The 70,447-nt window shown below is 37.4% G+C and overlaps 7 protein-coding genes, 1 long non-coding RNA gene, 1 other non-coding gene and 3 pseudogenes across 10 annotated transcripts; 8 read left to right on the top strand and 4 right to left on the bottom strand.

Moving 5' to 3' along the window:
* Nucleotides 1-5,483: 5,483 nt before the first annotated feature.
* LOC147927014 (uncharacterized) lies at nt 5,484-6,153 on the top strand. Its single transcript, XR_015582818.1, has 2 exons — nt 5,484-5,669; nt 5,846-6,153. It is a non-coding gene; the product is annotated as an uncharacterized LOC147927014 (long non-coding RNA).
* Nucleotides 6,154-6,509: 356 nt separating this feature from the next.
* Nucleotides 6,510-12,796, bottom strand: LOC104747329 (nuclear cap-binding protein subunit 1). Its single transcript, XM_010468951.3, has 18 exons — nt 12,581-12,796; nt 12,422-12,481; nt 12,262-12,318; nt 11,602-11,673; nt 11,421-11,483; nt 11,092-11,268; nt 10,733-10,861; nt 10,418-10,484; nt 10,047-10,246; nt 9,761-9,831; nt 9,228-9,312; nt 8,975-9,043; nt 8,763-8,881; nt 8,314-8,452; nt 7,614-8,117; nt 7,207-7,506; nt 6,875-7,120; nt 6,510-6,796 (listed from the first exon to the last, which is right to left on the bottom strand). Exons 1-18 carry the CDS (start codon nt 12,662-12,664, stop codon nt 6,689-6,691), a joined length of 2,550 nt encoding a protein of 849 aa, XP_010467253.2. The 5' UTR covers nt 12,665-12,796; the 3' UTR covers nt 6,510-6,688.
* A 3,932-nt stretch (nt 12,797-16,728) lies between these two features.
* On the top strand, nt 16,729-18,427 carry LOC104748685 (uncharacterized; annotated as a pseudogene).
* A 2,333-nt stretch (nt 18,428-20,760) lies between these two features.
* LOC109129149 (uncharacterized protein At3g43530-like) lies at nt 20,761-22,409 on the bottom strand (annotated as a pseudogene).
* A 5,641-nt stretch (nt 22,410-28,050) lies between these two features.
* On the top strand, nt 28,051-31,521 carry LOC147927013 (uncharacterized). The gene has a single exon (XM_087487692.1). The coding sequence runs from the start codon at nt 28,642-28,644 to the stop codon at nt 31,519-31,521; it is 2,880 nt and encodes a 959-aa protein (XP_087343818.1). The 5' UTR covers nt 28,051-28,641.
* Nucleotides 31,522-36,200: 4,679 nt separating this feature from the next.
* On the top strand, nt 36,201-42,313 carry LOC104747328 (NAD-dependent malic enzyme 1, mitochondrial-like). The gene is made up of 19 exons (XM_087489538.1): nt 36,201-36,711; nt 36,846-36,942; nt 37,028-37,146; nt 37,268-37,435; nt 37,587-37,715; nt 37,810-37,870; nt 38,659-38,762; nt 38,838-38,921; nt 39,260-39,366; nt 39,599-39,710; nt 39,921-40,034; nt 40,184-40,249; nt 40,561-40,633; nt 40,726-40,812; nt 40,968-41,022; nt 41,123-41,194; nt 41,515-41,577; nt 41,670-41,784; nt 42,038-42,313. The coding sequence occupies exons 1-19, from the start codon at nt 36,547-36,549 to the stop codon at nt 42,110-42,112; spliced, it is 1,866 nt and encodes a 621-aa protein (XP_087345664.1). The 5' UTR covers nt 36,201-36,546; the 3' UTR covers nt 42,113-42,313.
* LOC104747326 (nuclear transcription factor Y subunit B-7) lies at nt 42,037-43,489 on the bottom strand. Of its 2 annotated transcripts, XM_087489539.1 has the most exons (2): nt 42,799-43,489; nt 42,037-42,560 (listed from the first exon to the last, which is right to left on the bottom strand). In XM_087489539.1, the coding sequence occupies exons 1-2, from the start codon at nt 43,440-43,442 to the stop codon at nt 42,551-42,553; spliced, it is 654 nt and encodes a 217-aa protein (XP_087345665.1). In that variant the 5' UTR covers nt 43,443-43,489; the 3' UTR covers nt 42,037-42,550. The 2 variants fall into 2 exon arrangements, with proteins under 2 accessions (XP_087345665.1, XP_010467248.1); XM_010468946.2 differs by lacking the exon at nt 42,037-42,560 and having other exon boundaries at nt 42,577-43,489.
* Nucleotides 43,490-44,415: 926 nt separating this feature from the next.
* On the top strand, nt 44,416-45,360 carry LOC147927012 (uncharacterized). Its single transcript, XM_087487269.1, has one exon. The coding sequence runs from the start codon at nt 44,416-44,418 to the stop codon at nt 45,358-45,360; it is 945 nt and encodes a 314-aa protein (XP_087343395.1).
* Nucleotides 45,361-53,756: 8,396 nt separating this feature from the next.
* LOC147927011 (uncharacterized) lies at nt 53,757-54,875 on the top strand. The gene is made up of 2 exons (XM_087487268.1): nt 53,757-54,285; nt 54,490-54,875. The coding sequence occupies exons 1-2, from the start codon at nt 53,757-53,759 to the stop codon at nt 54,873-54,875; spliced, it is 915 nt and encodes a 304-aa protein (XP_087343394.1).
* Nucleotides 54,876-57,536: 2,661 nt separating this feature from the next.
* LOC147927010 (uncharacterized) lies at nt 57,537-58,460 on the top strand. The gene is made up of 2 exons (XM_087487267.1): nt 57,537-57,899; nt 58,068-58,460. The coding sequence occupies exons 1-2, from the start codon at nt 57,537-57,539 to the stop codon at nt 58,458-58,460; spliced, it is 756 nt and encodes a 251-aa protein (XP_087343393.1).
* Nucleotides 58,461-63,074: 4,614 nt separating this feature from the next.
* On the top strand, nt 63,075-63,175 carry LOC147927009 (small nucleolar RNA R71; annotated as a pseudogene).
* Nucleotides 63,176-70,263: 7,088 nt separating this feature from the next.
* LOC147927008 (small nucleolar RNA R71) lies at nt 70,264-70,370 on the bottom strand. Its single transcript, XR_015583161.1, has one exon. It is a non-coding gene; the product is annotated as a small nucleolar RNA R71 (small nucleolar RNA).
* Between the last annotated feature and the right edge of the window lie 77 nt (nt 70,371-70,447).

Below are 70,447 nucleotides of genomic sequence, written 5' to 3'. Positions count from 1 at the left end.
TTAGATATATTAAATTGAGTAATTTATGATAATGTAGAGAACAAATTATTTTGCGGTAAACTGTGGGTTAAATCCTATAATTAATAGTCAAATACAATTATATAATCTTATACTAAACAAAACTAACACATAAATATAACTTATATTTTGATATATTTGTTATAAATATTTGAATTAATTTCTTCATAATACATGGGATTATTGATTTATAAAAAAAAAAAAAAAAATGGGTACCACGGGTAAATCCTAATTGAGTATGCATAATTATTTAAAGTCTCCGTTCATAGTGGTCCTGCACCAATTCCTATGACACATTCGTATTGTGTCTCAAATTTTAGAGGTCCATTTTGGCGAATTATTTTTAAAAAATACTTAATAAATTAAAAGTAATAATGGATCTATAGTTAGTAAAAAGCCCATAAATATATTAAAAGACCCCAAAATTAGCAAACAAAAACTTAAAATTAGCAAAACTGCCTTATAATTGATAGAAGAGGCCTCATAATTAATAAAACAGGCCTCATATTTAATAAAAGAGAAAACTAACAATTCTACCACATCTATCTATACATTTTTGGAATATAAATTTGTCTTCTTCTTTTTCACACCCGGGTCGGGTTTTTTTAAAGAATTTAAACCGATTCAATAAATCGGATCTTTCCTTACCTTATCACACGGGTCGGGTTATTTAAAAACATTAATATCCGCTTATGAAATTATATTCAAAAACATTAATACCCGAAATCAGTTATTCGGATCCTAATAACTACGTTAGTTAGTCGTTTGCAGTAGGGCTGGGCATAAAAACCGTACCAGAATACCCAACCCGGAACCCGACCCGAAAAACCGAGTTCGGATTGGGTTCGGGTTTGCCTTAAAACCCTATTGGGTTCAATTTTTCAATACCCGTGGGTTCGGGTTAGGGTTGGATAATACCCAGTACCCGTTTGGGTATCCATCAAACCCGAATATGTAAACATATTTATAATATTTAGTATTAATATTATGCAATTACCCAAAATTATGATTATAATTTTGAATATTTTATTTAGTTTTATATCTAAATATCAAAAATAATCAAAATACTAAAATAATTTGTCACATAATTCAAAATTTAGCTAAAATTATTTAAATTTAATTAATTTTAAAGATTTTTTTTGGGTACCCGGTAGTTTGGGTGCTAATCAGGTTCTAAAATTTGTAACCCGAACCGACCCAAACCCGATAGTACCAAACCGAACCGAACCCATATATCTAAAAATACCCAATGGGTTCTATTTTCCTAAACCCGTTTATCCGAACCCGAATGGGTAATACCCGAACCCGAACGGGTTACCCAAATGCCCAGCCCTAGTTTGCAGAAACAATATAGAAGATATCCCTCATATATGGTAATATTCGATTTTAACAAAATTCACATAATTAATTGCAAAGATTGCGGATTAGACAAAATAATTAAACAAAATTAGGTAATATTTTCTTAGATTACCATAACGAATATGGACTAATTAATGATACTACAATCAATAAAATCGATTATGTACAACCACAACCTTTAACGTGAGAATATTACAAGCATATTCTCATTTACAACATCTTATAAACTTGCTAATCAAGATTGGGAGATCCTTTCTAATCCTCCATCGAGCAAAACCCTACCATTTTTTATAAACACTATAAATAACACTTCATTCTCATTACCTCTATAATTGGCCCCCTTTTGTTCACATGGGTTAGAGTACACGTCTGAAACAGTAGTTGTTTTTGAGAATCATTTCAAACTGATAGTTGTGGATTATGTTAGTTTGATCTTATAGTTTTTGCAACTGTGGTTGGTTAGAAATGTGTAATTGAATCTGGCCTTATGTGTGTCATTGTAACTAACTATGATGATTGATTTCTTACTCTTAAGAATTTACAATTCAATTTTGGTTTTTACGCCCCAAAGAGTAGTCTAACTCTAAGGTGACTACCAAGAAGAAGACTACTATAAGTGATTCTGTTTTGCTCTCTCTTAACATATAATATCATTCCACAAATCTTAGCTTCTGAAAATGTCTTTTGTATCAGAACAAAGTAACAAATCCTCTCTTTGAGAAGTGTCAGAAGCAGTTTCGGATCGGAGGATCTCTCCACATACATCAAATGGCTTAAGTATATATGACTTAAAAACTAAGTTGCTTAGTATACCATTTTTTTTTTTTTTGGTGAGGTGCTTAGTATACCATTTTATCATGCAAAAGTGATAATATTAATATGATTTTAGTTTTTATAAACTATTTTTAGTCTTTATTCGATAACATATACAATAAATATTTGCAAATAAAACGATATATATATATATCAAACATTTTACAATTGTATATAAAAGTATACTAAAAAATTGTTGTTTACCAAAATAATATTCTTATCTTTTATTATAAAGATATCTAAAAATGCATAACATATTCAAATCATTTTCATCAAAATTTAGATACAAATAATATTCCAACAATAAACAACAAATATAACGTACTAAAAAGTTTTTTAATAACACAGGACAAGCTTATATGAAAGGAAGAATTTGAAACGATAATAAAAAAATTAAAATATCATTGTAATACAATACTACAACGAGTTTAATTCTCCATTTAATGTATTTTGTTAACACCGTGATACTAGAACACCAGATATATGCGTATTAATTTAATAAAGAGAGTGTAAAACAAAAAAAATTAAGCGGTATCCGTAACATAACGTATGTATGTATATAATGATGTAAGATATATATTTCAATTCAAAGAAACTCGTCTACTCATAAAACAAAATCATAAAATTTATATATATAAATAAAATATAAAATATTGTCCCGTGGTGTACCACAGGGTACATTCTAATTTCTTACTAAAACTTAACACAACTACACATTTGCAAATACATTATCCTGGCTAACACAAAGATAATTGAAGAAGACTATTATGTCCTTTCCCACCAAATACATATCGCAATAATTTATTGGAAATGTATTTATAATTGAAAAAGTCAAGATAAGAACAGAAACATAAACAATGGAGAAATATTCACGTCGTTCTTTTGTGGAACATGTGATTTTTGTTTTTTTTTTTTTTTTTTTAAGCTCTAATATCTAGTAAATTAAGTTTCTTTATTGATTTTACATGTTCTGATTTGCTACAAGAAAATTGGCGAATGAATGTGCTAATACTAGTGGTTGTCCAAGCAATTACGTTGCCATTGCAATGCCATTAATTTGCTTTCCTTCATGAATGTATTTGTTCATCTCCCTTCTTCTATTTGAACTCCGTACAAACCAGCAGACCCAGAGCATCTCTCCGCTACACCGCAATGGCCAAGAACCAAACCTCCCAACTATAAATTCTGATCGAAAAGAGAATAACAATTAAGAAAGGAAACCGGACTAGAAGGGCTCTCTCTGACGTCGGAAAGATAAACTGGAGAGGTAAACAGATTTAGATCTAAAGTTAACAAAAAAAAAAGAGAGGAAAAAGGGCTCATTTTACTTGTTTTTTTTTCTCGTTAATTAACTTAACTTGTTTTTGTGGACCACTTTTTATATTTATTCACCAAGAAAAGCTGTTTATCATTTGGAGGCTGACTCGTAGACAATTTTACTTGTTTTAAATTCTCCTAATTTGTACATTTAGAACACTTGTAGCTTCATAACTTTTCTATGGACAATTCCGCTTAAAGTACAAGTTTTGTTTATAACTTGTTCAATAGTAAATATACTTGACAAATGAACAAATTCAAACTAATGGATAAGTTCAAACAAAAATCCCTTTAATAATATAGTCAAAACAAATCTACAATAATAGTAAAAAAAAAACTCTTATTTAGCAAAAAAACAACTCCATAAAATTAACCAAAAGTTCTCATAACTAAAAAATTCTCTAACTTTTAGAAAATTAATACAAAAAATTATAAAGGGTTCATAATTAGTAAAAATGTTAGCAGTTTTTATTTTCTAAAAAGGCCCCGAATTTTGTTTCCCCGTATTAAGCACTAAAAATTACCGGATCAGCACTGATTGTGGCATATGAGTAAGTAATAATACAGAATGATAAAGTTTTTCCAGAACTCACAATCAAATACTTTTAACAAAGATAGAAGAATACCTTTTTCAAATAACATGCATGAAAATATTTCCAACTCTCTTTCTTAAATTCTTATTAAGAACATGATATCAAAACTAAAGATTTTATTATTAGTAATTGGAAAACATATAACTGAAAAAATTATTAATTATTTAGGATTGGGAAAAAATGTCGATATGTTTGTGTCTTAGTTCCACTAAACAACAGATATCTCATTTGGATAAGATTTTCTGTGTCAAATCTTTTTTCTCCCAAACCTTGACGATTCAGCTTTCTTCTTAATCTCTTTCATACCACAACACACCACAACATACACTTCTCTCTCTTTCTCTTTCTCTTTCTCTTTCTTTCTCTCTTGTAGGATACGAAGAGCACCAACCTATAATAGAAAAGGAGAGGCGTCCAAGCCTTTACAATGTCACTTGGGCTTCCCAAAAATGGTCTTAAATCGAGATAACTAAAGCCAAACCGACCAGTGGTTTAATTAATAAATCGACCAATTTAATAAACTAACAAGAATTAAACCGACTCTACTTTAATTCCCAATATAAACTTCAATATTTCATTATTTTCCGGGACATGGACGTTACAATAAGGATATGTGCTTTGATCCTCTTGTTTATCTATGTTAGCTTTTGATGGGGTTGTGGTTTTGTGAGTTTGGTTTAGTTCCCTCCTCGGGCTTTGTTTATTGAAGGCAATCTAATGGTGGGTCCTCTTTGATGCTCATGTTTGTTTCCTCTATCCAGCACCACAATATTCTATGTAAATGCCCGTCGGATATATACTTTTGGTGGAGAGTTTTCATATCTGTTGTTTGTGAGCTTTTGATATTTGCCTTTGTCCTCTTTCTTTAAGGTTCTTCTTTTATGTCCGCCCTTTGGAACCTCTGTCTCCGGAGGTTTACATCTACCCGCTAGCTTTGTTTTCGGAAGGATCTTGTTCCTTTCCGTGATGTATATAATTCAAACGTATGTTATCAATAAATCATTCAGACATACAGTTGTAATTTTACTGCCGAAAACTGCTGAGAAAACTTTCATTTATTTTTTATTTGATCGTTTAATATGTACTTAAAATTAAAAACGTACTTTTTCGATTCATTTATGTAATTTTCAAGTATTAATTCTTTTCTCAATTATATTATGTGTCATTCAAAATTTATCAATTATTCAATTTAATAAAGTAATATATATATATATATATATATATATATATATATATATATATATTTGTAGTCAAATTTATAATTAAGATATACTATATAATAAGTTTAGTCAAACCTTATATTAAATTCTAGTCAACCTGAACAAATATAGAACATTGACTAACGGTAATCAATATAAAATAGTTGTTGAAATGTGAGATTTTACTAAAGAAAGAAAAAGAAAAAACATATAAAAGAGCTTTTTGATGAAGACCAAGAAGCTATTAAAAAATAATCTCAACAGTTTTATAGAGGAAGTTGTACAATGGATATCCCGAAAACATTTGTGACTATTTTCTTTGTAGTCATAACGACAATTTCGTTTGCTAACAACATTTTGGCAGAAACTGGTTAGCTACTATTGTTCGATTCTCTTGGATCATTTGTACAGTTGTCTTTGTTTAATTGTCTTTGATCATATGAAGAGAATTGTCAAAATTATGTTATTATTTTTGTGGCTATATAAAGATGGAGTATTTTTTTTCGAATATCTTACATATATGTAACTTGGGTTGTCTAAATGCAGTGATCCAGCCATATGCTCGTTGCATTGAGGCATGTGCGCAGTTTTATGGAAATAGGAAATGTTACATGCACTGTAGAAGACAACATTATGATGGAGGACAATGTGATTATACTATTAAAGGCCATCCAGTACCACAATGTTGCTGCTACAATTATACAAAATGATACTCCTCGTAATTGGCGATTGAGTACTGTAGTAGTATTGTTTTTCTCTTATCATATTTTAAAAAGATGAATTTTGTTTTATTTATCTCTTCAACTTCTCATTAATGAATTTAATAATAAAATAAGAAGATATTCTTGTCAAAACTGTAAACAGAATTTTGCTCAGTGAAAACTTAATTTGATAAATTAGAAATTATAATCTATAAAAGATTTCCGAAAGCAGTAACAAATCAGAATGGCTAGTGGTAGTTGGCATGGTCTGTAGATTTGTTTCCGGAAGGATGGTCTGTAGATTTGTTTCCCAATCCATACATCTAATCATGCTGCTACTTTGTGGTTGGTGAGATTAAGTGATATGACCTTTTTGGTCGCTAGGGAAGACTAGTACGTACATGCTTCAAGCATGTACGTGTAAGGATTAGAAATTGTAGAAGAATGATCTTTGCACGTGTAACTCGTCTTATTGCCCGTACTCCTTCAAAGCCATAACATGAAAGTTGTTTAAGTTAATGAAAATGCTTTAAATTTTCGTTCCTGTGCCACTGAGAAACAAGCTCAGAAATGAGACTGCTGTTTAAACTATCGTTTTACGATTCTCATAAATTTCCTAATAACTTGTTGAATGTCAGAATCTCATAATAAAAACAAAGGAGGCAGGTTTGAGATGGAAAGAGGAAGATCATTGTAAAGGGAACTGAAGTGCAGAAGATATGGCTTGAAGAAAAAGAGGATGCACATCTCCACCAGAGAACACCTCCGACTCCAACTTCTCCATGTGAGGCCATATCTACACGACATGGAGAAACAAGTCAGATTCAGTCTAAATTTCTTAAAACAACATCCAACTCTTAGTATTTTTTTTTACCTCACTCGCATATTGCCTTGTGAACGCTGTGAGATAGCCAAGTGTTGATATGGACCACTGTTCTCTCTCACCGACTTCACAACTCTTCTTTGGGTTTCCATTCTCACTGTCCACCTCCATCGCCGATGACTTGTCATCTTCCGCACCTATAGATTTTAGATCCTGCACTGATCTCACTTTTGTTGAATCTGGGAGCCGTTCCTTCAACACATCCAAGAAACTTTGGAACAGCAGGAGCAGTAGAACCTATGCACAATGCAAGTTAGCTTCTAGTAAACCAAAGGAATAAGATCTTCTGCTGCATTTAAAAGGACTCAAAACAGATATAATACCTCGGTTTCAGAGAGAGCTCTGTTAAGAAGGGCCTCTTTTGCCTCGAGGGACTCCCGAAGAGATAACTCCGCGTCTCCTGTCTTCTCCACTGTTGATTTCAAACGCTTCATCTTCGCTGGATTGTCACCAAGCACGGGCTCACCCTCAAGTAGGGAGAGTTTGCTCTCAGCAGCCTCCAACTCTACTCGTGCGTTTGCTGAAGCTTTCTCAGCTACCAAAACATTTTTCGTAATGTTTAATATTTCTTTCCTTAAATCAGAGATACGATTATAAGTCTTGTTAAGAGCATTGCGAAGTATCTGCAGGGAGAGAAACAAAAATCAGAATATAAACAAACATGCTCTACAGAAAGTAGATTAAATATTTCTGTTGAGGGTCACAACGGATAAGTTTGAACCCAACTGACCTCCCACGGCTGATCAGACACATGAAATTGATCAACATTTTCGGGAGAGAACACCCATCTAACAATTGCCTGATTAGACACTAGTCTATAACCCATCATCCTATCAATTGCCACCGCTGTCATTTGTACATTGTTCTTCCAGTATGTACTCACTTGAGATAATAGCATCACCTGTTTATCACTATCAGGACAAAGTTTTGCAAATACTTGGCCATATCGCTCCAGGACAGTGACCAAATGAGTGAAACTTTTTGATCCGATGTCAAGTAAAGTTTGTACAACTACTGAAAGAGTGACTTCAAAACCATGAACTGGATATATCATTTCGTCAATCCACACCATCATGTCACGTGCAGTTTGTTTTTCTTTGACCTTCTTACTCAATTCGGCTGAGAATTTCTGTTCTTCTGTTTTCTCTTTACTACCCTCTTCCAGGGAATACATAAAATTCTGACCAGCCTTTGCAGGAAGCAATTCTTCAAGGGCACTCGCATTTTCAATGCTCTGTTAGACACACATAGAGGAAACAATATAGCCTGAGAAAGGATATCTGATGCTTAAGTTTAGAATGATATATCCATGTGAAAAAAGAAGATGAAACATTGACCACCCGAGCCCGTAAAAAGGTCAAGGGAAAAATTTACAGAATATTTCAAATCATGACAAAAAGAAAATTCATGTTTGGCAGGTGATCTGTTACCTGCTTAATTTTATCCCAGTAAGACAAGCGCACTTCTCTCTGCAAAACCTCCTGAACAAACACACGCTTAGGGGCCCATTTGGGAAGGTCCAAAACATAAGCCCACTCTTCCCACGGCCAGATGAATTGGAAGTTGGATCTGTTAAGTATACATAAGAGTAGACAAAATATGTAATCAACTTCATGTGATGAATAACTGATTTCTCAATTGATCGACAAATCAAGGCTCAACAACGACCATTGAATTAGGTAAACGGAACATCAGTATTAAAAATACTGTTGACTGAGATTCCATATTCCGTGTTTCAATATGAACTTGACTAAATAAAAGCTGATAAGCTAGGTAATCTCCTATCATATATATGGAACATCCACAAATATTCGACGGTATAGCACCTTTTCCAAATCACAAAAATCCAGAGATAAGAAAATTAAAATTATATACTTACAAGTGGTGAGAAAACCATAGGATAAGGCGCGTCCTGGATTCCATGTCTAAGTCGGAAATTTTCTCAAATAGTGCACGAACAGCACCAGCAACAACAGCAGGAAAGGCACCCGGAAGAGCCTAAAATAATTAAATATTTGGAATCAGGTAGAAATAAAGTTCACATAACGGAGTTAAAACCATCGAATGATTAGAGTAATCCTTCGTTGCTACCTTACAAAGATCCATAATCACGAGTGTATAATAAAGAGTCTTGAATGGTGGCTGCGGTAGCAGCAGTATCTGGAAAACAGTAGATCCAACATATATAAAACTACAGTTCTTTTCTTTTATCAAAAAAACCACAGTTTCTAAAAATAAATTTTCTGGCATTAATCGCTATCATCTGCCAAAAAGGTATGCTTTCATATACAATATGAATACTCACTAGAGATATAAATCCCAAAATTTCTACGACAGAACATACCTGAGAAAATAGTGTCTCTGCCATAAGATACTCGTACCGAAAAGGAACAGGAAGATTAGCCATGTAAGACGCGCACTCCTTCCGGCTAGCTTTGCAATAAATTAATTAGTGAAACAGAATTCTATATAATTTAAGATGCAAACAAAATTCTGTAACCAGACGAAAAAAGAAAAAGAAAATCAGCAGAAGCTAAGATGTAAATTAAACAAGTATGTGCTACGTAATTCTAGAACCATAATAATGGCTTAAAAAGGTTAAACTAGATACTAAGGTCAGAAACAATAGCCCTTATTAGTAGCAAATTAGTCACCCAGCCGGATCAGTGACCATATAATCTGAAGAGTAAGTCTTGAACTTAGCTTAATACACTAAGGTTAGAAATTCAGAAAGCACATGACCATTTTGCAATGATTGGGAGGAAAAAAACAAGATCTACACCAAAACCAGCATGCATGGAGGTCCATTGCGCAGAAAAAATATAGAAGAAACATTAAAAAACATCAAAAGTACTCAAGTTTGGTGAAAATACAAACCATCCATTTAAATAGAAGAGCACATCCAGCAAATACTCTTCCACAACAAAGCGATCAATAGGTTGTACATCCTGCGAGTTTAATGATTACAGAATCAGAAGAAAGGATAGACAAAGATAAGGAATACAAACAGACATCATATAACCCATATATCAATCTACAAATCTAATAGGTTAGAGAACAAAAATTGTTGACTACTGAAATCGAAGCAAGTCTAATAAACTTCTATCAGGCTTGATATATGTCCTATTCAGACGAACATTGACATCACAAACCATAATATTACCTCCATTTTATTAGCTGGGAATATATTCAACCTACGAATTCTCTGGGGATATCTTGTCAATGCATCATGCTTTTGCTTGCCACTGTATGCTCTCGAATGATCAGAAGGTGGACTCGGCTGTTCAATACATTTAATAGGGCGTAGCTCATGAAACTTTCCAGCAACAAGCTGGGCTTCGAATGAGAGATGAGGCCTAGGTACTGCACATTGAACATTCATGAAATTGTCATCAATAGGAATATACAACTAACATCACTTGTCACATGAACTAATCAATTTTTTAGGTGAAACAAGGTAGATATGAAAATTTTGTAGAAGATTGCAGTCTTCATGATACAAAAAGAAATGAAAAGTTTACAAAATATGCATACCACTATCAAGTTTCCATCCATTGGAAGCCAGAGACTGTATTCGATCCAATAGATCCTCCACGAAATCCTAAAGAGACAACAATCGAGAAAGGAAAAAAACGAGGCAAACTAAAAATTATTACACCACGATACAAAATTCAACAGTAAACTATCTCAGACAAATATAGAAAAGCAGAGAATGAAACGTCACATAGAGTAAAACCCATGCATCTTATTTATACATCTGCCAAGAGATCTACTGAGACAAAATCAAAGGGGCAGGTAACACAAAACAAAAAAAAAAACAACTTCCAGAAGTAAACGCTATAAACAAACCTTCTCTACAAGGCTACTTTCAAATTCTCCGTTGTGGAAAAAGTTTAATCCAGAGGTGGAAGAATTCTTTCGGATGCTCAAATAAGCTTGTATCCCAACTAACACTCTTTCAATCTCATCAGGAACTTGCTGCAAGAAAAAGGAAAATTCAGCGGTCATGACAAGTTAAAATAATAGTTTCCAGCAATAAATACAGAAGCAGACTACAAATGTTGGTTGCACATCCAACAAGGATGAGATCATCATAAAAATGGAAACGCCTGTCCAGTATTCTAATAGCATTCATTGTAAATATCATACTTTTCTAAAACACAGTTAGCAAAATGTTTTCTGGAATGTCTTTAATCCAAGAGCAGTACCTCAGCGAGTTCTGATCCTCCCCATGGAAGGCTGGACAAGATACATATGACGTAGAAGTCAGCTTGTGGTTGCCATGATGGATTTCCTTTCTCTTCATCCACTGTGGTGGCAGCTGATGATAACAATGTTTCGAACACGACAATCAAAGAAGCAGGTTGAATAACCTTACTGCACAACTGAAGAACCCAAATAAACCATGTTAGAAACATGAAATATTACAGTTCTATATACTTCACAGTTCTATTTTTCAAACTATTTTTGTGTATTAAAAACATGAAATTACGTATCAAATAACGTAGCAACCATGAAACAAGGTTAGTAACCATACCAGGGAAGTCATAAAGCGAAGCAATATACGGATACTGTTGCAGTTGCCAGAATCTAAAGCGTCCTGGCATGTTCAAACCAGTAAAAAAAGCAGTCACATTAGAAACAAAAGTAACTGAGAAACCTTATTTTACCAATTAGACACAAAAGTGTCCTTTGATGTACAGATTAGATTTATTCACCTGGAAATCAACTTGGACACTTTCTACCATCCTCCGAACAAAATCTTCATTCTCCAAGTTCAACAAACCAATCTTAAACATGTGAAAAGACATCCATCAAACTTTGAAGTATGTGTTGCAGATTAAATTCAACGAATATATAACAGGGAACCGGATATCTCAGATCAGCTTTGATTCAAAGAACGGAAAACCAAATGCCAAAGTATGTCTTCATGAATACTTACACAGAGATAAGAATTATTTAGCCATCCTAAAGAATACTAAGAGATACACATTCGAACGATTTCTTTATTACTCAGAAGTTAGAAATGTCAGGCTGTGTGTTCTATTAGATATCACCAAGTAATAACGCCAGAACTACAAATAAGTAGACTTCTACAAATTTCATAATAGGATATAAAAGACACAAAACGATCCACCTTAAGGGCATTTGCATTATTATTTGTGTTTCTAAAGTAGTTTTTGCCAAGTTAAATCCTTTTGGTAATTGCTTCTGAGCTAATTATTCTTTGATAAGGGTCAGCTTAAACAGATATCATAAAAGACTCAATCAAAACCTCTACTACATAGAACACATCTAAATGCATGCCCAGAGATACCCAGAAAAGAGAAAGGAATGCTTTATTCAAGCAAGGTAACTTGGTTCATAAAAAGACTTACCAAAGTCCCATACAAAGGAATCTTGTGAGGCAATTGTTCAGCACATTGAAGTAGAAACTGTTAAAAGATGAAAAACAACACTGATGAGATCGAGAAACCCAATATAATCATAAAATCGAACAACGAAGTCATATATGGTTTCAAGAGAAGGTCAGCTTACAGGCAAAACTTGGTCTCCAGAACGCTCTATTTCTCTCCTAATAACACCAAAACAAGTCTCCTGTGTATTTTTTTACCCAGGAAAAGGAAAAAATTTGGGTAAACAGGAAAATTAAAATTAGGGTTTAAGAGGGAAGAGTGAATCGACAAGAGTACTGACGATATGGTCTTTGTAGTCGGAGGAAGTGCCGTACTCAGGACCCTTTTCGCCGATGCGAAGGAGAAGGGTTTTCCAATTGCTCATCTTGCTTCTTCGTCTTCAGTTCCCCTTTTTTCTCCTTTGTACTAACTTTGGTCACTGCCCTAGTTTCTTATATGTCTCTCTCTCGTCAAACAATCTGCTAGATTTTTTTTTTTTACCAACCAAATATTTAAATAAAAAAAAAAAATATATATATATATATATATATATATATATAATCTAATTAATAACCAATTTTGATAATAAAATTAAAAATATAGCACCTTAAAATGAAAAATAAAGAAACTAACCTATAGATTATACAAAATGACGCAACACAGGCGCGCATGGAAGAAAGAAAGAGTAGGTGGTTAATTTGTTTCTTTGTTTTTTTTTTTTTAATTTATTATTTTAATAAATCACTTTACTCCTTTATTTTTGTTATTAATATATTTTTTTTAACAAAATTAATATGGAATCCAAAATTTATGTAAACAAAATATAGATTTTTTGATGCATTTGACATAGGTTAAATATACAAAATCGGATATAAAAATTTTAAAGTGATGAATAGTATTGGTAATTAGAAAAAATAAAATTTCATATAGAAACAGATCAAATAGAATAATAGTTTGTTTTTTTGGGGATTTTCAAAAATACCTATTTTTCTATGTCACTTTTTAAAAATACCCTTTGATGGTGTCTATTTTCAAAAATACCCCTTTTTGATATATAAAATGACAAAATTATAAACCCTTAACCCCAAATACTAAAATCTAACCCTTAAAAATTATACCCTAAATATAAATTGGGAACCCAAACCTAAAAAAAAAAAAAATCTAAAAATTAATTAACATAAGGTAATTGTGTAAAAGAGGGCAAAAATGAAAATGTTCAAAAAAAATGGCATTTTTGAAAAGAAGTATACCAAATGGGGCATTTTTAACAAATTCTCTTGTTTCTATATGGAATTTTATTTTTTCTAATTACCAATACTATTCATCATTTTAAAACATACTATTTAAACATATGTAATTTATTACATACTATTTAAACATTTAACACAACATATAATAATTCAATAGTAGTGGTGGTTGTAGTTGCGGGAGAAATCGTCACTCTACTGTTTGAAAAAATCTCTTATCTTTCTATTAAATCTACATATCACTTATCTATTCAGAACAATGTGAACGGCCAAAATTACCCTTCCTTCTTATTTTTCCATTTTTGATTTTTAACTAGATATTCACCCGCGGTACACTGCGGGCTTAGATTTGTTTTAAAAACGCAAAGAATATTTTGTTTAGCAGTAACTATTGTTTTGTATTTTGTAAATGTACAGTATTATATATATATATTATGTAGTGTCCAATTTCTATGTTTTAGGTGTATACCATGTATTATTTTATAATATAGAAACAATATCATACAGTTCCTTAAATATTTAAATACTTTAGTGTATATAGTTTTTATATGCAATGAAAATAAAACTCAGTTGGTTTTTTATATGAACTATACTAATTGTTTACTTTTATAAACTTTAATTATTAATGTGGGTTAAAAATATGTGTGTTTAATATGTTATGTAGAGCATCTCTCAAGTCCCACCTTTGGTAAGTATAAAACATTCATCATTTCCTAAAAAGTATATAGTGTTATGTTATGCCATTGTTATCACACAATTTGTTATAAATTTCCAAATTATAAATTACCAAATGAAGATTATATTGGAGAAACCAAATTGCTGTTTACTAAAAAAGGAAACGTTTTTAACCAATTGAAGATTTAAACCCGGGTGAAAAGGTTTTTATAATTACTACGCAAAAATAATGTTGTATTTTTGTGTTTATTTTGGTTAATAGATTCTACTGTTTTAGTTGGATTATATGTTTTTGTGTTGGTTTGGAGTATGTTTTCGTAGTTATTTAGATTGTATAATTTTTTGTTGGATTGTTTGTATCTGTACAAATAATATGTGACATATATATATATATATATATATGTAGATAAATATTATATAACAAATTATTTTCAAAAATATAAGGATGGACCCTGTAGATAATAATTTTATCTATTTAGTATATTAAATCGCTAGTAGTAACTATAGATTATTGATATTTTAAATTTATAATAATATATCGGTTATAACTCATCCCACAATATTTTATTTTAAGGTTAATTATAATAGTAATGTTTAAATTTAAATATACAGATAAAAATCTTAAATTTTTAGACTAAAATAGGTAGCTTAAGATTTAACTTCATATTGTATATATAATTTACAACTCCATTTGTAGAAATAATATATAAAAGAAATATATAGAAGTGGAAAAATAATTAATAAGACTTAAAATGCATGGCCTGAACGGATATTAATTCGTGAACATATATAAATCATGTGATTAGTTTTTGTAAAATTAATTGAAGTAAAGAATAATGTTAATTAATTTTTAATTAACTTTTAATTAACTTTGAGAAAATTAGATGTTTCTGAATAATAACGTAACTACAACCATATTATAAATCTAAGAATTTCCAAAATGGACCCAATAATCACGATTGATAAATACCCAATCCAAAAATTATTTCAGCCTTCGGAAAAATAAGAAGCGAGAAAGAGATTTTCTGTATGTGGTTGGTTTGTCGTGTTTGGTGATGATAATTGGCGTGTAGGTGTAGAATATTTATAGGGTCCTTAGTAGGTCGATAATGATTTCTTTCTTTACGGCGAAATTTCTGTAGTTAGCAAGTAATTAGGGAAGAAAGATTTGTAATTTGTTTGATTAAGGAATATGCTAGGAATCATGCATTAATACCCATTTAATTTGTTTCTTTGTTTTGATTTTGTAGAGGTGTATTGGAGGGAGAAGATCTTTGAGATAGAATTTAAAATTGAATGTGTAGAATAATTACATGTAAATAGTGATTAGGTTGTTTCTAAAATCGGTAGAGTTAGAGATATTAGTAATACACAACACAAAATCGTGATTAGAGATATTAGAGTTATTTGTTATTTTGAAAATTAATTTATTTTTTAGAAAATATTTATTAATTAGTTGTTAGGTTGTTTCCAAAAAGAGGGAAGTTACAGATTTGTGAAAAAGGAATATAACAAATCTTGTAGTAATTGTTGGTTTTGTAATATTTTGTTTTTATTTTTCATTTTTAAAAACACAATGGCAAGGTTGTAAATAAGTTGGAACTTGAGGAATTATTTCATAAATGTTTCTGAAAATGTATATATAGATAATTTTTTTTTTAAACAAACAAAAACGAGCTCGAGCTCGATCTTTCTCCACGACCATCAAGCGAGAGTCAAGCTTCCCCTCTCCATCGGCGTTGTGCCTTCCAGAATCTGCATTGAAGTCGTCTTCAAGTAAGTTCTTCTCTTCATTTGTGGATTCGTAGTGAATTGCAGATTTAGTAAATTGATGAGAAGAAAAGATCTTGAATTCCAGAATATGCATTGAGCTTGATTCCATTATTGGGGTACGTACATTGGGTGTTACTTCATTTTTTTTAGTTGGATTAGTAGTTTGAATTAGCAAGAAATAAATTTCATTTGTGGAATCGTAGTGAATTGCAGATTAGAGAACTCTCAACGATTTAATTTGTTTCTGTGTGGCGATAGTAGAACTTGGTAAAACTGGGTATCATTGTTTTATATAGTATAACAAGTTAGAAAGTAAAACTTGGTAAAACTAGTATTACTATTCAACGTAGTATCACTAGTAAAACTGGTAATAACTAGTAGAACTTGGTAATACTGAACAGAGTTTTGTATTGTTTTGGCAGGATACAATGAGCGCCAGCATACATTTTAAATGTCAAGGTCTCATGTATAGTTTAATGATGAAGACATCGGTTGAGAAGATAACTTTGTTGATGGTAGAAGCTAGGATATACAAGAAGCTTGCATTAGATAAAAGTGAAGCTACACTTCGGTTGACTTACAATGCACTGCTGGTGGGAAGGGGGGATCCATGGACTATTACTGACGATGAGGATATGCAAGTTTATCTATCGTCCATTGATAAGAAGAGTCGTAGATGTATATTGTATCTGGAGGTCATCACTAATCTGGAAGAGCCGTGCAAGTGCTAAAAGTGGTGAAAAGTCCTACTGGTATGAACTGTGATGAAGTAGGAAGTAATGCCATCACTTTGTATGTAGAAAAAGAACAAGTTGAGCCGATAAAGGAGGTTGATGGTAGTAAAAGTAAACCCGATGGAATCGTATCTTGTGATGAAGGTGTGGATAACGGTATAGTTAGATCGGATATGGGTGATGAATATGTAGAGCCCCCACCTGTTGTAGAAGCTAGTCAGTATGTAGAGCCATGGGAAGACGGTTTGGGTTTGAGTCTCCGTCAAGAATTTCCTAATAAGAAGGCATTGCAAGATGTGGTGAATAAAGGCACATTTGTTCTTAGTTTTGGTTTTGTTATTAAAAAGTCTGATCTTGTACGTTTGGTGCTTAGATGTACTAAAGATCTGTGCAAATGGGGTTTACGAGCCGCAAGGGTTAGAAATACAGATAATTTCTCGATTAGAAGGTACACCAAGATGCATACTTGCTCTAGGGCAAGTCAAATTAGAACCAACAGCATCGTGAAAAGGCATGGAACACCAGAATTAGTCGCAGCTCTTTTGCATGACCATTTTCCTGGAAAAATGGAAACTCCAACTCCTAAAATGACCATGGATCTTGTGAAGACCAAATTAGGTGTGAATATATCATACTCGACAACGTTGAGAGGAAAAAATCAAGCTATTACCGATTTGCGTGGTAGCTCTGAAGATAGCTACAAGATGTTGTATTGCTATTTGCACATGTTAGAGAAGGTGAATGAGGGCATAATAACACGTGTGGAATTGGATGAGAAGGAAAGATTCAAGTATCTATTCATATATTTGGGAGCTAGCATTGAAGGGTTTCAAGTAATGAGAAAAGTGATAATTGTTGATGCAACTTGGCTCAAGAACGGATATGGTGGTGTACTTATTTTTGCCTCGACTCAAGATCCTAATCATCACCACTACCCATAGCGTTTGGTATACTCGATGGTGAGAAAGATGAAAGTTGGACTTGGTTTTTGGAGATGCTGAAAACTGTTATACCATACACTTCCGAATTGGTATTTTTTAGTGATAGAAATGCAAGACTTATCGGTGCCATAGCTAATGTGTATCCCAGGCTCGTCATGGATATTGTATTTCTCAAAATGTCAAAAGTCATGTTTCAAACGTCAACAAAAACGTAGTCGCATGGAGATTCATGGAGTTGAGTAGGCATTACACAATGGCTAATTTCAACAGTGCATATATTGCGTTTAAGACGTGATATCCTTCTGCTGCGGCTTATCTTGAGGAGAGTACTGTGAAAGAAAAATGGGCAAGGTGTTGTTTTCCTGGAGAAATATACAACTTAGATACAAGCAACTGTGTGGAATCTATGAAAGATGTCTTCAAGAATGCAAGAAAGTACTCCCTAATACCCCTGCTTGATACAATCATAGTGACGTTTTCTAGATGGTTTAATGACCATCCGAAGGATTTTGTGGCTGGAACAATTGAAAACAAATTGGTGCCTTTAGTGGAGAACATACTCCAGAAATTATGGCCCGTTGGTGAGAAATTGATTGTGACAGAGCTAAACAGTTTCGAACTTGAATACAATGTCGTTGATTGTGATGGAAAGCCTTATTTCGTGAATTTGCTTCAGAAAAGTTGCAGTTGCAAGGTGTTCAATATTGAAAGGTATCCTTGCTTAAATGCTGTAGCCGCTTTTATTGAATTCTTAAGGCATGATGATAGAACTCATTAGATCCAACTACATGAGTTTTGTTCAAAATATTATTGGACAGATTTGTGGGTAATGGCGTATTATAGGACAATATATTTAGTGCCAGACAAGTCGCAATGGGATGTCCCAGATGAGACAAAAAAACAAAAAAAAATCATACCTCGCCTCGGGAAAACAAGCAAGGAAGAAAGAAAGTTAAAAGGAATCCATCGGTTGGGGAAAAGCGGCCAAGGACACAAAATAAGAGGAGGCCGAGACAACGACTCCAATGGTTGATATTTGGGAATGGTAGTGGTAGTACTATCTGATAAGATGTAATACTATATTTTGGTTTTGTTGCAACTTGGTAATACTATATTTTGGTTCTGTTATACTCTGGTAAAACAGGTACAACTGGTAAAACAAGTACAACTAGTAAAATTATGTTGATTGAAAATAAGAATTATTTTTTAATAAAAATTGAAAAAATATTGAGTTGACGTAAAACAACGATTTGAAAACATCATAAACATATGCTAAAAAAGTTTAACAAAAATAAATTACAAACTATATTAAAGTAAGTTGTTATTAACCAAACTAAACAATATGTTCCTTATACTTTTATCATCACTTCCTTAATAATATCCATTGTAGGATGACAAAGTTACAAAAAATAATTTTTTACAAATATGACTACATAAAGCACTATTAATCATACCTTAAACACTATGAAATCAATTGTATAACTAGAAAAACAAATGTTAATGATACATAATACTAAATAAATGGTAAAACATCAAAAATACAACTATGTGGGACTTTGGTACAACTAAAATCTCTGGTATAACTACGTTGATTGAAATAACGGCGCACGTGGGGGAAAACCGGCGCACATGGGTATACTATGCGCACGTGGGGGTATAACTAAGAATTTCACAAAATTTTGATTTCCCTTCCCAAAATTTTGATTCCCTCTCAAATACTTTCTGAAAATTTCAAAAATACCCTAAAAAAATCAAAAATCCCCAAAAATTCAAAAATCCCTAAAAATTCAAAAATCCCCAAAATTTCAAAAATCCATAAAAATTCGAAAATCCCCAAATTATATCACTCTCTCGAGATCTCCATTCTCTCTTCTAGAAATTTCCGACATTATCCATCCATCCATCCATTCTCTCTCTTATTATTCCAATTCTTATATGAATTTCATTAAGATGGAGGAGGAGGATCCATACTACAGAGATATGAAAAGGAACAAAAATCTAATCGACGGATTATATGCCTACGCTGATGGTGATGGTGACTACGACATTCCTACATTTTGTTCATGTGGTGCACGCATCATCCAAGAGATTTCTCCAAAAGAAGGAAGGAGATACTTCAAATGCATTGTGTTTGAGGTGATTTTAGTGTAATGGCATTGATTCGTTTATTGTAGTTATAAATTCTAGTGTATTATTTACCAAGTTTTGTGCAGGACAATGGCTTCCATGTTGGATGATGTTGTCAAAGAAGAGGTGAGCTAATTAAGGAAGGAGGTTAATGAGCAGTCCGTGAAGATCTGAAATCTCGGATTTCAGATGGATTACCATGTTCGTAAAAACGGAGATGATGTTGTGAAAGAAGAGGTGAGAAAATTAAGGATGGAGGTTAATGAGCAGTCCGTGAAGCTCCGAAACATCGGATTTAAGATGGAACAAATGCATATGCAGATTGCAAACCTAAAAGAGTTTGTGATGAGTGTTGTGGATTCCAATGTTGAAGATATTGCAAAACTGAAGGAATTAGTTACTCCAGTGCCTTGATTCTCAGAATTTATCTACTTTGTATTACTTATCTATGTGTTGTAAGACTTTTATCTTCCTTTATCTATGTGTTGTAAGACTTCCCTTAAGAATTCTCTATGTTCTATCATGTTTTATCAAGTAAAACAACATAGTTTTACTAAATTTTACCAAGTTGCTCAAAGACAAAAATCAACACAACATTGTTTTACTATGTTTTACCAAGTTGCTCAAAGACAAAAATCAACACAACATAGTTTTACTAAGTTTTACCAAGTTGTCCAAAGACAAAAATCAACACAACATAGTGTTACTAAAGTTTTACCAAGTTGCCCAAAGATAAAAATCAACACAACATAGTTTTACTAAGTTTTACCAAGTTGCCCAAAGACAAAAATCAACACAACATAGTTTTTACTAAGTTTTACACAACATAGTTTTTACTAAGTTTTACCAAGTTGCCCAAAGACAAAATCAACACAACATAGTCTTACTAAGTTTTACCAAGTATTTCAACATAAAATCAACACAGCATAAAACGACATAACATCACAGGTTTAAAAAAACCATAAGAAACACGAAGATTAGTCTTCACCCTTGATTTCTTGATGACCTTGTCATTCGCTTTGGTGGTGGGTCTGCACGACCGGCCGTATCTTTTGGTGCAAAGTCTGAATGGTCTCTAGTGTCTTCACACGTCTGCAATCAAATAACAAGTATTACCAACAAACTGTTATACTCTAGTATTTCCAAAAATAACAAATCTTACCTTCGATTTCTCTTCCAATGATGCAACTCTTTCTCCCAATGTTGCGACTTTTTCTTCCCACCCATTAAGCCTATCCACAATTTCTTTCATCTTCTCTCCCATCTCATTTTTAAAGGAGTTTAGGAGATCCACCAAATCAGATACACTAGGGTATATCGGTCCTTCAATCAAGGCTATTTCCTTGTTCACGTTCTCAGGTTCCCCTCCTACTCCTCCTACTCCTGCTCGGGACTGAACATCTTCATTGAACATATTTTCAAACCAGACAAGATATCCTCGTAGATAATGTTGCATCCAACTGTTGACAACAACATCATGTGCATCATCAACGTCTTCTTCTTCAGTGATTCCAGCCAGAAGAGACTTCTCATTATCATCTTCAGGTATTAGGATACTATCTATGTCCTGCAAACATATAAAGATTAAAACCTATTACCCGAAACTCATTCATATGCAAAGGATAAGTAGGATGTTAAGAATAACTATAAAAACTAACCATAATCGTACCAAGTTCATCATTTATTCTCTCAAGAGGAAACCCTCTCAGTTCGCATTTCTTTAACTCTCTCCTGCACATCCTAGGACATGTAACGTCTGCTTCTGGATTATCTTCTACGAATTGATTCCTCAAATGTTGAATCTCCTCAAATGCTAAAAGCTACACAACAAACATATAGTTAGACTTAGCTTCAATTATAAGAACAACACGCAACATCCAATACTAAATACATTTTACTTACCTCCAAAGGAATACATAAACCTGCAACCGGCCATAATACACCTTGTGTGACGGTCCCATCAAAATGATCCATCGTGTGAGCAATCTCTTCTAGCATGTACTAAAAGGAATATCTCCCCAAAGGAAACGTCTTACAAAAATTAAGATCATTAACCGCGTTTTGCAAAAAATCATCAATTTCTGTTGCTTGTTCTCTTGTCTTTATCGTTGCTCTAACAATGCTGGATAAGAAGTATAGCACAGCCATCTCCAACCTATCTCGAGAACGTTCCATAGGTACCATCTCCTTGAGCTTTTCTCTCACTTCTTCACGAGTAACCTTCTTATTCTTGAAATGATTGTTCACAAAGGTCTTACTTCCAACTTTGTTATAGTCAATTGGATAGTTGCGGCAATTGAATCCTGATAACAAGGTGTGTTCCTTGATACCATAACGGATGGGCACACCATTAACAACAAACCAAACTTCCCTTTTCTTTCAATGCATGTCGTTCGGAGAAGGAGCATCCACATGCCCATAACCTGGTGATTTTTCTCCCTTGGCAAGTGCCAAATGTGTTTGAACTGTTGATGGTTCTCAAACCAATTCCTCTCAAACGTAGTGAGCGGATTCTTCAATCTATCAAAAGTTGTCAAAAGTTCCTTTATATAACACCTCGTACCTAACTTAATCTTCTTGTTATACTCCGCCGCTGGGAAGTACATTCTTAAAGGTTGTAGTGCCATCAATTCATCATCATCGGCATCCTGCAACAAACAGTAGTCTCAAGTATTACCAAGTTATACCAAACTAATAGTTCTACCAAGTAAAACCAAGTTTTTCCAATACATATAGTTATACCTAGATATACTAGTTTTCTAAACCCAAACAGTTATACTATGTTATCCCAGTATTACAAACCCAGAAAAACATGTTTTCCCTACTTCTACATGGTCAATCAATCGGTACTAAGTACCATTTCCTCGGTGGAGTCGCCCGAATTGGTATCTCCCAAGGATGCGTCTGAATATACTTCTTCTTCGCCATCGAGATCTGGCTCGCTCTCTTCTTCTCCTTCGTCACTTACGACATCCTCTTCGTCTCCCTTCTCATCTTCTCCTGCAGTCTCTGAGTCAACTCCCTCATCCTCTTTATCACTCCTTTCGACTTCGTCCTCACCATCTCCATCACCAACCGCAGGGAGATCCGCCGGCTGAGAAATCTCCGCCGTCTCTAAATCTTGTTCTTCCTCGACAATTTTTCTCTTCTTATTGCATCTCGTCTTCACCATCCTGCTAACAATCGATGAGTAACCACAATCGATCGAACAACACAATGCTTAAAGAGAGCAAAAGATCTCTCGATTAGTATCCCCTAGTTTTCCTAGTTTTTCACGAAGAGAGAGAGAGACAACCGTTGTTTCAAATGAGTCGTTTGGAATTTAAAAAATAGTGGAGTAGATAGATCCGATTAGGTTTGTGGGTCGTTTGTGGGTGGGGGAAAAACCTAGATATTTTTAGTAATTTATGATTTTTAACTAGGGTATGGTTGTAATTGTGTTTCTTTTCGATTTAAAAATAAATCAAAATAGAAAATGTTTTATATGGGGGAGTTTTCAGATTTTCATTTGAAATTTAGAGATTCCTCAGACGATTTCTCTAGTTGCGGTGGTGGTGATGATGAAGATGACAACAATACTTGTAGTTCTAGTAATGATGGAATTGTGATAATGGTGGTTGTGGTGATATCAGTGGAGGTAGCGGTGATGATAATACATTACATGAAGACACATGCACAAAATAAAGAAGCTAAGTAATCCCCTTTTTAATAAAACGGAAGTACACAACTTCAAATTGGTAGACTATATAATATTAATATAAGTTATAACTAAAATTAATTATTTGATAGATTATATGGATTAATTATTTGGTAGGTTATATAGATTTAGGATTAGGATCCTCTTAAAAATATATTCATCCTATTAAAAATATATTCTATAAGGGATACGATATAAGGAACTCAAATAGACGACTTAAACGTACGATGAATAAAAAACGTACATCCTAAAACATACAATATACACAATCTAAACACTACAAGAAAACTGTTAATAGCCATATTCAAGCTTCAAAAAATTTCTGGCTACAATAATTTAGCCACGGAATAGACACAACCTTGAGACAAAGCAATTCATAGCTAATTAGTGGCAATGTTGTGGCTAATTAGCCACAAAAATAATTTTGTGACTAACTGTGGCAATTTTCAACAACTAGCCACAATAAAATTAATGGCCCAATAGCCATGCAAAATTAATATACATTTCGTGGCCCATATAGCCACAAATTTGGGTTGAGGAGATTTATGGCTTGTGCCAACAAAAGTGTTGTAGCTAGTTGTGGCTATATTGCTTTCTACATTTGTCAAATCACGTCACTCAACAAAAGATATTTTAAAAAAAATAATAATTAGCCACAAAATCGAACTGGTTATTCATGGCTATGGTCACGAAAAGTTTTGTAGATATCTATTGCTTGTATGCTTTTCAGAATTGTCATATCAATTCATTTATAGTACAAGATATTTTTATGAACCCAGCAACAATTAGCCACGAAAAATGAATTTAGCCACAAAATACATGATGCTATTTGTGACTATCTTAAAGCCATGAAATAGTGGTGGCTAGTTGTGGCTAGTTGTGGCTAATATGTACTATTCTCTCCAAGTGAGGTCAGTGAGGTCTCGTCGTATCAGTCAATGGATATATGAATTGCAATAAACTTCAATCAAACTCTAATCAAATTATTAACCTAACTTTATTGAACTAAATACTATATTTTTACAAATGATTTGTGTTTATTTTTGTAAATTATTTACAGCAAATATGATAGAAATAGGGAAATAGTTAAAAAAAAAAAACACATGTGAGTAGGTGTCGTGCGTATAGAGAGGAGTGAGGGATGTCTATTCATTCTCATGGCATAGAGGACAAATTTGTCATTATTATAGATAATACATAGTATATATTAGATAGATGGTTAGAGTGGTTAGTTAGTTAAATATAGATTTTTTTACGTTATTTTTGCCAAATTCCCAAAAAAATTCTGAAAATAATTAAAAAATAAGTACGGTTTTGAACATGTCCGAAATTATCTAAGTATTTAAACAGATTGCCACTCACTCTTACAAAATCGAAAAAGTTTCTCGAAATCGAGAAGTAGCCTTGCGAGTTCTGATATTCGGGTCGGGTCGGTTATCTCGGATTTTTGGTTATTTGGTTATCTAAAAATATATTCAAAAAATCGAAAACTCATTTCGGTTCGGGTTTTGGGTAATTCAGGTTTTGGAAAACCCACCAAACTGAACCGAAAAACATGTATTTTCATCACTATACTACCTAATTCATACTTTCATAACCTAAATTCAAAAAAACGAACCAAGTCATAAACCACAATTTGATCTTAGAATAGAGAATAAAGACTAAGTAAAAGAGAAGTTTGATGATTACGACTTCTCCATGGCTCCATCAACATCCTCCACCGTCTTGGTTACTGCAATTATAGATAAAGGAAGTTAGCCGTATATTGTAAATCATAAAAAAGATTGAAAAACATCAAACTTGCTTACCCAAAGACTCATGAAAATCCAGTTCGTCTAACATTTGAACCAAACTTGCAACCTTCTCAGCATGAATGGTATTTCTCAGCCATTGTTGAGTACATATGAGAGCTTCAACCATGTGAGGAGATAGACAACTGCGGAAATGATCCAAAATCCTTCCATTTGTACTGAATGTCGACTCTAAAGCCATAGACGACACTTGAATGACAAAAAAATCTTTTACAAGTTCTGACAATGTTGGAAACTTATAACTATTGCGTCTCCACCATGATAAGACATCAAATTCCATTCCCAAAGTGTTTTTATTTCTTGGCACACGATTCTCCATCAAGTAAATGTCAAGCTCACTTGTAACTTCTTCATTTACTGTCTTTGTTTCCATCTCTTTATACAAAGAATCTTTGTTCTCCAAGTCATCATCATCATCCTCAAAAAGGAGAGTTGTTTCAGCCACATTCTCACTTCGGGTTCGTGTACTTTCAGTTTCAAAGCTGGGACTGAATCGCTGGACATACTCTTCATACAAATTCTTCATCGCTTTCCGAATTGAACTTCTCAGATGACTACTCTCTACACTTTCCTTTCCATAGAGCTTATAAAAGCAGAGACCAGCAAATTGTATCTTGTTCCTTGAAGCAAACACACTTGCGGTGATCACAAGTGGATTCATATTGATGATGCCATACCAATACTTCGCAAACTAAGTCCTCATCTCCTTTGCTTCAAGCCGTAAAAAAACATCCTCGTTGTTGCTCAATGTTATTAAATATCTCTCAATATGCACGATCTCATGGTAACATATTATAGATGTCACCGTTTTAGTGGCTGAAAATGCTAAGGTGCAATTGAAGAAAATCTTTAAAAAGTTGACTAACCTCTGCACGTTCACTCCCTTCTTCTTCTTCTTCTTCTTCTTCTTCTCGTCGAAGTAATCATTATAGAGCTTTCCTCTGCGAGTAACTTCTCAAAAGCAACCCTAAGTTTCAATGCAGCAGTCAACATGAGATATGTGGAGTTCCACCAAGTCACACAGTCTAAAGACAAGCTTCCTCTACTGCATTTACCTGTCTCAACCCTCAACTGAAATGATTTCAATCTGTCCCCTGATGACCTTACATACCTGATTGCATTTATACTGCCCACAATGATCTCATTTACCATTGCTAAACCATCCCTGACTATCAAGTTCAGTATATGCGCAGAACAACGCATATGGGTTAATGAACCATCTCTGACTAATGCATCATGCCCCATCATCCCACAAGCATCTCTGAATTTCCTAAGTGCTTTATCATTCGCTTTAGCGTTATCCATTGTGACTGTGAATACCTTTTCAGTGCCCCATTATTGTAGACATGCACTCAGATGCATAGCAATGGTGTCCCCTTTATGATATGTCACAGGCTTGAACCGGATAATCTTTCTTTAAATCCCAGTTCTTATCAACCCAATGAGTAGTCACCACCATGTAGCTGCAAGCAGTTGTAGGAGCTACCCATATATCATTCGTCAAAGACACTCTCTTCTTCTCGGCGAAAAACATGTTCTTCAATGCGGCTTTCTCTCTTAGGAACATAGCATATATGTCTTATGTTGTTGTCTTCCTACAGTGAACCGTGTACATCAAAAGCATATTTGCACATAACCTCCTAAAGCCTTCTGATTCCACAAATGAAAATGGAAACTCAAACAAAACAATCATCTCATTCACTGACCTCCTAAACAAACCTTTATCATGCTTAACTGCAACAATTGCACAAGCACTAACAGTTGCCAAAACCTTCTGAGAACCACTCTCTTGATATGCATTGTACAACTTGCATCTCTCTAGATGATTCTTCATGGAGCTGGTCCCATGTAACTTAGTATCGCAACCAATCTCTTGGTTACAATACCGACAATAACTGAAACCTTCAACATCATCTTTCTCAAAAAAATGTTGCCAAACCTCAGCCCTACAAACCTGCTTCTTCTTCTTCTTTGCTATCTTCGGAGGACCTTTACTTCTTAATCGTGCTATAGTTGTTCTTTTCTCTCCGACAGAAATTTCTCTTTCTCTAACTTCATCTTCTTCACCCAAAACATTGTCGGTGTTTTCGTCTAATATAGACATCTACACAAACAAGACAATATAAAGCAATTGATATGATCATGGCTAGCAAGGAGTCAGAAGTTGCAGAGGAACCGGAGATTGTGGGAAGGATCACTCGCTCAAGAGCTAAGGAGATGGCTAAGGAAGCTCATTCACTCATAGCTGACGGGTCATTCAACCTACCGAGGATCCAGGTCTTTAACATCTCCACCTTGAAGACTTCACCCGGTAATGATAACTAGATAACTTAGGTGTGAAGTTTGTACTCTTTTTCCCATAGCTGAGTTTTGTCCCACTGGGTTTTCTTGGCATGGTTTTTAATGAGGCAAATGGATCACTACGTCGAGTTATCTAGAAGTCATTGCCAATGGGAAATAATGTACAAGTCCCCAGACTTCAGTATTGTGTCACCAGACTTCAGACTTTAGTCACCAGACTTCAGACTTTAGTCACCAGACTTCAGACTTTAGTCACCAGACTTCAGAATTAAGTCACCAGACTTCAGTATTAAGTCGCCAGACTTCAGTACCTGATGTTTTGCTGTTTTTCTTGTTTTCCTTAAAACGTCTTGTTGTTTTATTTGGAACTTCCTGTTGTTTGGAGTGTCGAGCCTAGGGTTGATTATAAAGCCCCATAGCCATGCCTCCTTGTTCCTCAGTGAAGAATTATGCTGTAAACACGTTTTGTGAACTTTCTTCTCTCAATTTGATTTCTTGAATGCGTTCTTGATTTCTGGGTTTCTATACACTTTGTGATTCAGAAACTCTTCACTTGTTATATTCCATATCACCACCTAAACAATCTATCTCCATCGAATCATTGTTCTAACATCTGATCATCACCATATCCCTCTACATTCACGATCTCACATCATTATCTCCACCATATTTGCACTTCCGCACCATCACCATCGAGTCTCATCATCATTCATCAGTCTATAGCCTTCAACAGAGTTTCTATCCTAGGGAAATCCTATCATGTGGTATCAGAGCCAACTCTGTGCCAAGGCTAAGCGATTCTAAAACCCTAATCTCGTTTTTTTTGTTGCTTAGAATTTCGTTTGTTTAGTTTTAGGGTTTGTTTTTGTTGATTCGTTTGTGTCTAGGTCGAATAGGGTTGATTATTTCGAGTTTGTTCATTATAGGGTTTGGGGATTTCGAATTTTTTCCTTATAATCGAGTATCTCTTGTTAAATTTCAGTCTTAGAGTTTATTTTCGTTCATCTCATTCAAGGAACAACTTACTGCGAGTTTCTTCTTTAATTTGCAGGTACAATGGAGCTTTCTCCAGAAGCTATGGAAGCTTTGAACCAAGCCATGGCTAAGCAAATAACAGAAGCAAACAAGTCAATGTCTACTCAGTTCCAACAACAGATAGAGCAGCTCAGTAACAAGTTTGAGAAGCAGATCAAAGATATAGCTCAAACAACCAGTGTTTCTGATCAAAGTTCTTCAGAACCACCCAGTCCTAATGGGGCGATCCGCCTAGCTAAAGGAAAAGCACATGTGGGAGCTTCTTCAAAGCATACACGGATCAGAACAGCTAAGTCACCTACTGGGGGAAGAGAAACTTGTTTCAATCAGAGAAGAAACACTCAAAGCACAGAAAGAGAGCATCGCAGGACTGGCAGGGATCATACACGCCCACGTCGAACTGAACAAGTAGCTGGGCATCGAATATACTTTGAATCAGAGAGAGAGTATTCAGAAGAAGATGAAGCTTCAGATCATAGCCAAGAGACAATGCGGAGAAACAGAAACAGAGATCATGGCAGGGATTATGATCCTTTGAGGCAGCAGTTGAGTCATCTCAAGATTCAGTATCCTTCTTTCCATGGTACCAATGACCCAGAGACTTATCTAGACTGGGAAAGGAAGATGGAGTCGAATTTTCAGGTTCAAGGAACCTATGAGTTGAACAAGGTGAAGATAGCCATATCCGAATTCAATGGTTATGCTTTGTTGTGGTGGGAGCAGTTGAGGCTCACTAGACATCGACAGAGAGAGCCTGCTATCACTACTTGGGAACAGTTAGTCACGCAGATGAGAAAGAAGTTTGTTCCTACACACTACCAGCGAGAGATCCTTAACAAGCTTAGGCATCTCATTCAAGGTACCAAGTCTGTTAGAGACTACTATCAAGAGCTGGAAACACTTATGATCAGGGCTGATCTAAGAGAAAGTGAAGACATGGTTATGTCTAGATTTCTTGGGGGTTTAAACAGAGAGATTCAAGACAAGATAGAGCTGCAGAATTATGAAGATGTGCAAGAAATGGTACATAAGGCAGAGTTAATTGAATCGCAGATCAAGAGAAAGGGAGTGAGGTCAGCTTTTACGCCTAACATCTCCAAGCCAAGAGAGTTCAGTAAACCCGCCTTCATCAAAGACAGCAAACCTGCGACAGCAACAGTCAAAGAGGAGGTTAAGATTGATTTCAAGCCCAAGAGTAGCACTTCTACAAGTCATATCAGGTGTTTCAAATGCCAAGGAATGGGGCATTATTCCAGAGACTGTCCTAACAAGAAGATGTTTTTTCTTCAAGAAGGAGGAGAGATTGTGCTAGTAGACAGTTCAGAGAGTGAACCAGAGTCAGATTTTGGTGAAGAAGGTGAACCAGCAGTAATGGGAGAGATGTTGGTAGCACGCAGAGCTTTAAGTGTTCAAATTCATCCAGATGATAGAGGACAGCGTGAGAACCTATTTCACACACGGTGTATGGTTCAAGACAAGGTCTGTACCTTGATAGTTGATGGTGGAAGCTGTACTAATGCAGCTAGTGAAGAGATGGTACAGAAGCTTAATCTCAAGACTACTTCACATCCAAGACCTTATCAGCTACAGTGGTTGAACAACAAGGGTGCTTTGACAGTTTCGCAGCAAGTGATGGTGAAACTAGCGATTGGGAAGTATGAGGATGAGCTGCTTTGTGATGTTATTCCCATGAAGTCAAGTCATATCCTTTTGGGAAGACCATGGCAGTTCGACAGAAGAGTGTTCCATGATGGTTACACCAACAAGCAAACACTTGAGTTCAAAGGACGCAAGGTCACTCTTCTACCACTTACACCCAGTGAAATCTACAAGGACCAGCTTCACATGAACCGCAAGGATACAGAAAAAGTGTCTCACAGCCTGTACATCAATCACAGCGAGTTCAACAAGCTATTTGATCCAGAGATGACCACATTCATGTTTGTGTACAAGGAAACACTCACCAGTACTAAGTCCGCAGGAGAGCTTCCACGCGAGATGATAGAAATTATAGAGGAGTACAAGGATGTGTTTCCAGAAGAGATACCTCCAGGTTTACCTCCAATCCGTGGGATAGAGCATCAGATTGATTTGGTACCAGGTTCAGCTCTACCGAACAGACCAGCTTACCGAACTAATCCAGTAGAAACTAAAGAGCTTCAGAAGCAAGTCGAGGAGCTGATGAGCAAGGGACACATCAGAGAGAGTCTCAGTCCATGTGCAGTACCAGTTTTGCTTGTACCCAAGAAAGATGGTTCATGGAGGATGTGTGTTGACTGCAGAGCTATTAACAACATTACAGTGAAATACAGACATCCAATTCCGAGATTAGATGACATGCTGGACGAGTTATGTGGTTCAACAATCTTTTCCAAGATCGATTTAAAGAGTGGGTATCATCAGATCAGAATGAAGGAAGGAGATGAATGGAAAACAGCTTTCAAGACCAAGCAAGGGCTCTACGAATGGCTAGTCATGCCGTTTGGTCTCACCAATGCTCCTAGTACCTTTATGCGATTAATGAATCATGCTCTCAGACCTTTCATTGGCATCTTCGTGGTTGTGTACTTCGACGACATCCTCATCTACAGCAAAGGTTTAGGAGAATACTTAGAACACATCCGCCAAGTTCTAAATGTTCTTCGTTCTCAATCCCTCTTTGCTAATTTTTCTAAATGTTCATTCTGTACTACTGAGGTTGTTTTTCTAGGCTTTGTTGTTAGTGCAGAAGGAGTTAGAGTGGATGATGAGAAGATCAAAGCTATCAAGGAGTGGCCAACACCCAAAAACGTGGTAGAAGTCAGGAGCTTTCATGGACTAGCAGGTTTCTACAGGCGATTTGTGCAAGACTTCAGTACTATTGCAGCGCCACTTACAGAAGTTGTCAAGAAGGAAGTATGATTCAGATGGGAGGAAGCACAAGAGAAGGCGTTTTCAACCTTAAAGGAGAAGCTTATCACTGCCCCTATTCTTTTACTTCCTGATTTTATGAAAACTTTTGAGATTGAATGTGATGCTTCCGGAGTGGGTATAGGTGCTGTTTTGATGCAGGATAGGAAGCCAATAGCTTACTTCAGTGAAAAGCTTGGAGGATCAACGTTGAACTATCCTACATATGACAAGGAGCTGTATGCTTTGGTTAGAGCTCTTCAAACGTGGCAGCATTACCTGTGGCCCAAGGAGTTCGTTATTCACACAGATCATGAGTCCCTGAAGCATCTCAAAGGACAACAGAAGCTCAACAAGAGACATGCCAGATGGATGGAGTTCATAGAGACTTTTCCCTACACGGTTAAGTACAAAAAAGGTAAAGATAATGTAGTTGCAGATGCATTATCCAGGAGGTACACTCTCATTTCTACTTTGTCTTCTAAACTTGAAGGTTTTGATGAAATAGTAGAACTGTATGAGACTGACATCGATTTTGCTGAGAGCTATGGCAAATGCCATAAGTTTGCTTTTGAGAACTATTATAGGCAGGATGGATATCTGTTCTTTAAGGATAAATTGTGCATACCAAGAGGATCCATGAGAGAGCTGCTGATCAGAGAAGCTCACGGAGGTGGATTAGCTGGGCATTTTGGAGTATCAAAGACTCTACTTGGACTGCAAGAACACTTCTATTGGCCTCAAATGAAGAAAGACGTTGAGAAGGTTTGTTCTAGGTGCCATATCTGCAAAATGGCGAAGGGTAAGGTACAGCCTCACGGCTTGTACACTCCTCTACCGATTCCTTCTCAACCTTGGACTCATATTTCTATGGATTTTGTTCTTGGCTTACCTCGAACCAGAAATGGTAGAGACTCTATTTTTGTTGTGGTTGATAGGTTTAGCAAGATGGCTCACTTTATTGCAAGTCACAAGACGAATGATGCTGTTATTGTAGCTAATTTGTTCTTCAGGGAAGTAGTACGCCTACATGGAATGCCTCAAGTAATTGTTTCAGACCGAGATACCAAGTTTCTAGGACACTTTTGGAGGACGTTATGGGCTAAACTCGGAACCAAGCTGTCATTCTCAACCACATGTCACCCGCAAAGAGATGGGCAAACCGAAGTGGTGAACAGGACGCTATCTACACTCCTTAGGACCTTAGTGAGAAGCAATCTCAAATCATGGGAAGAATGTCTACCACATGTTGAGTTCGCATACAATCACGCTAAGCATTCTGCTACCCTATTTTCTCCTTTTGAAATTGTTTATGGTTTTAATCCACAATCACCTCTAGACTTGATCCCTTTACCTTTAAGTGTGAAGTGTAGCTTTGATGGCAAAGAAAAGGCTGAACAGGTGAGGAGGATACATGCTAAAGCTAAGGAGAACATAGAGAAAAGAACCAAGCAGTATGAGAAGCATGCGAACAAGGGCAGAAAGGAGCTCATTTTCGAAGAAGGAGACTTGGTGTGGATTCATTTACGCAAGGATAGGTTCCCAGAAGAGAGGGAAAGCAAGCTTCTATCGCGAGCTGATGGACCATTTGAAGTCATCAAGAAGATCAACAACAATGCCTACGAGATTGATCTTCAAGGTAAGTATAAGATATCTTCCACATTCAATGTTTTTGACTTGCTTCCTTATTATGCAGATTCCGATTTGAGGACAAATCCTTTTGAAGAGGGGGAAGATGATATGATCATGGCTAGCAAGGAGTCAGAAGTTGCAGAGGAACCGGAGATTGTGGGAAGGATCACTCGCTCAAGAGCTAAGGAGATGGCTAAGGAAGCTCATTCACTCATAGCTGACGGGTCATTCAACCCACCGAGGATCCAGGTCTTAAACATCTCCACCTTGAAGACTTCACCCGGTAATGATAACTAGATAACTTAGGTGTGAAGTTTGTACTCTTTTTCCCATAGCTGAGTTTTGTCCCACTGGGTTTTCTTGGCATGGTTTTTAATGAGGCAAATGGATCACTACGTCGAGTTATCTAGAAGTCATTGCCAATGGGAAATAATGTACAAGTCCCCAGACTTCAGTATTGTGTCACCAGACTTCAGACTTTAGTCACCAGACTTCAGACTTTAGTCACCAGACTTCAGACTTTAGTCACCAGACTTCAGACTTTAGTCACCAGACTTCAGAATTAAGTCACCAGACTTCAGTATTAAGTCGCCAGACTTCAGTACCTGATGTTTTGCTGTTTTTCTTGTTTTCCTTAAAACGTCTTGTTGTTTTATTTTGAACTTCCTGTTGTTTGGAGTGTCGAGCCTAGGGTTGATTATAAAGCCCCATAGCCACGCCTCCTTGTTCCTCAGTGAAGAATTATGCTGTAAACACGTTTTGTGAACTTTCTTCTCTCAATTTGATTTCTTGAATGCGTTCTTGATTTCTGGGTTTCTATACACTTTGTGATTCAGAAACTCTTCACTTGTTACATTCCATATCACCACCTAAACAATCTATCTCCATCGAATCATTGTTCTAACATCTAATCATCACCATATCCCTCTACATTCACGATCTCACATCATTATCTCCACCATATTTGCACTTCCGCACCATCACCATCGAGTCTCATCATCATTCATCAGTCTATAGCCTTCATCAGAGTTTCTATCCTAGGGAAATCCTATCAGCAATTAAAGTAAATCATACCCAAATAAACAAAACCATAACCATTTGCACAATTTCTCATCTGAGACCCATGTGGTTGGGTTTGAGACTCGAAATCTAGGGTTATGGGTCTCGGAAACTGAGAAATTGTGCAAATGGGTATCAGAAAATCAATCCCTAATTCCCAAATCAAAACAAACTGAGAAATTGTACCTTACGAAGAGAGATGAAGAAGACGAGTAAAAAAGTATACGAAGAAGATGAGAAGATGAAGTGAGATTGAGCTTCGACCTAGTCAAATCATGATCAAATTTAAACATTTAAGGTAAGAAGTATATCCTCCATGACAGCAAATTTTTTTGTTAACTTAAAAATTCATAGAGTATATAGTTTAATGTATAATTTCAGATTTTTTTTTTTTTTTTTTTTTTTTGTCGTCTGATTTCTATTCAAACGAGGAATAAGAAATGAAGTTACAAGTAAGAAAGGCTAAAAAAGAGCAAACCCAATTATAACAAAGGTCAGACCCCAAAACCCAAAAAGAAACATTAGCCAGATCGTTTCTCTGCCTCAATCCTATTATGCAACCACGCAGGACCACCTCTTGACAGGTAAGACTGTAGCGTCCCTCTTTTGACACACTGCAGGCGATATCCCGAGCTAGAGAGTTAGCTTTTGTTGAATATAGAAAAAGCTTCACCTCCCTCATCCCCTATATTGCTTGTTTAATCATGATAATTGTGGATCGGTATTTCGGCCACTCAGATGGTTTCTCCAATGCCAGCAGCACCGCACTAGAATCAGACCATATCTCACACGACTCAATATGAAGAACACGTAGCCTCTGCAAACACCATAAGATGCCATACAGTTCTCAAACACCATAAGATGCCATACAGTTCTGCAGATATTCGGTTCACCATTGGGAGGAAAGCGTCAAGCGCGTGGAAAAGTACATCCCCCTCATGGTTTCGCAAAATCCAAGCACCACCACAATAGGATGACTCATTTATTCAAGAGGTATTGATATTACATTTTAAACGTCCCACATTTGGTCTGATCCAACGCCTTCCCATGTTTTCCATCATCTTCAATCCCCCAAAAGATTCTTGATGCACTAATTCATTTTGTTTGAGCCATTCCTCTGCCTCCTCAATGGCAACAACCACAATTATATGCACCTCATTTCTTTTACCTGCAAAAACAGTAGTATTTTGCGTTTTCCAAATAATTCAGAGGATCCAAAGTATCGCTACCCTTATATGTTTGGGTAAAGAAGCTCTATCCATCAGCTTTAGCACATAATCAACATTTTTCGAGTCTGAGCCTGTAAAACTTTGAGCTGGTAGTGGTAAAGATGTGGTTTGCTAGACCCTAGAAGCCATCAAGCATCTAAATAATACATGTGTTACTGTTTTCTTCTCCCTGTTGCAAATCCGACACAACAGATTTAGGCTGCAAATGGATGCACAAAATTGAACAAAATTGAAAAAATGGGTTGAACAAAAATGGGTTGAATAATATTCAACACATTCATATCCAAAATAGTGGTTGAACAAGTTGAAGATTTTTGCTGTAGGATTAGTTTATTTTTTCAACCTTTTGGGTTGAACTGGCTGAATAATTTTTTCCAACCTCTTCAACCTTTACAATGCAAATGGTGAAAATTGGTTGAATAATTTTTTTTAACCTGTTCAATCTCTTCAACCGTGCAACCATTTGCTTATATTCAGATTTTGAATGCATTATTAAAATATTTGTAAAAGAAAAAACAATATAAATATTTAAAATATTGTGCCATGATAAATGTTGACATCATGAAAATTGCAAATTTTATAGAAAACGGAAAATTGTAAACGGTTCTTTTGACTAAGGGTGCAAATGGTTGCACAAATGAAAATGTTGAAGAAGTTGAAAAAAATTATTCAACCAAGTTTCACCATTTGATTGGAAGAGGTTGAAGAAGTTGGAAAAAACTATTCAACCCATTCAACTTAAAAAGTTGGAAAAATAAACTAATCATACAGCAAAAATGTTCAACTTATTCAACTATTTTGAAAATGAATGGGTTGAATATTTTCCAACTCAATTTTGTTTAACTCAGTTTTTCAATTTTAAGCAACCATTTGCAGTTTAAATTGGGTGTGGGAGAAAAGTTAAAATAAGAATCTTCGATTAAAATTTAAAAAGAATATAAAAATAAAATAAATTGGAAAAAGAAAGAAAATAGAGAGTCTGCGTCTGCGATAGTAGAGAATCATCATCAAACCCCACACGGAGAGTCAAGAGTCTCTTGTCCAGTGTGAGCTGTGTGTAAAAAAATTATTCTCCAGCCCAGATCGGTACGACCTTCGCAATAGATTCCGAATAACGATGGGCATGGCCAATAAGCTCCGGCTGAGTTCTTCTCTCAGCCGAATTCTCCATCGGAGGATACTTTATTCCTCCGTCAGATCTTTCACCACATCCGAAGGTCACCGTCCCACCATCGTCCATAAACAAGGTCTCGATATCCTCCATGACCCTTGGTTCAACAAGGTACTGTACTTGAGCTTCAAACCCCCCCCCCCCCCCCCCCCCCCACCCCCCACTTTCTCTTTTTTTTCAACTTTGATTTCCAGTGTGAACACGAATCTGGATCTTGTGTAATCGGAATCGATCTCTCTCTGTAGGGAACTGCGTTTACGATGACGGAGAGGAACCGTCTTGATCTTAGAGGACTTCTTCCACCTAATGTTATGGATTCTGAGCAGCAAATTCAGCGTTTTAGTGAGTTTACTTGCTACTGGAACCTTTTTTTTTTATGTTTACCTGCCTGTTAACTCATTTGACATGATCTGATTTTTCTCAACAGTGACTGACCTGAAGAGGCTGGAGGAGCAAGCAAGAGATGGACCTTCTGATCCTAATGCTTTGGCTAAGTGGCGAATCCTTAATCGCTTGCATGACCGAAATGAGACCATGTACTATAAGGTTAACTCACTTCCCTTTTGCTCTGTTTGCTGTTAAAATCCGTGCATAATTTGCTCACAACGCTTGCCTTGTTGTTTTCTGAAGAGGCTATTACCGTCATTTTTTTTTTCCGTTGTTTTAGGTTTTGATTAACAATATTGAGGAGTATGCGCCAATAGTCTACACTCCTACGGTTGGTCTTGTCTGCCAGAACTACAGTGGGTTGTTTAGGAGGCCTAGAGGAATGTATTTTAGTGCTGAAGATCGTGGTGAAATGATGTCCATGGTTTACAACTGGCCAGCTGAACAGGTCCTTCATATATATGACGACACTGTGCTTTACTGTGTTTGGCTGACTGATTCAACCCATTCTACCCTCTTTCTCTTTTTGTATTCCAAGAAACTGGTATATCTTCTAGTGACCATTTGTTTACTGATATAACGTTTTGCTATACATTTAGGTTGATATGATTGTTGTTACCGATGGAAGCCGGATTTTGGGTCTTGGAGATCTAGGTGTTCATGGAATTGGAATTGCTGTAGGGAAGCTTGATTTATACGTTGCCGCAGCTGGAATAAATCCTCAACGGGTACTTGCACCATCTAATATTTTCTTATTCCTCCCCATCTCTATTTTTCTCTATGATGATGTGATACAATACTAGCGTGCACATGCTGGTTTAGGTACTACCTGTCATGATTGATGTTGGAACGAACAATGAAAAACTACTCAAGGACCCCATGTGTAAGATTCATTTCCCCCTCTTACCTTTATAAAGTCCATTATCATAAGATGTCTACGATAGGATTAATATTTTAACGGCGTTCTTCTTTCCTACTACATACAATATAATATAACTGTTTGCTGATGTTTGCGATTTTAGTATGGTGAAGCATATTTATTATCTGTCTCTTAATCTCTTTACATAATGAGGTAAAGAATGCATAGTTGAGTTTTGTGTTTCCATGGTAACATATATTAAGGGGGGTGTATTGAAACCATGATTTTAGAAAGTTTGATGGGATTTAGAAAATTTGGAATTTTGAATGATTTTAGGGAAGTTGATATGATTTATTGTAAAATTCTTTCAAATCCCACCTAAAACCATGAGATTTGGATTTCTCTATTTTTAACTAAACAAATCCCACCTAAATCCTCCAGAATCTAAAAAATCATTAAAATCTAAATCCACAAACTATTTTGAATAACAGTGGATTTTAAAGTAGATTTTTAAATCATCAGTTCAATAACAGTGGATTTTAATAGACTTTTTAAAATATATGATTGAATAACATAGTATTTATAAGTTTCACACAAATCACTTGAGTGTCAAGGGTCTTTATAGTATTGTGTAAGAGTCTGTCATATCATTCTGTCTTTTTTTCTTTGTCTTTGAAACAACATAATTTGGTTGTCCGACATTTTTTTTTCTTTCATGGTTTAGGGATTTCCAATCGTTCAGAGACATGAACGAGAATAGCTTATCCTCTGTCATGTAATCGTTCTTACTGTGTGTGGTTTTATTTTGACAGATTTGGGTCTGCAGCAACGTCGTTTAGAGGATGACGAGTATATATCTGTTATTGATGAATTTATGGAGGCAGTGTATACCCGGTGGCCACATGTTATTGTGCAGGTAACCGATGCTTCATAGATCTTTGGTATATCAAATGTTTCTTATTATGAAACTTTAATGTGTTTGTACCCACAGTTTGAGGATTTCCAGAGCAAGTGGGCTTTCAAATTATTGGAGAGGTATAGATACACCAATCGAATGTTCAATGATGATGTCCAGGTAATGAGTCTTCCGCCATAGAACGATTCTTGTCAAGATGAAATACAATTATATAGCTCTGAATTATTATATTAGGTCAGTGTGTCAGTTAAGTTTGCCTGGCCTTTGCTGGAGCACTTACAATGTTAAAATAATTAGGCATAATTAGGCACTATTATTTTAAAAATATCATATATTATGTGCTCTAACCATCATTTTATCGTTTGTTGTTCTTAATCTTTTTCATACAATCAGATCCATTAAAACAGATAATAAGAAGGGGTTTTGGAAATCTAAATGTTGATACAAAACTCTTGTTTTTTATGTTTTGACTAATATGTTTTCATGATCTGGCTTAGGGGACTGCAGGGGTTGCAATCGCTGGTCTTCTTGGAGCAGTTAGAGCACAGGGGCGGCCTATGATTGATTTTCCTAAGATGAAGATTGTTGTTGCTGGCGCTGGAAGGTAAGCTATTCTCTGTTGCTATTTTCTAGTCATTCCTGGACGGTCCTAGTTTACCAGAGATTTGTATTTGTAAAAAATTGGTCTTGGTATTATTGTATATTTATTTACTGGCCGAGGATTGTTTGAAGGGATTTAACAGGTGGAAACTTTCAGCTGCATCACTGCATAAGTCAACTTAGAATAGTTATGTCAGAATATTGAGTTTCCTTGTAAAAATCTTTGATTTTTGCAGTGCCGGAATCGGTGTTCTGAACGCTGCAAGGAAGACAATGGCGCGGATGTTGGGAAATACTGAAACTGCATTTGATAGTGCACAAAGTCAATTTTGGGTGGTTGATGCTCAGGTATATTTATTATTATATAGTGGTGTGATTGATTTTCAGCTTAGGGAGCTGATAAGATGTTTTAACCCTTTCAAGCGATTTCCCTCTGGTTTCCTTTACTGCTTGCCAAATACTTCATCATCCCTTTTGTTTTGTCGTGTGTTTTGGACCTTTTGGTCCAATAGCTTAAGGAGCTGAAGTTGTTAACTCTTTTTGTTGCACTTAAGTCAGGGTCTTATCACTGAAGGACGAGAAAATATTGACCCAGAGGCTCAGCCTTTTGCTAGGAAGACTAAAGAAATGGAGCGTCAGGGATTAAAAGAAGGAGCAACTCTTGTGGAAGTGGTCTGTGATTCTTTTTATCAATATATCCATCAAGTATTCGATATCTAATTTGGCAATGGGTCTGGTGTTTGATAGAAATTCTCCCTTAAAATGTTTTCCTGCTTAATACTAGTAAGAAACTAACGGTTTTCTGTTTCATTGGTGGCTAGGTCCGTGAAGTTAAACCTGATGTGCTTCTTGGTTTATCTGCCGTTGGAGGGTTATTCTCAAAAGAGGTAAGGAAAGCTGCCAAACGCCTAAACATATCTAATGCTATGCAACAGAATCATTGATTTAGCTAATTAGATAAGCGAGCAAATGAAATATCGTATTTCTTAGTGACCACTCACCACTGCCCTCATAATCTGGTTTCCATGGTAACTGCTATTTAGATGAATGAGCAAGTCGACTGTAGCATAGGTCATAGTGCCGTAAGATGCAATGGTGCGTCTTGCTTGCATGATTCATAATGCTGTAAGAAGTTTTGGTGCGTCTTGCTTGCATGAATCTGACATATGGAAGTCATTGTTGGGATATTGTGTTTAAGGTTTTAGAAGCCATGAAAGGTTCAACCTCGACAAGACCTGCTATTTTTGCAATGTCGAACCCTACAAAAAACGGTAATTTGTTCCCTTCGTTTGCATTGAGATGGTTTGTAGTTATTTGTGATTCTTGTCAGAATTGATATAGTCACTTATGCTTAAAATTACAGCTGAATGCACGCCTCAAGATGCATTTTCTATATTAGGCGAGAATATGATTTTTGCAAGTGGAAGCCCATTCAAGAATGTGGAATTTGGTATGTAACACTGCATCATTTGTTGTACACATTTTTCTTATGGGAAGAAAATCCTAACTGCTCCTTTATTTTCAGTAATGTAATAAATTGACCTTACTAGATATTTGTTCTCTGTAAGGCTTTGGTTTAATATAATAGTACATTTTTGGTGGCAGGGAATGGTCAAATAGGACATTGCAACCAGGGAAACAACATGTACCTATTTCCGGGGTTAGTTTTCGTCGGATAAAATTGCATACACTCTTGACTGGGTGGATTAATAACATCCTGAAAAGAAAAAAAAATTATAATCTTGTAAACTTTTATGTAGTATTGGACTTGGTACTCTTCTATCTGGTGCTCCCATCGTCTCGGATGGTATGCTTCAGGCCGCATCTGAGTGGTAAGCTCTTTTCCTTATCTACTGCATTAATTTTTTACTGATTTTATCTTTATTTAAGCTAAGTGAGTATCATGATATCTATAAATATGGACCAAATTCAAAGAATTATAAATAATGTGTGCAAATAAATTATCAATCACGTATTTGGCTGATGTCACGGACTGTAACATATCTGCACCCACGAGAAAGTGACCAAAGTATGGTTGAGGTTTCGTACACTAGTTGATGTAGATTTTCTTATATAAGAAGACACTGATTTAAATCAATTCCCGTATTTTATGAATGTTGAATCATGACACTGTTCCGCTAAACAACTGCAGCCTAGCAGCATACATGAGCGAAGAAGAAGTGCTACAGGGGATTATATATCCTCCAATATCAAGGTGACACAGTAAAAGCACATTCTTCGTGTTGCATAAGAAAAGGGTTTTGATAGAGATGTTGTTATATCTGGTTTGTGGAATCGAAATTGCAGGATACGAGACATAACAAAAAGTATAGCAGCTGCGGTGATTAAGGAAGCGATTGAGGAGGATCTGGTCGGCGGATATAGGGAAATGGACGCTCGAGAGCTCCAAAAGCTTAGTGAGGTAATTCAGCTTATGATCATCTATAGTATAATTAGAAACTATGGGGAAGAGAAAAGACGTTGAAATAACGTCTCTGGTCTATTTGGAACTCCTGATGATCAAATCGTATTCTGCATAGAATGTATATGAGTTTGGTTATATGCTAGTAAAAGAATAGTGCTTACCTGATTTCTTTCCATTAGAGAATATAAAGACCAACCAAAAACTAAGCCGAAATGTTAATTATGTTGACGCTGTGTTGTGCGTTTCGCAGGAGGAGCTGATGGAGTACGTGGAAAACAACATGTGGAGTCCAGAGTATCCGACTTTGGTCTACAAAGATGACTAAATCTGGTTCCCAAAATGAATTAGTCTACTTTCTCTTATTTATATGTAAAAATTCATAATGTGGTTGCTTCATACCCAAGCAGATTCATAGTCGCTGCTCTCTTGTTTTTATGTAAAAAAAAAAAATGTTGATTATTTGGGTTCTTCTTACTCGATCAGATTCAGATGAACAATGAACACCATTCTCTTTAGTGTCAACAAATGATTTCCCAAAATCAACTAGTTCGAGATACATGAGAATGCATGCAGCTATTCTCTAGTGATACTTTATCAGGTATAACATTTTTGGTAACTTTCAAATAGTAAGGTGATAGGTATCACTTTCTTGGTAAAAAAGGTTCAAAGTTTTGGATTATCAACACTGAATTAGATTTATACTTACCGTGGGTTAAACCAAATATTCACCATATGAACCCCAGTTAGTTGTGTATCTGACTTGCTACATATTCCTGTGGTGTGATTCAGTTTTATCCGAAAAATATATGAATAAGTATTCATTCTATTACACAAAATCATGACATGGGTAATACTGAAAATATCAAGATCGATGTACGTATCTAATGTGTCTATATAGCAACAGTTTGTTATATAAGGATCAAGATTGTACTCACAAAAAGGTAAAGAAAGCATATAATTTATAGAAAGAACAAAGAAAAAGAAAAAAAAATAAAAACGAAAGTATCTCACCAGTGAATGGAATCAATGTTATCATGCTGCTGGGGGAACTGTTTCTGCAATGATTTAGGAGAGAAAGCAATATTGGGAAATGGTTGATGATCGGCGGGTAGGAATGGAGAAGGATGATGATGAGAGATGTAACTAGTACATGACATGTTATTGTTGTTCTGGTCTTGTTCTTGGAACTGGTAGTTATGATGGTTCTGTTGTTGAATCTGTTGTTGCTGTTGTCTTTGTTGTTGTTGTTGCTGTTTTGGGCTGTTAACTTTCTCTCCCTCGGTGTCTCTGTATTTGCAGAGGTAAACCTTTAATGGAGCCACGTAGTCTTCGAATCCGAGAGTTGTAATGGCCCAAATGATGTCATCTCCGTTGATGGTCTTCCTCTTTTCTCTCTGACACTTATCAGAAGCTTCACCAGTGACAAAACTGATGAACTCCGAGACGCATTCTTGAACGGTTTCTTTGGCGTCTTTCGAGATCTTTCCGTTACCGGGAAGAACCTTTTTCATGATCCTTCCGACATTAGCAATGGGAAGGAACCGATCTTGTTCTTTGTTGTTGTTGTTGTTGTTGGTCTTTGAAGAAGGGCTTCCTGGATTCGTTTCGGCTATTTCAGGAGACCCATGATCCTCTTCTGGGCTCTCTTCAGTCATAACTCTCTTCCTTTCTCTTTGTTTTTATGATTGATGCAACCATGTGATCTATCTGATTTTATGGTTAAGTTTAGTGCATGAAACTAGGCAACTTGTCTATTTATGGATACCTTAACAACCAAATTTGGAACTCCATGCGACTCGCTCTCTTTCTTTTTTTTTAGATGATTTGCCAAACAAGAATGAAGAGTAAGAAAATAGCAATCATGTAAAATATTGTCATCAAATAGTGTTTTTGAATTTTTATTTTCCTATTTTGTTCTTGACAAATAGACCTCTAACCCAGTGGTGGACGCAGGTAGAGCTTGGGTGTGGCATGTGCCCCACTCTATTTTTTCAATTTTCTTCAAATATATAGTGTAAAATTTAGTTAAGTGCCCTCTAATTTAATTAATATAGTTACACTAGTGCCCCATACTAAATATATTTCTGCATGTCTAACCTGAATACTTCGGCAGTTGCCATGGCTGCCGCATCCCTCCTCTGTTATCACATCTCTACTATATCCAGAAATTTTTCTGACACAACCTTTGCTGTTGACACCTCCTATCTTATTTTCTCTGCTTACATCGTCTTTACCATGCAGCTAGGCTTTGCTTTGCTAACCACTGGTTCTATCCAAGCAAAAAAACGCCATGAGCATGTTGGATTAAGCTTGACATAGCTTGAGGTCCAAGAAGAGTATATTTAGGAGAAAAGCTAAATATACATATTTGAGTCTTAGGAGCTATCTAAGATAAGTTAGTTTTCCTATTTGAGTTAGGAGAATATTATGTAAGGTTTAATATAAAAGGAGATGCAGAGTCATTGCATAATGTAAGAGTTTAAGAGAGAACAAGAGAGCTTTAGGTTTTGAGAGATTTTCCTAAAGATTAATAAAAGAGAGTAATTCTTTTAGCTTTGTGTTCTTAAACTTGAGAAGTAATCTCGATACAAATTCTATATTTGGTATCAGAGCTTGTCAATCGATACTATGGGAGAGATCACGGAGTCATCAAGTACGGCGCTAGCAAACATAAAAGAAGGAGGCTCTTCTCCTTCTTCGATCAAGTGCCCCATGCTGACTACGACCAACTACACAGTCTGGTCTATGAAGATGAGAATTCTTCTCAGGGTGCATAAGGTTTGGGATATCATCGAAGAATCTTCTGATGATGATGAGAAAAACAACATGGCCATGGCCTTGTTATTCCAATCGATTCCTGAGACACTCATCTTGCAAGTTGGAGAATTGGACACGGCGAAGAAGGTGTGGGAAGCCATAAAAACAAGACATGTAGGAGCAGAGAGAGTCAAAGAAGCAAGACTGCAGACATTGATGGCCGAATTTGATCGCTTGAAGATGAAGGACACGGAATCAATTGATGACTTCTCTGGCAAGCTTTCTGAAATTTCTTCCAAATCAGCTGCTTTAGGAGAAGAGATTGAGGAATCTAAGCTTGTCAAGAAGTTTCTCAAGAGTCTCCCACGGAAGAAGTATATTCACATCGTTGCCTCACTAGAACAGGTACTCGATCTGAAAAATACGAGTTTTGAAGATATTATTGGGCGCTTAAAAACCTATGAAGAGCGTATCATTGAGGAAGAAGAGGAAGTTCAGGATGATCAAGGCAAACTGATGTTTGCGAACATGGAATCTCAACCATACTATGACCCATCTGGAGATTTCAGAAGTCGAGGACGTGGAGGACGCTTTGGTAGAGGTAGAGGTCGCGGAGGACGATTCAACGGTGGACGTGGCAATGGTGGACGAGATACGTCAAGGGTGATCTGTTATCGTTGCGACAAACCAGGACACTTTGCTTCAAACTGTCCTGACCGTCTACTTAAGCTACAGGAGGTGCAAGAAACCGACAATAAGAGTACAGCGGAAGCAGATGAGCTTATGATACATGAGATCGTGAATTTAAACGAATAGAAGGTCGTGCCAAGTCATTATGAAACAAACACTGGAGAGGATGTTTGGTACCTTGACAATGGCGCCAGCAACCATATGACAGGGGATCGCATGTATTTTGCAAGTCTTGATAATACTGTTACTGGGAAAGTACACTTTGGTGATGACTCTCGAATCGACATCAAAGGGAAGGGAACAATAGAATTCATAGACAGAAATGGTGAATCAAGAACAATGGCTGATGTGTACTTCATACCGGGACTCAAAAGCAATATCATTAGCTTAGGACAAGCTACAGAATCAGGCTGCAATGTTCAAATGAAAGGAGACAATCTCATAATGCGAGATTGTGATGGCAAACTGCTAGCTAAAGCAACCAGATCGAAGAACAGGTTATACAAAGTACACATGGGAATTAAAGACTCGGTGTGTTTGTTCTCTGCAACAACAAGCGACACTGCCAGGTGGCATGCCCGTTTGGGTCATCTGAATTTTGGATCAATGAAAGCTATGATACAAGGAGAACTTGTCATAGGAGTCCCACGGATGAACTTGGAAAAGGAGATTTGTGGCTCTTGCCTACTTGGCAAGCAAACACGTCAAGTATTCCCACAGGCCACTACTTATCGAGCAACTAAACCTTTAGAATTGATTCACGGAGATCTTTGTGGTCCCATAACTCCAAATACAATGGCTGGAAACAAGTATATCTTTGTGCTAATTGATGATTATTCAAGATATATGTGGACGTCTTTGCTGAAAGAAAAGAGTGAGGCATTTAACAAGTTCAAGCGATTCAAGGCTTTGGTGGAGCAAGAGACAAGGGAGCATATCAAGACATTCAGAACAGATCGTGGAGGAGAATTCGTGTCAAAGGAGTTTAATGAATTCTGTGCTAATACGGGGATAACTAGACACCTCACAGCCCCATACACTCCACAACAGAATGGGGTTGTCGAGAGGCGTAATAGGACTATGATGGAAATGACTCGTAGTATACTCAAGCATATGAGAGTTCCTAATTTTATGTGGGGAGAAGCAATCAGGCATACAACATATCTGCTTAACCGTGTTGCTACAAGAACACTTAAAGATAAGACTCCTTATGAGATGTTCCGAGATAAAAGACCCAACCTTAGTCATCTACGAGTGTTTGGGTGCTAATGATATGCGAGAACAGAAGCTCCTCACCTACGAAAACTGGATGATAGGTCGAGAGTTTTAGTTCACCTTGGTACGGAACCAGGGTCGAAAGCCTACCGGTTGTATGACCCAGTCACTCGAAAGGTAACAGTAAGCCGTGATGTTGCATTCGACGAAACAAAGGGCTGGAACTGGAGTCAGAATGTTGCAGAGGAAGATAAAGCTGGAGAGTTTAGGATTCAGTTTGGAGTTTTTGGAAATCATGGTATACATGATGCAGAGCAAGGCAACGAAGAACAGAGAAGGCTTGTAGAACAGAGGAGACTTGAACATAACTCGAGTATTATCCCAACTGCAGAAGAAACCATCACAACTGACACAGACAGCGATGATGGTAATGAGAGAGAAGTTGCTGGTAATGAGGATCACATTGCAACGGTGCTCAGGAGATCGCAAAGAGCGATTGTCAAACCAAAATATCTGAATGACTATGTGTTGTTAGCTGAAGTGTGTGGTGAAGAATTGCTGATGATCTTGAACGAAGAACCTAGTGATTTCTATGAAGCACAAAAATCCAAACATTGGATGCTTGCGTGCGAAGATGAGATCAGCTCCATCACAAAGAACCATACTTGGGATTTGGTTGATCTTCCAATAGACGCAAAACCAATAGGCTTGAAGTGGGTGTTCAAGCTTAAGAAAAATTCTGATGGAAGCATAAATAAATACAAGGCCAGACTTGTTGCTAAGGGGTATGTGCAGAGACTGGGAATTGATTTCGAGGATGTATTTGCTCCGGTGGCAAGGATTGAAACAATCCGTCTTCTTATCAGTCTTGCAGCGTCCAAAGGATGGGAGATTCATCACCTTGATGTTAAGACAGCATTTCTTCACGGAGAATTGAAAGAAACTGTTTTTGTGTCACAACCTGAAGGTTTTGTTGTTGAAGGATGCGAAGAAAAGGTATACAAGCTTAACAAAGCTTTGTATGGCCTTAGACAAGCTCCAAGAGCTTGGAATGAAAAGTTGAATGAAGTTCTCCATAAGTTGCGATTCAAGAAGTGCACTAAAGAACCTTCGGTCTATCAAAAAAGGGTGAATCAAGAAATGCTGGTCGTTGCAGTGTATGTTGATGATTTGTTCATCTCAGGTTCGAGTGTGGAGGTCATAAGAGAGTTTAAAAGTGAAATGGCGTCCATGTTTGAAATGAGTGATCTTGGTAAACTGACTTACTATCTAGGAATTGAAGTATGTCAACACAAGGATGGGATAACTCTAAGCCAGAGACGCTATGCATTAAAGATATTAGAGGAGGCTGGAATGTCTAACTGCAACCCTGTTCAAACACCGATGGAAGCTGGACTGAAGTTATCTAAATCACCGCAGGAGAAAGACATTGACGCCACAAAATACAGAAAACTTGTGGGGTGTCTTCGTTACTTACTCCATACGAGACCCGACTTGTCATTCTGTGTAGGAGTCCTGAGTCGATACATGCAGAACCCGAAGGAGTCGCACGGAGCAGCTATGAAGCAGTGTCTAAGGTACCTGCGAGGAACCACCACATTAGGACTGACCTTCAGTAGATTGAATTCAGGGAGTTCGAGTTTGATCGGGTACAGTGACAGCAGTCACAATGTGGATCCTGATGATGGGAAAAGCACAACAGGTCACGTTTTTTTATCTTGGAGGGAGCTTGATCACTTGGTGTTCTCAGAAGCAGGAGACAGTAGCTCTCTCGTCGTGTGAGGCAGAATTTATGGCTGCTACAGAGGCGGCAAGACAAGCAATATGGCTACAAGATCTGCTTAGTGAGATTTCAGAGACACAATGTGAGAAAGCTGTTATCAGAATTGACAATCAGTCGGCGATAGCTCTTACCAAAAACCCTGTTTTTCACGGCCGAAGCAAACACATACACACTAGATATCATTTTATTCGAGAGTGTGTTGAAAATGGACAGGTTGAAGTTGAGCATGTTCCTGGAGAAGCGCAGAAGGCAGATATTTTGACTAAAGCTCTTGGAAGGACTAAATTCAAGGAGATGAGAGAGCTCATTGGTGTGAAGGTTGTTGGTGATGAAGATTTCAAGCTTAGGAGGGAGAATGTTGGATTAAGCTTGACATAGCTTGAGGTCCAAGAAGAGTATATTTAGGAGAAAAGCTAAATATACATATTTGAGTCTTAGGAGCTATCTAAGATAAGTTAGTTTTCCTATTTGAGTTAGGAGAATATTATGTAAGGTTTAATATAAAAGGAGATGCAGAGTCATTGCATAATGTAAGAGTTTAAAGAGAACAAGAGAGCTTTAGGTTTTGAGAGATTTTCCTAAAGATTAATAAAAGAGAGTAATTCTTTTAGCTTTGTGTTCTTAAACTTGAGAAGTAATCTCGATACAAATTCTATAGAGCACCTTGTGGTTAGCTAAGCAAAGCTTAGCTGCATGCTAAAGACGATGTAGGCAGAGAAAATAAGATAGGAGGTGTCAACAGCAAGTGTTGTACATGTCAGAAATTGTTTTGGATATAGTAGAGATGTGAGAACAGAGGAGGGATGCGGCAGCCATGGCAGCTGCCGAAGAATTCTGGTTAGAGGTCTATGTGTCAGTGGGAAAGGACAGGGCGTTGGCTAGGTCACCAATCGATGGGAATATGGGATGGTTTTGGTTAGGCGCTTCTACTCCATCGAAAACATAGATCGAGCTTCAATGAAACCTGGGAAGGGAAATTTGTGTTTGATAACATTAATTATGTTATCAAACTTATCAGAGAGCCACTGAAGAGATGCATGACGAGAGCACGTTCTGTAACCGATGAGTCAAGATTAGAAAGAAGGTTGGACATGGACTTAAGCTTCTGGCGGTAGAGATCTCCAATCACGGTGGTGCGAAGCTCACTTTCAATTTCCAAGGCACGAGCTTCTTTGTTGTCTTGAAACAGATTCTCGATTGTTAGCCACAAGTCGCGAGCTCAGCACTTCGTTTGAGGACGGTGTCAAGGATCGATTCAGAAATAGTGCCATAGATCCACTGACTAAGCCATCGTGTTCTTGCCATTGTTTTGCAGTGTCATCGGTGGAGACGGTTGTGCTGTCAAGATGTCCGAAACCCTAAAACAGATGCAATGAGTTTCAAAAAGCTCTCTCCAAACTTGATAGTTGAGCTTTTTGATATCAAGTGTGATTGGTATATAAGCCTTTATTTGTGAGATGCTGTAAGGATTCTCATTAGAAGAGGGTGTTGCGGCAACGGTGGCCATTGTTTAACAGAAAAACAGACAAAGGATAAGAGATTTGGGAAGAGAGATGTAAATGATAAGAGAGAAAAAAACTCTAAAGACAACAAAGGCTGCATATGAGAGGAAACTCGAAAAAAGCGAAAATTTAAGCGAAACCTAAAAGGACTTCGTCGCCGACGGTTTGGCCTCACGCCGACGTCAAGAACATCTTCTTTCTCCCCCCTCTTCATTTCTGTTCCCTCTTCCTGCTAATTCGATGTCGAATTCCGACCCCCGATCCGGAGATACCAAGTCGGGAACCTATTGTTTCGATCCCGACCCCAGATCCAATTATAGCTTCCACTGATGCAGTTGAGGTACAAGCTCCTGGCTTGGAAGTCCCTGCTCCTCCTTCTTCTCCCTCGTCGACTGAATGTAAAGACTGTACCGTTAGAGTCAGATCCGCCGAAGGACCCAGCTTCTCTGAATTCTTCCCTCCTACTCCCGGTGATACAATCTCCACCTGTAATCGATGATACGCAATTGATGTGGGCGGAACGCTTTGACCCCAGCCTGTGCAATCTCACCAAGGCTGTCAAACCCTCATTCTCAAAGGATGGTACCCCGAAGGTTTGTGCCCCTGCTTCCATAATCCTAAGAGCCTTGGATACTTGGAAGGAGCACATTGTAGCCCACTTCCATGATAATCCTCCTCCTCCTGGTAAGATCTTTGTTGACCTAAAACCCTATCTGGGGGAGGAACGGTCGGATAAACATTTGATGCCTTCCAAATGGGCTCGTCCTCATTCACATTCCGTTTGAAACAACTCGTAAGTGGATCCTTGAAGTGGGGTGTTGGCAAGCTGGGAATTGCCTCTTCAGTGTCACATCTTGGGTCTCCAACAACTTCCCTTACTCCAGTCAAGCTGGTGTCTCTTCCAATATGGGTAATACTCAAAGATGTCCCGCCTCAGCTCTACTCTCTTCCAGGATTAAGCACAATTGCTTCAGGAATAGGTGAACCTCTACATACGGAGAAACATCAGCTGCCACTTATCGCAGCGGACACTCGTATCAAAGTTGAGATTTTGCTTAAGAGAGAACTACCCAATTCAGTTCTGGTGGAGGATGATGAAGGTAATGAAGTTAGAATTTGGGTGGAGTACCCACGTCTGCCACCGAAGTGTGACCTCTGCGGTGAGTTTGGGCATCTGTACCATCGTTGTCCTTCTGCTCCTCCTATCACTAATCCTTCTGTTCCACCTATCACTACTAATAAGATGAATCGGACAGTAATTACTCCCAATGCCCAGCCAAGAATGGATTCTAAGAGTAATGTGCCGGACAAGCAAGGTTCGAATGTTATTTTCAATCCTATAGTAGGTTCCTCGACTCCCACAGTTTCACTTGTGATCAATACAGATTCCATCCCTAAACCCATTCACACCTACATTGATTCCCCAACTACTGAATCTCCTTCAGAGTGGAAGGTGGTACATCGTAAGTCTAAGACCAAGTCTCCTAAGAAGATGGGGCCTGCTAAAGAGGGACAATTCAACAAGATCTCAGTATCCAAGACTGTTTTGTCTATAGCCGGAACTAGTAGATAGAAGGTTTGGCGGATGGTACTTGTCCTTTGTCTTTAGTAGATCGGGTCACCAGGGATAAGAAGTCTCCTTTGAAGTCTATGAAGAAATCAGCTCGTGAACAGCTAACCGGAGGGGGTCATTCCCATCATCACGCTTGAAAGCCTTGCTTTCAACACCTTTTGCCCATTGATGATGAAGATACAAATTTTTTGCTATAATGTACGGGGTTTAAATACCACCATTAGAGAAGAGGAACTCATGAGTTGGGTTATGTCTCAAAGACCTCTTATAGGAGGCTTTTTGGAAACACATGTGCAAGAAGAGAACGCTGCTTCTATTTTGGCTCACATATTCCCTGGTTGGAGATATGAATGCAACTACTCACCACAAGCTTTAAATGGACGAATCTAGGTAGTCTGGGATCCTTCCATCACGGTGTTTACTTATAAGAAAATTGATCAGGTTATTTCTTCTGGAATTTTTGATCCTGCTACTAACCAATCATGCTCTATATCTTTTGTATACTGTCGGAACTGTATGACAGCAAGGAGGGAGTTATGGTCAACTTTGGAGGTGGGGTCTAACCCAATTACTCGAAAAGTGGATCGAGCACTGGTAAATGAAGAATGGCAAACTGCTTTTCCTCATTCCAGGCGCCGGGTGGCTCGGATCATTCTCCTATCTTGGTTCAAACTAACTCGCCCATGGAAAGGAGGAAGGTTCCGTTTCAGTTCTACAACTCTTTCACTACTCACCCTGATTTTGCTCGTAGGCTGGAGATGGCTTGGAATGGTCCAATTATCAGCGGTTCCTCAATGTTTGGGCTATGTCAGAGGCTTAGGGCTGTAAAGTTGAGCTGCAAGGAGCTAAATAAAAAGAGCTTCAGTAACATTCAAGCAAGGACTGCTGAAGCACATGATGCACTTACAGCGATACAGAGCAGAATCCTTACTTCTCCTTCCCCTTCCCTTTTTCAGGAGGAGAAGGATATTAAAAGGAAATGGTTGGAACTGTCGAAAGCAGATGAATCATTTCTCAAGCAGAAATCACGCATCAGATGGTACACAATGGGTGACTCCAACACTGGTTTCTTCCATAGATCAGTAAAGGCGCATCAAGCAAGAAATAAGATAACCTCCCTCTTGAATGAGGCTAATGAGAGGGTTGTGGATAAGGATCAACTGAAGGGGATGATAATAAGTTATTATCAGGCGCTCCTTGGGAGTAGAAATCGCTCAGTTCAACCGTTGTCCATTCAGGAAATAAAGGCTTTGACCACCTTCAAATGCGATAACTCTTTGTCCATTCGTCTACAAGCTCTACCAACACCAGAGGAGATAACAGCCGCTTTGTTCTCTCTTCCTCGTAATAAAGCACCTGGACCTGATGGCGTCATTGAGGCAGTATTAGAATTCTTCAAAACATGGAGGCTACTCAAACAGGTGAATGCAACTATTATTGCACTGATTCCAAAGGCGGTTGTCTCAAAAAAATTGGGAGAGTTTCGACTAGTTTCTTGCTGTAACAGCATCTACAAGGTAATCTCGTGGATCCTGGCGAAGAGACTTAATTTATTTATGTATCAGGCGGTACAGAGAAATCAGGTTGCTTTTATTAAGGGCAGACTCTCGGCTGAAGTAGTCACTGATTTCCATAAGGAAGGACATGTTACTAGGGGATGCCTGCAAATTGACATCTCTAAAACATTTGATAATGTAGAATGGGAGTTCTTGACCAATATTCTCAAGGCTATGGACCTTCCTCTAATATTTGTCAATTGGCTTTTTGCGTGCTTTACCACTCCATCATTCTCGGTGGCCTTTAATGGTGAGTTGATTGGTTCTTTCCTGGGTGCAAAAGGACTTCGTCAAGGTGACTCTATCTCTGCTCCTCTATTTACTCTGGTCATGGATATACTATCAAAGAAATTGGACTTAGCAGGAGCTGATCAAACCTCATCCTCTGTGTATTGATCCGTTAGTAACACATCTGAGCTTTGCGGATGATCTCCTGGTTTTCTTCGCTGGAGACGAGGGTTCTCTGAGAGCAATATTAGATGTTTTATCTAAGTTCAAGCTTGAAACAGGATTAGGAATCAATCTCTCCAAATCGTGCCTTTTCCTGGATGGAAATGATCGACCTGCTATCCCTGCCATGGCTTCTAGGCTCAACCTTGTACATGGATCACTTCCTGTCAGATACCTTGGAGTTCCTCTGATGACTCAGAAGCTGTCACCTTCGGACTATAGACCCTGATAGACAGGGTCAAGCTTTGTATATCTGGCTGGACTCACCGCTATCTCTCCTTCGCTGGTCGACTGCAACTTCTCCAATCTGTTATCGGCAGTACCATAAACTTCTGGTCTTCTGTGTTTCTCCTGCCAAACAAATGTATCTCAGAGCTGGAAAAGGTTTGTAGTGCTTTCTTGGGGAAGGGCACATCTGATTCGGCTCGTGGAGCGAAGGTCTCATGGGAAATTGTTTGCACTCCAAAATCTACTGGAGGGCTCGGATTAAGAAGATTGGAGGATTGGAATCGAATCTTTGGTCTCAAGTTGATTTGGATGATATTCTCCCCGGCTGGTTTTTTATGGGTCTCATGGGTAAAAAAGCATCTGGTAAGGGTAAAAGCTTATGGACGGCTAATTTTCGAACTTACGAAAGTTGGATATGGAGGCGTTTTGTGAAGCTCAGACTATTGGCAAGACCATTCATCACTTGCGAGATTGTATCGGGGAATGACTCTCTCTTTTGGCATGACAATTGGACTGGATTGGGGCCGCTACTTGAGATTATTGGCGATACTGGTCCGAGGGTCACTGGTATTGGGATACTAAGTAAAGTCTCTCAGGCAGTAGTTAATGGAGATTGGACTCTACCTAGTGGGAGGAACCCCCAAGTACAACTGCTTCGATCTTGCCTCCATGATCATCCACCTCCATCAGTTACAGTAGGGAAACACCGGTTCTTTTGGAAAATCTCCCCAGATCATGACCAAGGTTCCTTCTCCTCTCTAAAAGTTTGGAATCACTTGCATCCGCATGGCCCCTTGGTACCATGGCACTCCCAGGTTTGGTTTACAGAAAGAATCCCGAAAATGGCTTTGATGACATGGTTGACAACGCTAAACAGACTCAAGACTAGGGACTGTTTGAGAAGTTAGAACTTGCAGGTGTCCTCGGATTGTCTTCTTTGTCTATCAGGGGAGGAGTCTCGAGATCACCTCTTCTTCCAGTGCTATTTATCGAAGGTGCTATGGCTTGATTTCTTTGCATCTCTTCATCCTCCACTGCAACCTCTGACTTTTATAGGATATCTCCACTGGATTAAATCCCCTACCAAAAGCAGGAAGCTTAATGTCATTTGCAATTTGGTATTTCAAGCTCTCCTCTTTGCAATATGGACTGAGCGCAATGCGAGGCTCCATACTCCAACTTTTTCTTCTGTTGACAAGATCAAAAAGGATATTCAGTTACTGCTCAGACGGCGGCTCATTGGTCTCGATAACTTGGACACTTCTTCAGTCACTCCAATTACACTGTATGACACCTTCCTGTACCTATGGTTTCAAAATTTCCAAGTCACTTGAGTTGTCTATTTGTTTGTGAGTTAGTTCTCTCAGGGTCTTCCAACCTTGTACCTTTTAAAAAAACTTAGTTGTATCGTTCTCTTCCTTGTTAATTAAAACGGTATTTCCAGAAAAAAAGAGGATAAGAGATTTGGGAAGAGTGATGGAAAGGAGAGGAAGAAGATAAAAAAGAAGAAGAGCGGAGGCAGGATCGATCGCTTAGCTTAGAAGCTAGAGAAAGCGTTTATAATTATATATATATATATATATCGACAATCAAAGCAAAGGAAAATACGCAGCTGCAATGGGAACATGGCTAGCATCAAGATTCTTCTCCGTTTGTAACTTTAATGTATTAATGTTTCCCTAAAACTTCAAATACAGTTTGAACAAATGGTGAAGTAAAACATTTTTTTGAATAAATTTTATATTTTATTCATATATATATATATATATATATTATAAAGTAGGATTTTGAAAGTTAGCCATTAATAAGATTTTGACATGTGTCAAGTTTATATATATATGAGATTTTGATATTTGTAAAATTTAATATTTAATAGTTGGAATTTGAGATTAAAACCAAAAATTAAAATATATTGTTTTAAATAATATTAATAATATAAAAAGAGAATTACCAAAAATTGAAAAAAATTTCCAATTTTTTTTTAAAAATAATAATTATAAGGAGATTATATATATATATATATATAATAAGATAGATCCCTCGGTCCTTTTTTTTAATATGTTGTCCAAACTTTATATAATATGATAGATCGTCTTATATTTTTCATCTAACAAAATAATTTATTCAAAATTATTGCTTTCACCTTTGTTATATTCGTAAAACGTTTATAATGGAAAGGTAAATTGTTCTTAGTTCTTAAAACCAAAATGTTCTCCTACTTTCTCCTTTTTCAGTTTGGATAGGATTAGTATGTTGACCCAAAAAGATGATTAATATATGCATGCTCTTTTTGTAATACTGTATTTTTAAATTACTGTAGTATTTTTAGATTGTTTTATTTAATTTATCTTTTCACCTTTGAATTATTTGGGATTCATATATTATCTTGCTTATAATTTTCTATTTTTTTTTTTATATTTATGTCAAATTAAGTTTCTTCTAGTTTCTCAACCTTGATTGGGTGGTCATAGACCCTTTTTGTGCAAATATAATTTTTACCACTCATTCAATCTCAAAGGGAGATAAGGAGTAGAAGCTCGTCAACCTAACGATAGATAAAATAGGTTAATCAAACACAAGCTTACAATAAACATAGATAGATAGATTGGAAAAACATAAATTGTTGTTGATAGATCCATAGGAGTTTGGAGACTGTGACACCCTGGTTTGCAGATAGGTTTAAAAGAATTGTTTTGGCCACCTATGTCACCAAAGTGGACTTATCTTTTCGATCAACGGTCCTGAGAGAACTCCAGAGTTAAGCGTGCTTGAGCTGGAGTAGTTTCAGGATGGGTAACCTTTCAGAAAGTGATTGTCGGAACTGGGCGAGTGAGGACAAAACACAGGGAAAGATCATATGGTGATTTGTAAGGTCGGTAATTAAGTATATAAAGTCTTCCAGACTTGGATGGACCAGGAGTAGACATGGGGCCCACTAAGAAAGATGGGCCTATGGACATGGGCTCACTAAGCAAGGTGGCAGTCAGGGCGTTCCAGAGACAAAGGCTACATCATTGTGTCAAAAACACTACCACAAATACATTGGAATATTTAACATTAGTTACTATCAAAAGATTTTGTGACGTTAGAAAAGGGTCTTTAGTTTCATTGGGTTTTGGAGCAAGCCATTTTGAGATAGCTAAAAGACGTGAACATGTTCTCTCCACACATGAGGAGGGTAGAGCCAAGGTTTTGTTTATGGTGGAGGAGGTTGGGCGCAAGGTTATCTCCCTAAGGGAGGAAGGTGGAGGAGGTTGGACGCTATGTTATCTCCATAGGGAGGAGGGCAGAGCTGAGGTTCTCTCCATGGTTGGTTATACACTATTGTGATGATACATCATTGATTAGTATACTATTTAGTATATTTTATATTCGAAATGTTTTTTTTGAGCCAATAATTTTTGTAATTAAAAACACTATGCAAAACTGAAAGTAAAAACACATATAATAGTTGGCTTAATGTGTTCATACATATATTTTCTAGGTGGTGGTAAAAAATATATTTTAATTATACAGTATATTTAGGTGTAAAAATACGCTTTTAACGGTAACATACATAAAAGATTTGTATATGGATATAAATCTGTATATTATAGCAAACGTAAAACTTATAAATAACGTACAACAATTAATATATTTTTGTAAAATTTAATTTAATTTACAAAATTAAACCCGCACAACTTACGGGTTCTAATCTAGTATATATATATATATATATTGATACTTGACGAAAACCAAATATTATAAAGTGGCTTTTGCCCAACATATGCTGAGCACACAATCGTCCATTGTCAATTAAACACGTTACTAAGGTTCTGTTTTATGGGTTTAAGAGCCATAAGAGCATCTCCACTGGGGGATTCTCTCCCAGTTACTCTTATTTTTGAGCCAAAATAAAAAAATAAAAAACCTAAAATTGGGTCTACTAACCGTAGAAACGGACAGATATCTCCAAGGCTTTCGACCGTGTGGAATGGCCTTTCTTGGAACAAGCCATGAAGACCTTGGGTTATGCTGAAGGATGGATTAAGTTGGTGATGGTGTGCGTCAGATCTATCAGATACCAGGTCTTGATTAATGGAGCGGCTTACGACAATATAACTCCGACAGGAGGCTTAAGACAGGGAGACCCCCTCTCCCCTTATTTGTTTGTGATCTGCACGGAAATGCTTGTTCAGACACTAGAAATAGCTGAGAGAAATGGCCAAACCACCGGTCTCAAGGTTGCCAAAAAAGCTCCTCCAATCTCTCATCTTCTATTTTCCGATGATAGCATGTTTTACTGCCGAGAAAAAGATGAGGAGTTAAGCCAAATAATAAAGATTATTGAGGAGTATAGCCTAGCATCAGGACAAAGGGTACATTATCAGAAATCCTATCTCCATTTCGGGAAGAACGTTCCACAAGAACGTCGAAGCATCATTAAACAGAGTTTGGGCATTTAGATGGAGGGAGAACAAGGATTCTATCTTGGTCTACCAGAATCTTTTGGCGGTTCAAAGATAGAAACCCTCAACTTTCTCTAGGAAAGAATGCATTCGAAGGTGAATGGATGGCAAAACAATTTCCTCTCTCCGGGGGGTAAAGAAATTCTCCTAAAGGCGGTTGCCCTAGCACTCCCAACCCACACAATGTCATGTTTCAAACTCCCCAAGGACACTTGTCTACAGCTAGTCTCAATCATGGCAGACTTCTGGTGGAAGAACAAAAAGGAAGGCAGGGGCATGCATTGGAAAGCATGGGAACACCTCAGTCGTCCTAAAGCGGTAGGAGATCTAGGGTTCAAGGATATTGAAAGTTTCAACATTGCATTACTGGGTAAACAATTATTGAGGATTCTAACCAATCCTGACTCATTAATGGCGAGAATCTACAAAAGCAGATACTACAACAAATCAGATCCTCTAAATGCCCGTTAGGCTCTCTGCCGTCGTACGCTTGGAGAAGCATCCATGAAGCTCAAATAATGATGAAACAAGGCACAAAAGCCATAATTGGTAATGGAAAGTCCATTGAGATATGGAAACAGCAGTGGTTAGACTCTAAACCTGCCAAACCAGTTCTTTCTCTGATATGCTCAAATTTACCCTAGAACTACTCTCTCAAATTAAGAGATCAATGCAGTACTTAGGGGTCGAATTCCACAGAGACTCAAGACTACACAATAAATTATAGAGTTTTATAATTATGCTAAGCAGATTAAATTGAATTAAAAATAGCAATGCAAAATATTAAATAAAGCTTGTTGTAAATTCAGAAGATCAAAAAGCTAGGCCTAGGGAATTTCTCAGGAAATTATGAAATATTAAATAAATCAATAAATTAGGATTCAAACAATTAATAACAGATCTAGAACTCTAAACACTTTTGTAAATTAAATCAGTTCTCACTGCAAATAATATCTAAATTTAAAACCAGAAAATCCAAATCTCTTTGTAAAATTCTAGGTTAAAAATCAGCAATAAAATCAGGTTTAGATTGTTCACAAAATTATTAAATCAAATCTCTTTGCAAGAAATAATTTTGCTCATCAAAAGTTTTTATCAGGAAAATCAATTATATTCTCATATCAATTTATTTTCCTAGAGTATTAATTCTAGATGGCCAACCAAGGATTAATATGAAGAACAACCTAAGATGAAGATCTAGATAGATAATGAATCCTAAATAAATAGATCTAATAATTCATAAAATCCCTGTGAAAAACCCTAAACCTAACAAACAAATTACTCAGACATAATCAATGAAGAATAAGACATAATTCTGAATAATATGCAATTGAAATTAAAAGAGTAAGGAAGGAGTTTAAGAATTCTTCTCTCAAAGCAGTTCAGATCTCTCTCCCAAAAGCTCTCAAAATCTCACAGGGTTGCAGAAAAATAAAACTTGATAGAATAAAACTTGAAGGTTTGGAAAACCTAAAAACACTATTTATATGTCCTAAAACACGTCAGGGACTTATGTTGCAAATATGGAAAACTTTGGGGCAGATTTGTAAATTTTCCAAAACTTGGGTCTTGAGTCGGCAGAGATGAGTGTCGATCGATGCCTCCTATCTTGGTGTCGGTCGATGCTCCTGCTTTCATCCGAGACCAAATTGATTCTTCAAGATTTATGTTCCAAAACATCCAAATTGCTCCATTTTGCTCCTTTCATGCCAAAATCCTAGAAAACCTGTAAAGACTCAAAAACAATCTAGAAACAAATGAAAAGACACTAAAAGACTCCTTATATCATGGTTAAAAACCACAAAAACCATGATATATCAACTCCCCCAGACTTAGCCTTTGCTTGCCCTCAAGCAAAACATAAACTTAGACCTGTGAAAGAGGTTTGAAAACAGGGAACTCACTCAACTGCATGATGATTCTTATTCACACTCTTCATTTACCTGACTCAAGAACTTACTTCTTATACTTAACCATGATAAGCATCAACATTCCTTACTCAAATCCCACAATCCTTTGGAATCTCTGAAATCTCCATTGTCATCTCATTAGTCAATATTAAAGCACAAATAAGGTGAATTCTTACCTTGGGTGTATTGATCAGTGGCATGTGGACTCTCTTCAGGCCAAGACATTCTTCTTACATCTCCTTTCCTCTCCCTTTTCTCACTTCCATTTTTTTTCTTTTCTCTCTTTTCTTATTTTTTTTTTCTTCTAATCAAAGGTGTAAGCGAATACCGGGGTCATCGGTAATTTACCTACCCCTCGCTTCCAAGCTTTGTGTGATCATTTGACTCAAGAGTAGAATAATGAGGTCACAGGTAATTTACCTACCTCTCTAAACTGATCAAAATCATTTCATCTTTTATTCTTTTTTTTTACTTAAAGCACTGAAGGGAAGAGAGAGGGGAGACATACTTTGAAAAATTGCACTGTCTTGTATGGCCCAAAGAAGAAGTCTAGTCCACTGATTTTCAACCCCAAAGTAAGAGATTAAGTCCGGTTAAAATCCTGATAAAGGTTGAGACAACGTTAGATCAATCAGATATCCATTGAATAAGGGCTTTCAGGATTGTTGATAAGGCTCATAGTCTTTCTAAGCTTCAGTTCTGAGATTAAGTATAAACAAATAATCATTAGAGTGTTAGCCAAATAAGAGAAATCATTAATCAAGATCATAATTCCCAAAGACAAAAAGAAAAATTTTGAAAAATTTGACTCAAACTTTATGGTTTTGACTGACACAACTGAAACTCAAAAACAGAAAACATAGTTAGTAATTAACCTCCCCCAGACTTAAACAACACTGTCCCCAGTGTTATCAAGTAAGAGGAAAGCAAAAATAAAATAAAATAAATAAAAATCAAAAGCAAAAGAAAAAGAAAAACCTACCAGTGGGTTGCCTCCCACTAAGCGCTTGTTTTCAGTCATTAGCTTGACTGTGTTGGAGCTCATGCATCTGGAGGATCAGAACATGGCATTGAAGTCCTCTTCATCCAAGGTGGTGTATAAGCTTTAGGTGCATGAGGCTTGCCAAGGATGTGAGAAATAGGATCAGTGTGGGATTTAGGGATGGGATTGCTTCTCTTATGCCCTGCAAAATCATCAACAGAAGAAACAAGCGCTCTACGATAATCTCGTGGCTTGGTTAACTGTAAAACAGTTTTTGTAGCTTTGAAGGTCTTATTGATGATAGGAGGAAGTTTAGGAGAAGGAGATGCATACCTTGGCCTTACCTGAGGGCTCTGGAGTGTGGAGTGGGAGACTTTCTGTTTGGGAATAGGTTTCTGACTTGGAGCATCAGTTTTGGAGCTGTTCTGTCTCGGTCGTGGAGGGGTGTCGATCGATACCCTCTTGGTGGCATCGATCGACACTGAGCCTGATGCTCGTGTTGCAGAAACTTTTTCAACAGAAAAAGTCTGTCCATCAATAGTAGAAGCCCTCCTCAGCTTATCCATCTCGAAATTCAAACTCAAACCATCCACATTTAGTGCTATGTGTCCCTTCTTCACATCAATGATGGCACCAGCTGTAGCCAAGAAAGATCTTCCTAAGATGAGAGGATCTTTAGGCTCTTGATCATACTTCAGCACCACAAAGTCAGTGGGAATCATGAAGTTGCCAACCTTAACTGGAATATCCTCTAAAACACCTTCAGGAGTTCTTCGGGAGCGATCAGCCAAGATAAGAGAAATCTGAGTTGGCTTGAATTCTGTCATCCCAAGTCTCACAGCAACAGAATGTGGCATCAAGTTGATGCTAGAACCAAGGTCACAAAGTGAGTGTGCAAACCTTCCTGTAGAGATAGAGCAATCAAGAACAAAGCTTCCAGGATCTGGTAACTTCTTAGCAGTCTTACATTGAATGATTGCACTCACTTCCTTAGAGACAACCACCTCCTGCTTCTTCTCTTTCTTCCTCTGTACAGGCTGGTTCAACAGAATTGCACTGACATCTTTTGTAAGAAGTGCTCCTTCTTCAGGGCTCAAACCATTGGATACCATTCTCCTCACATACCGCTTAAGAGGTGGTGAAAGCTTTACTGCATCAATTAAAGGCATCTCAATCATTACCTTGTCCATCATTGCTTTGCATCTAGCTTCCTCCATCTCTTGCTTAGACTTTCTTGGCTTGGGAAAAGGAACCTTAGGCTTGTAGACCCTTTCAACTGTTGGAACCTGAGATTTCGCAGCTTCTGGTTCCGTCTGAGAAGAGTGTCGATCGACACCCAGGTGGTGTCGATCGATACCATCATCTAGATCCGACAGATTGGCCGATTTTTCTCCTTGTTCTGCAGAAAACATTTCACCATCATCTTCATCTCTCACTGATATGGCATTGCAAGCATGTCTGGGGTTTGACTCAGTTCTTGCTGGAAGATAATTCTCTTGCCTTTTTACAGACCCAGCAGTCTGTGCAACTTGAACTTCCAGCTTCTTAACATGAACATTTAATGCTTCTATCTTCCCATTCAGCTCAGTGTAGACATTGTCAATCTTTCCATTGAATGTCACTGTCAGATTCTCTTGTCCCTGAAGAATCTGCTCGAGCATGGCTTCCATTCTACTCTCAGAAGAAGTCTGTGGAGGCGGAGACTGATAGGATGAGTTCCCATAAGTCCTTGTGAAGTTGCTCCCTTGTTGCTGCTTCTGGTAGTCCGGTTTGGGAATGTAGCCTGAAGAGTTCCCACTGTAAGGCCTGTGGCTTTGCTGATTGCCAAATCTCTGACCTTGATTGCCATATACAAAGTTGACATCTGCTTCTTCATTCCCAGTCTCAGGTTGTGGCTCAAATGATTCAACTTCAGCAGCAAAGTGAACTGATTTCTTACCAACCAGGAGATTATGAACTGAATCAAGCTTAGCATTAACAGAAGCTAGCTGGTTTGCATCAAATCCTCCATGCAATCTCTTCCTTTCAGCATCTGCTCTCTTAGTACTATTGCTAGCAGCTAAGTTCTCAATCAACAATTCAGCATCTTCTGGCATTCTTGTCTTGAAATTCCCATGACTTGCAGCATCTAAAGCCAACTGATACTCCCAGTCACACCCTCTGAAGAAGATACTTAGCAGTTGAACTCTTGAGAAACCATGGTGTGGACAGTCCCTTTGGTAAGCCTTGAATCTCACCCAAGCTGCTTTGAAAGCTTCATCTGTTCTCTGCTTGAAGGAAGACAGCTTGATTCTCAACTCATCTGACATTGCATCATCATAGAAGTGGTTGAGAAAGGCCACCTTGACATCACGCCAGCTTGTCAATGATCCAGGAGGCAGCTGTTTCAACCACTGAGATGCCTCTCCTGCAAGTGAGTAAGGGAAAAGTTTGCAGAAGATGTAGTCCTCAGTTACCCCATTAGCCTTGATGCTAGTCACCAGATCCTCAAAATGCTCAATGTGATCCAAAGGCTTCTCATTGGGCAAAGCAGAGAAAGGTCTCTGCCCAACTAGTTGAAAGTATGCAGGTTTCAACTCAAAATCATTCCTCTGAAAAGGAGGAGGAACAATAGCAGACCGGTTCTCATACACCAGATCAGCCCGATTGTAGTCAGCAATGGTCCTGATCAGATCCCGGTTGTTCTCCTGTCGTCGAACAGGGTTCTGTACGTGGTTGGCAGCTCCACGCACGTCTGCAGGTTGGTGTCGATCGATACCACCTGGTTGGTGTCGATCGACACCCAGATCCGGATTATCAACGACACCAGCTTGCTGGTTCACAACAGCCTGCTCGTTGACAACAGGTTCAGGGATCACGTTCCCTTCTGCATCAAGCTTTTGGCCCTGCACATTGCGCAAGTGGCCCTCTTGATCCCTCAAAACACCAGCTTCATCACGCATCAGAATGATTGTATTAACCATCTTCAGAGATTTAGCTGCCTTTCTGTTCTCACGTTCAAGCTTTTCCAACTCTTTGTTTGACAAATTCACAGTAGGACCAGACTTGTAATTCCTTGTGTGAGGTTTAGGAGGCATGCACCTGAAACACCAAAGAGAAGAAAAACAAAAACGTGTTAGTTTGAAAATAAAAAGAAAAAAAATCTAGACAAAATCAAAAACTCAAATCTAATGGTAGATCAAAGAGTCCCCGGCAACGGCGCCAAAATTTGATATGCTCAAATTTACCCTAGAGCTACTCTCTCAAATTAAGAGATCAATGCAGTACTTAGGGGTCGAATTCCACAGAGACTCAAGACTACACAATAAATTATAGAGTTTTATAATTATGCTAAGCAGATTAAATTGAATTAAAAATAGCAATGCAAAATATTAAATAAAGCTTGTTGTAAATTCAGAAGATCAAAAAGCTAGGCCTAGGGAATTTCTCAGGAAATTATGAAATATTAAATAAATCAATAAATTAGGATTCAAACAATTAATAACAGATCTAGAACTCTAAACACTTTTGTAAATTAAATCAGTTCTCACTGCAAATAATATCTAAATTTAAAACCAGAAAATCCAAATCTCTTTGTAAAATTCTAGGTTAAAAATCAGCAATAAAATCAGGTTTAGATTGTTCACAAAATTATTAAATCAAATCTCTTTGCAAGAAATAATTTTGCTCATCAAAAGCTTTTATCAGGAAAATCAATTATATTCTCATATCAATTTATTTTCCTAGAGTATTAATTCTAGATGGCCAACCAAGGATTAATATGAAGAACAACCTAAGATGAAGATCTAGATAGATAATGAATCCTAAATAAACAGATCTAATAATTCATAAAATCCCTGTGAAAAACCCTAAACCTAACAAACAAATTACTCAGACATAATCAATGAAGAATAAGACATAATTCTGAATAATATGCAATTGAAATTAAAAGAGTAAGGAAGGAGTTTAAGAATTCTTCTCTCAAAGCAGTTCAGATCTCTCTCCCAAAAGCTCTCAAAATCTCACAGGGTTGCAGAAAAATAAAACTTGATAGAATAAAACTTGAAGGTTTGGAAAACCTAAAAACACTATTTATATGTCCTAAAACACGTCAGGGACTTATGTTGCAAATATGGAAAACTTTGGGGCAGATTTGTAAATTTTCCAAAACTTGGGTCTTGAGTCGGCAGAGATGAGTGTCGATCGATGCCTCCTATCTTGGTGTCGGTCGATGCTCCTGCTTTCATCCGAGACCAAATTGATTCTTCAAGATTTATGTTCCAAAACATCCAAATTGCTCCATTTTGCTCCTTTCATGCCAAAATCCTAGAAAACCTGTAAAGACTCAAAAACAATCTAGAAACAAATGAAAAGACACTAAAAGACTCCTTATATCATGGTTAAAAACCACAAAAACCATGATATATCATTCTCTACGGCAAGTGCCCCAAGAAAAAAAAGAGGTTGTTTCCCAACTCCGATTCGTTAATGACTTTTTGGAAGACTGCGGTAGAGAATGGAAGCAAGAACTTATTTCTACTATCCTATCAGAGGAGGACGCTAGAAAGGTTGTAACATCCGCGAACCAGATTCTGTGATTTTTGGAAGGAGTGTCGATCGACACCCTTGTGGCATCGATCGACACCCCTTTGTCTGGGTTCGTCGGGTTTGTTTTAATTCGCAATTTTGGTTTGGTTGGTTTGGTTTAGTTATCTAAACCGAGTATATAAGTGGAGAAGCGACAAATGAAGGGTTTTAGGGTGTGTGGTCCCCGTTTTCAGAGTTAGAGAGAAAGGAGAGAGCCTATTGTGGTTGAAGGAGATTAAAGGAGAAAGATCAGAATCGTTAGGTTTTGGAAGGAAACAGTTTCGGCATATCAAATCGTTCTCAAAGGTAATGAAATTTGGTGGTTTTATTCCCAAGTCTTTCATCGTCATTCGCCTTTTTACAGAAGTAGATTTGGATTTAAACTCGATGAGTTATTGGCAGTTTCGTGAGACACGTTTTCTCAGACGCGAGTTGGGACCATCGGAGATTGCAACTGAGATCGTGGTCTCGTGTGGTGCCTGATCGTGCTGACATTTTGAGGGAAGCTTCGTGACGTCTAGGGGTAGCTTTTCACCGGAGCGATTTGTTAGTTAACGGTTAGTTTTCCTTTTAGGGTTTCGTCTTTGAGACTGTTCTTTCTTGATGTTTCTGAGCAGTTTTGCTATAAGTCGTTTTTGGTTGTGTGGCTTGTTGTAGGACGTTTCTGGGCTGTTTCAGACATTAGGAGGGTCTCAACTGGTTGTGTTGGTTGTTATAATCAGTTGATAAGGTGAGTGCATGACCATGGCTTATCTAAGCCTGAGAATCCTTTGTTGTTCTTGCTTGATTGGTGGTGCTTTGTGGTGTTGTTCTTGCTTGATTGGTTGTGTTAGTGGTGTTGTTCTTGCTTGTGGTGGTTGTGTTATGGTTCTTATAGGTTCCTGAAGATTTTGGGTGAGGTTGGAACGGATTGGAGATGATTGGAAACGGAGGTTCGTCGTTTGGATTCGTGCAGTTCGCGTCTGCGAAGGGAGTGTCGATCGACACCAGTTAGGTGTCGGTCGACACCATGTTTGGTCAGTGTCGATCGACACCTCTCTGGTGTCGGTCGACACCAAGTTGCTTGTTTCGTGATTTTTCCTGGTTTGTTGTGTTTGGTTGTCGTTTGTTAAGCATTGGAATCTCAGTTGCTTGTGTGTATAGCCCAGTAGATGGGAGGATTGCCTCACTAAGTATTTGTGATAATACTTACGCATCTCAATTGTTGTTTGTGGTGTGCAGGTTTGTGACGTGGAATCATGGCGATGAGGAGGAGGATGATCTAGGGTCTCGTTTGTGTGTTGTTGGTCTTTGCTATATTGTTTATGTTGGGAACCTTGGATAGATATATGCTAGGTTGTTGGATAGAATGCTTAGGATTGGTATTGTATTGATGTTGTAATGGTTCTGTAGGGTTGGTATGTTTCCGCTGTGTGTATTGGTTGTTATTGGTTTAAAGAGGAGTTGTGATTTAGGTTGGTCTAGTTAAGTAGTATGGGCTGCTTAATTATGTATTGTATTTAATGTTATTATTAAAAAAAAAAAGGGGTCGGGTTGTTTCAAAGGTGCTGCATCAGAGACCAGGGGGAAGACTTAGAAAGGATAGATACGCATGGGATTACAACCATTCAGGGCACTACTGTAACATCCGTGAACCGAAATCCCGGTTTGGGATGTGCATCGATCGATGCAGCAGGAGCATCGGTCGATGCTGACTCAATTTTGTGTGTTTTGGCTCAAGTCAAACATTGCGTTTTGGGTAAAGGAAAACCCTTAAGCTCGTTTTTTGTCTCATTAGGCGTGTTTAGCCGCTTTTGAGAGAAACGAAAGAGAAAGAGAAGTGTACTTGGTGTTCTTGGTGATTTCTGCAGATTTGAGGCTGTTCCTGTAGAGGTTTGTAGCTGGGATCATTGTAGGAACTTCCTAGAAGCGTTTTCTTCTTGTGTTTAGTTTCATATTCGTCTTGGCAAAGGTAAGTGCAGGACCATGTCTTATCTAAGCTAGAGAACTCTTTAATCTGCTTGTTGGTCGATGCAGCTTCTATGTCGGTCGATGCATCCCCATGTGGTATCGGTCGATGCATGTTGGCGTTGGTCGATTCAGAGTCATGGTTTGTTATTTGTTGTTTGTTGATTGTTGTATGATGGTTAGAGATACTTTATTGCTTGTCTGTATAGCCCAGTAGATGGGAGGAGATGTTCATATATTTTACCCTGTTTTCCCTTAGTATATTCACATCTTTTGCATCTTTTGCTATCCATTTTGACCATTATTGCATAGCTTTAGGACTAATCATGTATTAGAGTATAGTTGCATTGCATTTGCATCTTTTCATGCATAAACAGGTGATTTTGGAGCTTAAGGAGCATGGAAGCAATTCTGAGGAGAAGTGAAGCAATCAAGAGGAGAAAGCAAGGGAGTTATGGCTGAAGAACCAAGGTCCGGAGTCCCACTCGACCGCCCACTCGACCAGACACTCGACCGTGTGCAGAGAGGGACTCGACCGAGTGGAAGGAGCACAAGAGGAGCCAACTCGACTGGTCACTCGACCGAGCACCGGGTCTAGTTGGCCGAGCCGCCTAGCTATTTTTTCTTTTAGCATTTTTAGGGCTTCCACTACTTTTTCTATATAAGGACTTGTACCCTGTAGCCACAAAAGAGTCCAACTTTTTAGATAGTTAGAAAACCTAGTTTTTTACCCTTTTGGGAATTATTCTTTTTGCACTTTTATTTTCTTAGATCTTGTACCTTCTTTTGAAGGAGAAAACACTATATTCTTCAATATTGTTGGTTTCATAACTTTCAAAATATTGAGAATTCGAGTTTGATTCCTTCTCCAATATTGTAGATCTTTGCTTTATCTTTCTGTTGATGCAAGTTTCAGTATTTTCTGGGTTTATGACTTTGTTGTTCACCATGTGTTCTTGTGAGTAGTTGCTTAGGATCTTGAGGATGGATTAGGCTGGATTGTGTTTGTGGTTTGTTTGATTTGTTCAAGCTTGATTGTAGTAGATCTCTTCTCGGCTAGATGTTCTTAATGCTGATCCTATAACTGAGAGGGTAAGGTTTGATTTCAAGCCTCTTAGCATCACACCAATGTCTAAGGAGCATAGATAAGGCTAGATCTAGAGTTTACCATTAGGCTTGCTAAGAAATTAGAGGTCTTGTTTCGTATTTGACATATTGCTTAATGCTTGCTTGTGTAGATTTTTTACTTTGTGAGAACAAGTCTAGAAATATATGAGTCTGATTGTTTTTTGCCATGAGAGTGGATTAAACATGTTCTTGGAGATATATGTCTAGAGATTAGCTCAAGTTGTTTAAGATTTGTTGATTAAGTTAGATGACCTCAATCATTAGTCCAGACCATGAATCCCTCCACAAGGCCTTCCTTGTTTATTGATTTCTTATTCTTAATCCTGCTGCTTGCTTGTTGTTTGATTCGCTTTTGTATTGGTCTCTTTTTCTTGTGTTGCTCTGTTTTACGTATTTGTCAAGCTCGACCCTGTACTCGATCTACACTCGATCGAGTGCTTGCTCGAGCTCATCCCCAGAATTCTTGTTTATGCTTTGTAGTTGTCCTGTCTCAATTCATGTTTCATTCTAGATACATTTAAGTAGATTTCACTTAGTGTCCTGCTCATTACTTGCCTTGCATTAGTTCATTACTTGCATTACCATAGTTTCTATTTCTGTTCTAGCTTCATAATTGTCATAATCATTCTGTTCCATTTACATTTAGCATCTAGTCCTAGTAAGTTTTACTTTCTGCATTTTAAATTCATCATTAGGTTGTTAGTGACAAACATCCTACATATTTGGCTTGACTTAGACATATATGCACATCCTGATTGCTTGCAAACACTCAGATTGGATTGACACCTCTTATATTACAACTGCATAAGGGGAATTGAAACACCCTGCCATCCATTCATTCATATCTCACCATTCCATACATTCACCATTCACAACCATACAAACATATGTGTTTCAATTTGGCGCTGTTGCCCATTTGAGTGTGTTTTTGTGACATTTAGGATCTTTATTAGTCTAAGATTAAGTTCGTTTATCCACTTGTGAAGTTACTGAACTCGAATCTTCTTTTGCTTGGCTGTCTTGAGTTTCAGGTACCAGCTCGACCACTCACTCGACCACCACTCGACCGAGTAGTGATCGAGCACTTGATCGAGTCAGAAGCCGGATACATATAGACACAACTTCCCAGTCGACTCGACCACCCACTCGAGCATGCGCTCGACCACCCACTCGAGCCTGCACTCGACCGTGTACCTGTTCGAGTCTGTACTCGTGTTTGTTGATGCACACAAGGTCAAAAGGCAAAGACATTCTTCAAAGGCCTATTGACAACATCGACATGCTACAAAAGGGTTTGAGACATAAGCAAAGAAGAGTAGTTCAAGAAAAACAAGAGGATCTAGTCATCATGGAGCAACATGATCAAGTTCCAAGACCTAGGAACATTGGTGCTAGAGATGCACCTAACATCCACAACCAAAGAGCTGGTATTGTGCCTCCTACTGTTGCAAACAACAATTATGAGATCAAGAGTGGATTGATCTCCATGATTCAAGCCAACAAGTTCCATGGGTTGCCAATGGAGGATCCCCTAGACCACCTTGATGAGTTTGATAGAATATGTGGTCTCACAAAGATCAATGGAGTGAGTGAGGATAGCTTCAAGCTTAGGCTATTCCCATTTTCCCTTGGAGACAAAGCTCATCTTTGGGAGAAGACTCTTCCTACTGGAGCAATAACCACATGGGATGCTTGCAAGAAGGCTTTCTTGGCCAAGTTCTTCTCCAATGCTAGGTCTGCTAGATTGAGGAATGAAATTTCTGGGTGTGCTCAAAGGAACAATGAGAGCTTTTGTGAAGCTTGGGAGAGGTTTAAAAGATTTCAGACTCAGTGTCCTCATCATGACTTCAGCAATGAGTCCCTACTAAGCACTCTGTATAGAGGAGTGCTTCCCAAGATCAGAATGCTTCTTGAGACAACTTCTA

The sequence above is a fragment of the Camelina sativa genome, chromosome 15, assembly GCF_030686135.1.
Source record: "Camelina sativa cultivar CO46 ecotype springtype chromosome 15, ASM3068613v1".
Classification (NCBI taxonomy): domain Eukaryota; kingdom Viridiplantae; phylum Streptophyta; class Magnoliopsida; order Brassicales; family Brassicaceae; genus Camelina; species Camelina sativa.
Note: the sequence above shows the minus strand (reverse complement) of the source record. Positions and strands in the feature narration are given on the sequence as shown.

What these genes read in the sequence shown, in the direction of transcription:
- LOC147927011 (XM_087487268.1), top strand. Translation starts at nt 53,757, where the DNA reads ATGGGAAATTGTTTGCACTCCAAAATCTACTGGAGGGCTCGGATTAAG. An exon ending in CTCCCCAGATCATGACCAAG is followed by an intron (nt 54,286 to 54,489) that starts GTTCCTTCTCCT and finishes TTTGTCTATCAG; the next exon opens with GGGAGGAGTCTCGAGATCAC.
- LOC147927013 (XM_087487692.1), top strand. Translation starts at nt 28,642, where the DNA reads ATGGAGCTTTCTCCAGAAGCTATGGAAGCTTTGAACCAAGCCATGGCT.
- LOC104747326 (XM_087489539.1), bottom strand. Translation starts at nt 43,442, where the DNA reads ATGACTGAAGAGAGCCCAGAAGAGGATCATGGGTCTCCTGAAATAGCC.
- LOC147927012 (XM_087487269.1), top strand. Translation starts at nt 44,416, where the DNA reads ATGGGAGAGATCACGGAGTCATCAAGTACGGCGCTAGCAAACATAAAA.
- LOC147927010 (XM_087487267.1), top strand. Translation starts at nt 57,537, where the DNA reads ATGAAGACCTTGGGTTATGCTGAAGGATGGATTAAGTTGGTGATGGTG. An exon ending in GCCTAGCATCAGGACAAAGG is followed by an intron (nt 57,900 to 58,067) that starts GTACATTATCAG and finishes AACTTTCTCTAG; the next exon opens with GAAAGAATGCATTCGAAGGT.
- LOC104747329 (XM_010468951.3), bottom strand. Translation starts at nt 12,664, where the DNA reads ATGAGCAATTGGAAAACCCTTCTCCTTCGCATCGGCGAAAAGGGTCCT. An exon ending in AAAGTAGCCTTGTAGAGAAG is followed by an intron (nt 10,485 to 10,732) that starts GTTTGTTTATAG and finishes TTGTCTCTTTAG; the next exon opens with GATTTCGTGGAGGATCTATT. An exon ending in CAAGGCAATATGCGAGTGAG is followed by an intron (nt 6,797 to 6,874) that starts GTAAAAAAAAAT and finishes CATGTCGTGTAG; the next exon opens with ATATGGCCTCACATGGAGAA.
- LOC104747328 (XM_087489538.1), top strand. Translation starts at nt 36,547, where the DNA reads ATGGGCATGGCCAATAAGCTCCGGCTGAGTTCTTCTCTCAGCCGAATT. An exon ending in GTTGTTGCTGGCGCTGGAAG is followed by an intron (nt 39,367 to 39,598) that starts GTAAGCTATTCT and finishes TGATTTTTGCAG; the next exon opens with TGCCGGAATCGGTGTTCTGA. An exon ending in AGCTCCAAAAGCTTAGTGAG is followed by an intron (nt 41,785 to 42,037) that starts GTAATTCAGCTT and finishes TGCGTTTCGCAG; the next exon opens with GAGGAGCTGATGGAGTACGT.